Source organism: Leptodactylus fuscus, chromosome 11 (assembly GCF_031893055.1).
Source record: "Leptodactylus fuscus isolate aLepFus1 chromosome 11, aLepFus1.hap2, whole genome shotgun sequence".
Lineage (NCBI taxonomy): Eukaryota > Metazoa > Chordata > Amphibia > Anura > Leptodactylidae > Leptodactylus > Leptodactylus fuscus.
This window is the reverse complement of record NC_134275.1, coordinates 44,760,948-44,833,036: the sequence shown is the minus strand read 5'-3', so window position 1 is coordinate 44,833,036 and position 72,089 is coordinate 44,760,948. Positions and strand designations below refer to the sequence as shown.

General features: G+C 42.2%; 4 protein-coding genes across 4 annotated transcripts in view; 1 reads left to right on the top strand and 3 right to left on the bottom strand.

The window, feature by feature from the left end:
• Nucleotides 1-1,093, top strand: part of LOC142184893 (rho guanine nucleotide exchange factor 3-like) — a 5,027-nt gene extending 3,934 nt beyond the window's left edge. Inside the window, exons 11-12 of the mRNA XM_075260034.1 lie at nt 395-584; nt 753-1,093. Of these exons, the coding sequence (XP_075116135.1) occupies nt 395-584; nt 753-985 (423 nt within the window). The 3' untranslated portion in view covers nt 986-1,093. The remainder of the gene's footprint in view (nt 1-394; nt 585-752) is intronic.
• A 23,914-nt stretch (nt 1,094-25,007) lies between these two features.
• On the bottom strand, nt 25,008-25,964 carry LOC142185451 (olfactory receptor-like protein COR4). Its single transcript, XM_075260881.1, has one exon. It carries the CDS (start codon nt 25,962-25,964, stop codon nt 25,008-25,010), a length of 957 nt encoding a protein of 318 aa, XP_075116982.1.
• Nucleotides 25,965-35,536: 9,572 nt separating this feature from the next.
• Nucleotides 35,537-44,075, bottom strand: LOC142184821 (ficolin-2-like). The gene is made up of 9 exons (XM_075259915.1): nt 43,994-44,075; nt 40,929-41,021; nt 39,565-39,609; nt 39,242-39,277; nt 39,095-39,133; nt 38,260-38,387; nt 37,751-37,880; nt 37,103-37,237; nt 35,537-35,787 (listed from the first exon to the last, which is right to left on the bottom strand). Exons 1-9 carry the CDS (start codon nt 44,073-44,075, stop codon nt 35,537-35,539), a joined length of 939 nt encoding a protein of 312 aa, XP_075116016.1.
• A 17,751-nt stretch (nt 44,076-61,826) lies between these two features.
• On the bottom strand, nt 61,827-69,532 carry LOC142184765 (ficolin-2-like). The gene is made up of 9 exons (XM_075259828.1): nt 69,451-69,532; nt 68,860-68,952; nt 68,454-68,498; nt 68,113-68,148; nt 66,232-66,270; nt 65,601-65,728; nt 64,787-64,916; nt 63,801-63,935; nt 61,827-62,077 (listed from the first exon to the last, which is right to left on the bottom strand). The coding sequence occupies exons 1-9, from the start codon at nt 69,530-69,532 to the stop codon at nt 61,827-61,829; spliced, it is 939 nt and encodes a 312-aa protein (XP_075115929.1).
• Nucleotides 69,533-72,089: the final 2,557 nt, after the last annotated feature.

Genomic DNA, 72,089 nt, shown 5'->3' with positions numbered 1-72,089 from the left:
CTGCACATGGCCATAATCCATCCAGATTTTCCAGACCACAGTAAATGTGCAAATTTGTCCCATCTATGTGACACGAACTCACAACAGCAGAAGTATCTACGATGTTGTAAGTATGAGGGATTACACCCGAGTTGGGAATAGGATTTGATGCCATAATATGGTCCAGATCTGGATACATTACAGCCATATGCAGGAGACATAAGCAAATGTTAATAATGTGATATGTGCAGGATTTTAGTGTAAGATCCAATGTATGGTTACATTAATATAAGGCGACTGCAGATCAGGGAAGAATAACATTCTGGAGACTGAGATGTAAGGTTTTTACATAAAGGGCCATTTTACATTGAAGTGTATGACTTATGGACTACTTGTCCTCATTCCCATCCTCTAGAGGCTCCACGTCTTCTTATTCGAGACCGTCCTTGTCCTCACCCGCCTTGTCACGAACAATGACCAGCCAGAGTTCCAGGTTTACCGTCAGCCCATCCCACTGCCTGATCTTGTCCTAGAAGACCTTCCTGATGGAGAGGTGCGGGTGGGGGGCTCCATACGAGGAGCCTTCACTGCGGCCAATGAACGAGGTAATGCCAAGTGAAGACTCTTGTATGGGTGAATGGAACATGGATTGGGCAGTGGGTGTTAAATATACCTAGTCATGGCTGGATAGAACATGTATATTTTATGGTGTATCTGGTTTTGGATGTAGTTTTTAGTGTGTAGTAACTAGATGGTCTATATTTATTTTTCAGCCAAGAATTTTTTCCGCGTGAGTTTCCGAGAACGCTCCAAGGGCCAGGCTCACACCCTACAAGCCAATGACTCCTTTAACAAACAGCAGTGGGTCAGCTGCATCCGACATGCTATGGTGGCAAGCAGAGAGCAGAGCGCAAGTCCTACCACCTCCCAGGAAACACCATGTACTCTCATAAACCTCTCAGACCTAAGTCTGAACTGTCACGAAGACAAGATGGAGGATGGTTAGAGGATCATATCAAACACCTCATCAGGACTTGGTGCCACCGCTGGTATTCTAAGAACCACCGCCGTTCATCCAAACCTTTTATCTTAATGTGAATACTTCTTGACTTTTTTTTACATGGACCATATTTTTGTGTAAAATATTAACAATTTGTGAAACTTTTTGAGAAAATTAGCATTTTTAGGTGATTTACATCATTTATAAATGTGTTGGCCTTCTGCACTGTTGGTTTTCTGTCTTGTTCACAATTACCATGTGGAAGAATTTACATCCTTTGTCATATCTAATACTTATAATGGTTATAACAGCCCATAAAACCTGATCTTTGTCTTCTCCTGAGCGGATTATATAACAAAAATTATATAGCAAAAATAGGAAATCACAGATCAAGACTTTACAATACACTCAGAAACCAAAAGATATCTCACCCCAAAGATATTGCCTTGTCCTGAAACTTTCTCAGTGACTTTAATGATGATCTATGGAGGTAATGGATACAAGATGAGATACGGCAGGACTTGGAGGTATACCGCCTCTGTATGGTATCCTGCAGTACATTTACTACAGATGTTACAGCTGGGCCTGTAGATCCTGCACACTTGTAGGTTGGTGAAACTGTGCCCATGCTGGTCCCATAAGTGGTGGATTGGTGATAAATCTGGTGACCAGTAGGACCAGGAAGGGTTGTAATCTGGTGGAAACATTCCTGGGGAACCCTTGTATGTGTGGAATAGCATTATCCTATTTGTGGCAGTTGTCTGCCCTGCCATGTCCTGTATCATTACTAGAAGTGACCAAATGTTTTATGTGATGGCTTCATCACACCAGCAGGGGGCAGTGTGTCAGTCCACAGCACAGGCAAGGTTTAACGCTCACTACGAGGCCTGAGGACTCCAACCCAACTGTTGATGGACAATACGGTTCCAGGATGTAGCAGTTGTAGAAGTCCAGGTTGTTTACTACACCTCTGTAAATGAAGGAGGCAGTGTCTGGCTGTCTATGGCAGGACAAGTCATGGGTTATAACACCAAATTTCCTTCTTCTAAGTGCTCGGAAATAGTGCGGGCAGAGACAGTGGTTGTAATAAAGGTGCCCCCTGTATCTGGGTGGTGGACAATTCGCTAGAGTCCCATCGACTTTGCTGTGACTGTAAAATGCTGTGGACAAACTGTGGCGTTTACACCACGTGGGGCCCCGGCCTGAGTCTGGATTACCAAGCTGCAGAGACTGCACACAGCAGAGACCCCATCCCTCCATAGTAACTAATGGCCACACAGATCTCCTTTAAAGCGTAACTAAATGTTTGATTTTCTGGCAGCTTTTGTGTCATATTTTTTCATAATATACTTTATTAACAAATGTTAACAAATCCAGCATTTTTCCCCTCTTCCCTTAGCTTCTGTATTGATCTGTTCCTGCCTCTCGCTGTAAGCTACTATGTATGCAGTAGGGGGCTGTGTAATATGTAAAGAGAATGGGAGTTATATCTCGGACATTATAAAACTTAGAAATTGTCTCCCCATCAGTCCCATAGACTTTATATGCAGAGGCAGCGCACATGTGTGACTGCTGCTTCAGTCATACAGGGGACACGACCCCCATTTTCATGATTGATGGGGATCCTAGTGGGGGCCCTTCTAGAGATCAGACACTTATCACATGTCCTGTTGATCAGTTGAACAACCCCTTTAACCTATTAAATGCTGAAATTAAAACTGTATTACGCTGGGTTCACACTAGCGCCCGGAGTCCGTTCTCAGCTTTCCGTCTTCTGCATGCAGAAGATGGAAAGCTGTCAGACCGGGTCCGGCTGTGAGCGCCGGTGAGCGTTTTATGCCGGTTTTTTAAAATTGGACACAGAGTACTGCATGTCCGACTCTGTGTCCGATTTAAAAAAAAACTGGTTTTGCAGCGCAGAGCTTAAAACGCTCACCGGCGCTCACGGCCGGACATCTTTCAAACCCATTCAAATGAATTAGATGAATTATTATATATTATAGGGTCTATTATAAGGGGGAGACTGTAATATGTAAGGCAGGGTTGTTAAATATAAGTGGGCTATTATAGGAGGGAGGAACTATTATATACTGTATATAAGGGGGCTATTATAAGGGGAACTGTTATATATAAAGGGGCTATTATAGGAGGGGAACTATAAGGGGGCTGTTATATATAAGGGGGGCTATTATAAGGGGGAACATATAAGGCGGGCTATTATTTATAAGGGAAGAACTATTTGTAATAGGCCTATAATAAAGGGGAACATAATATGGTCGCTCTTATTTATAAGAGGGAACTTTATAAGGAGTAAGGAGGGCTATTATTTATAAGAGGGCCAATACTGATAATGTGGACTATATATATTGGAGCACTATTATTTATGAGGGGGGCTATTACTGATATTGGGGCACTGTTTATAAGCAGGGACTATTATTTAAAATGAAACGCTATAATAACTGATGTGTGGGTGCAAAAATCTATTAGGCGCTACTAAGGTGGTTATTTGAATTATGTGTGGGCATAAGGGGGGTGGTTGTTACTGTTTTGAGGGCAGAAAGAGGGCTTTATTAAAGGGGCTGCCACTTGAAATACAATGGTTTTGTTCATATATCAGTATTTAGGGCCCAGCTTTTAATTTTGCCCAGGGCCACAGTTTGTCTAAAAGCAGCACATGGAGTTACTAAACCTCTTAAGGCCTTGTTCACATCAGTGTTTGTATTCCATCCGGGGGAGTCCGCATGAGGACCCCCCAAACAGCATACAGAACGCAAGTGCAAGTGGTGTGCCAGTGAAAGCACACGGACCCCATAGACTATAATGGGGTCCGTGTGCTGGCCACCAAATCTCGGCAGGGATCATGCAGACAGGAAAGTAGTTAACAATCTACTTTCCTGCCTCTACGATTCGTGCAGGCAGCATGCAGAGAGCACACGGGGTGCTTTTACTGCACACCGCTTGTTGTGTTTGGTATGCTGTTCGGAAGGGTCCTCATGCAGAGGCATAAGCCTGGTTCACATCTGTGTTCGGCATTCCGTTTGGGGAGTCTGTTTGGGGACCTCCTGAATGTAATACCAAACGCATTAACAAGTGGTGAGCAATGAAAGCACATGGACCCATAGACTATAATGGGGTCCGTGTGTTTTCCGCGTGCTGTCTGCACAGAACATGCAGAGAGGAAAGAACTTCATGATCTACTAAGTAACAGCAATTAAACGGATTTCCCATTAAAGCGCTTTTTCATCTTCGTTTCTCCTTTCACACGGCACAGTGAGGGATAGGAAACCAACACCTCGGTCTACCTGCAGCGCCACAACTATTAGTAATAAGGCTAGGGGAACTATTATATAAGGGGGTTTAATGTATAAAAAGGAAGTATTCATAATAAATCGGGGAGGGGGATTTATAAGGAGAATCAATTGTTAATAAAGCTAGGGGAACTATCCCCCCATACTTATAGAATATTTCCACTAGTGTTATTAACAATAAGTCCTCCTTATGAGTAGCCCCCTTCCCCTTATAAATTACCCTAGACTTGTTAAAATGAATCCCTGTTAGTAATAAAGCCCTTTCATATCGCAGAAAACATTAACCCTTTACTCAACTTACCATGCTCCCAAACTGTGTCCTGGTGCTGAAGCCTCTCCCTGTTTGTGACCTCCGCAGCAGGTCTTGCGCACAGGGCACGATGACGTCACTACATTGCGTCCCATGCGCAGGTCTTGCTCCAAAGGCTTCATGAACTACTTTCCTCTCTGCATGTTCTGTGGGGACAGCGCACGGAAAACACACGGACCCCATTATAGTCTATGGCTCCGTGTGCCTTCATTGCTCACCGCTTCTCAATGCGTTCAGTATTACGTTCAGGAGGTCTCCAAGCGGACTCCCCGAACGGAATACTGAACGCAGATTTGAACCAGGCCTGAGGCTGAGGCCCCATGTTGCAGAAACACTGTGTTTTTGTTGCAGTTTTTTGAGCCAAAGCCAGCAGTGGGTTGAGCAGAAGGTAGACGTATAGGAGCTTCCTTTATATTTCCCATTCCTCCAGTATCCATTCTTGGCTTTGGTTGAAAAAAAATGCAGCAAAATGTGCAACAAAAGAAGCTGCATTTCTGCAACGTGAAGCCTCTGTCTTTAGGGTGTTTCTTTTCAGGTGGTGACACACTGTGTACCCAGATGTGGCTACAGCTAAATGCATCCACAGGCACCATTGCTGTCACTTTGGGTTAAGTGTAACACTCATTAATTCCTGGCTGTGGTTTTGCCGTTACCGCACAGCCAGGAATTAAAAGTGGCTGAAATTAATCCGCGTTTCACTTAAAAAAAAAGTGAAAGTACCGTAGGCCAGGGACTAGATGCAGCATCCAGGTACATTGTGTGTCACCAGGGCCGCCATCAGGAATTTTGGAACCCCATACACCCTAAGTGACTGCCCCCCCCCCCCCCCGCCATTTTAACACTACCTTATTTTGTGACATACCAATTATGTATTACCTCCCAACTTTTGAAGAGTAGAAAGAAGGAGAAAATGGAGAAAATTTGGCTCCGCCCACTTTTCTGTTGACTCCACCCATTCTCATTCATTTTCATGTGCTCCCACACAGTATAATCCTCCTACAGTCACCTGTAAATTATATGCCTCCCCTCCATCTCTCCCCCAGTTTCATATACACCCTTCCTCTGCCCCCAGTTTCATGTCCCCCTCTCCATCTCTGTCCCGTTTCATGCTGTTCTCCCCCTTTCAACTGCCCACAGTTTCATGTCCCCCCTCATCTGCCCCAGTGTCATGTCATTCCCCCCTTCATCTGCCCCAGTGTCATGCCATTCCCCCCTTCATCTGCCCCAGTGTCCATGCCATTCTCTCCCCACCCCCTTCATCTGCCCCAGTGTCATGAAATTCTCCCACTTCATCTGCCCCAGTGTAATGCCATTCTCCCCCCTCATCTGCCCCAGTGTAATGCCATTCAACCACTTCATCTGTCCCAGTGTAATTCCATTCTCCCCCCCTCATCTGCCCCAGTGTAATGTCATTCTCCCCCCTTAATCTGCCCCAGTGTAATGCCATTCTCCCCCCCCTCATCTGCCCCAGTGTAATGCCTTTCTCCCACTTCATCTGTCCCAGTCTAATGCCATTCTACCCCCCTCATCTGCCCCAGTGTAATGCCATTCTCCCCCCTTCATCTGCCCCAGTGTCATGCCATTCTCCCCCCTTCATCTGCCCCAGTGTCATGCCATTCTCCCACTTCATCTGTCCCAGTGTAATGCCATTCTCCCCCCTCATCTGCTCCAGTGTAATGCCATTCTCCCCCCTTCATCTGCCCCAGTGTAATGTCATTCTCCCCCCCCTTCATCTGCCCCAGTGTGAGGGCCCAACCCTGATTCATCTCCAGATTTTGGGCATGTGTAACCTACAGAGGAAAGCTGAAATGGGCTTTGGCTTAGTTTGCTCACTAACTAATGTAGTGTCCCAGTACACTCCTTCCTACCATTATAGTAGTTGCTGTATGCTGTGTAATGTAATATTTCTCACAATGTACTAATACTGGGTATCACTATATCTACTGTATAATATGCATTTTCTGTGTGCATATATTGTGTTTATTGCCATGTACTACTTTGCTGCCACCTATGGTTCACTCTATGTAGGTGCATGTGATATAGGATCCCAATCACTCAATACACAGCACAAGCTTTCTGCAGAGAAGCTTCTAGCAAGCTGTGGAGACTTTAGCCCCGCCTTAGCAGGGGAAAGGGAAACCAGAGCAGCCATGTTCTGGAGAGTCTAGTGTGTGAGGTAACAGCATCTGCCACTAGATCAACTCCAAGCGGGACCTTCAGATTACTCCTGCCAAACCTAGGAGGTACATGGTGAATCTCACAGCCCATGTAAGATACAGATTCTCCTAGGACCATTCACCAGTCCATACAGAGGGGCAGCCTGCTCCTCCACCATCCATTACTGATAATGTTCTGTCATTCTGCCAGAAGTAACTGTACAATTGCAAACATCCAAGAAAAGCCCAAGTGACCATAATATAGGAGATTCAGGAACACTGGCCAAATACATGCAACCAATTAGATAAAACACAAGAAAACCCCCTATTAATAAGCACAGTCAGTAAAGCTGCTACTGTCTGTGAATATTATCCCATCTGTAACCACACAAGCACCCAGAAGTACATACAGGGAGGGGCTGTTAGAGGGGGAGGGGAGAGTGATAGATAGTGTGAGAGCCTACAACTACCAGAATGCTTTACAGCAGGAACCTTCACCAAGTAAACAAATGCAGAAGATGCTAGGTGCTCCCAGTGAAACCCAGAAATCACTCTAAACACTGCTAAAATTATGTGGGTGCACTTATTAACCCATTGATAGCGCTAACAGACCTTTTTAAAAAATAATAATTTTTGCCCAGAAAACCCCTTTAATTTAAGTACATTACATTTTGGTCCAGAATCACATGATCTATGAAATGAGACTAAGTTGTGTGAAAAAATAGTGACCACTTAAGTCCCATATGGGGATCTGGGCCACCAAGTCGCTTCCTGCTGGACTGGTCCTGGTGTTGATGCCATCCTGTATACCGGCCAGTGTCTATTAGCTCCTGAGTAGAGATGAGCGAGTAGTATTTGATCGAATACCTCCCCTGCATAGTTATTGGTGTAATCAGTCGAATACCACGTGGTAAACGCAGTAAAAATTCCATTCCCCTCCCGCCTTCCCTGGCGCCTTTTTTTACCCCAATATCTAAGCAGGGGAGGTATTTGATCGAATACCACTCGCTCATCTTTACTCCTGAGTAGTATATGTGACCTCACTAGAGCAGGAGCCAAACACTCTATCATATGCCATATGATGATAAACTGACACATCTGGAAATGGGGGAAATTTCTGTGAATGTGAACTGGGAGTAAAAACCACTCTGCTAAAATGATTTCCCACTTTTTAATTTGCTTAACAGGTGAAACCGGTGTCCAAGGAGTAACAGGAGCAAATGGTGAGTATAGACAGGGATAGACTGGACTGTGGGATTAAGGCTATGGCCAGTGATTCCAGTTTGCCTGCACTACTCTTTGGCTTCCCCATGTTTTATACTCCAGCTCTGTTCAGATTGCCTACTGTATATACAGTCCTATGAAAAAGTTTGGGCACCCCTATTAATCTTAATCATTTTTTGTTCTAAATATTTTGGTGTTTGCAACAGCCATTTCAGTTTAATATATCTAATAACTGATGGACACAGTAATATTTCAGGATTGAAATGAGGTTTATTGTACTAACAGAAAATGTGCAATATGCATTAAACCAAAATTTGACCGGTGCAAAAGTATGGGCACCCTTATCATTTTATTGATTTGAATTCCCCTAACTACTTTTTACTGACTTACTGAAGCACAAAATTGGTTTTGTAACCTCAGTGAGCTTTGAACTTCATAGCCAGGTGTATCCAATCATGAGAAAAGGTATTTAAGGTGGCCAATTGCAAGTTGTTCTACTATTTGAATCTCCTCTGAAGAGTGGCATCATGGGCTACTCAAAACAACTCTCAAATGATCTGAAAACAAAGATTGTTCAACATAGTTGTTCAGGGGAAGGATACAAAAAGTTGTCTCAGAGATTTAACCTGTCAGTTTCCACTGTGAGGAACATAGTAAGGAAATGGAAGACCACAGGGACAGTTCTTGTTAAGCCCAGAAGTGGCAGGCCAAGAAAAATATCAGAAAGGCAGAGAAGAAGAATGGTGAGAACAGTCAAGGACAATCCACAGACCACCTCCAAAGAGCTGCAGCATCATCTTGCTGCAGATGGTGTCACTGTGCATCGGTCAACTATACAGCGCACTTTGCACAAATAGAAGCTGTATGGGAGAGTGATGAGAAAGAAGCCGTTTCTGCACGTACGCCACAAACAGAGTTGCCTGAGGTATGAAAAAGCACATTTGGACAAGGCAGCTTCATTTTGGAAACAAAAATTGAGTTGTTTGGTTATAAAAAAAGGCGTTATGCATGGCGTCCAAAAAGAAACAGCATTCCAAGAAAAACACATGCTACCCACTGTAAAATTTGGTGGAGGTTCCATCATGCTTTGGGGCTGTGTGGCCAATGCTGGCATCGGGAATCTTGTTAAAGTTGAGGGTCGCATGGATTCCACTCAGTATCAGCAGATTCTTGAGAATAATGTTCAAGAATCAGTGAAGAAGTTGAAGTTACGCCGGGGATGGATATTTCAGCAAGACAATGATCCAAAACACCGCTCCAAATCCTCAGGCATTCATGCAGAGGAACAATTACAATGTTCTGGAATGGCCATCCCAGTCCCCAGACCTGAATATCATTGAACATCTGTGGGATGATTTGAAGCGGGCTGTCCATGCTCGGCGACCATCTAACTTAACTGAACTTGAATTGTTTGTCCAAAATACCTTTATCCAGGATCCAGGAACTGATTAAAAGCTACAGGAAGCGACTAGAGGCTGTTATCTTTGCAAAAGGAGGATCTACTAAATATTAATGTCACTTTTCTGTTGAGGTGCCCATACTTTTGCACCGGTCAAATTTTGGTTTAATGCATATTGCGCATTTTCTGTTAGTACAATAAACCTCATTTCAATCCTGAAATATTACTGTGTCCATCAGTTATTAGATATATCAAACTGAAATGGCTGTTGCAAATACCAAAATATTTAGAACTAAAAATGATTAAGATTAATAGGGGTGCCCAAACTTTTTCATAGGACTGTAGTTCCCCAAAACCCAGCATTAGTTCAGTGCAGGTTATGAGGTTTCTACATACAATCTCTTTATTTGACCCCATATTCTTTTTTATACTATTACAGGTGCCCGGGACTGTAAGAAGCTGCAGGATCGGGGGGAAATATTTAGTGACTGGTATACAATATTCCCGGATGGAAAGACCCCCCTGAAGGTGCAGTGTGATATGCACACCGAGGGAGGAGGCTGGATTGTAAGTCAGTAGCATTGCTCATTTTGGTGGTGGTCAGGGTCACGGGGGAAGCAGCTGGCTGGGCCATAAACAAGTGTAGGTCATCGACTGGTTTGGAAAACCCAATTTTTGATTCTCAATAAACAGAGGGGAGGATTCTGATGTCCATAACTCTCATCCATTGGGCAGACTGGCTAGTGGCTACAAAGAACGTCTGTACTGAATGCAGTAATGCAATACAGCTAAAGCTATAGGGGGCCGTAAAGAGAAGGTGCACTGGGGGGAAGGGGGATCAGCCTGAACTTCTGCAGCCGATCCAATGAGCCTCAGAGGTTAGAGAGCTAAAAAAACACCCCCGTGCTCAGGATTAGTGGAGGTCTCAGCGGTCAGACCCTGAATTTGATGTTTAACCTCTATTCTATAGTTAGCAGCTAAATATACTTTGTGGCATAAACCCTTTAATCAGGGGAAGAGAATCATGTGTGGCCACAATATTCCCTCCATGTTTCATCCATGTCATAGATTGTAGACAGACACTTGGACAGGTAAAAACCTTCACAGTGTGAATAACCTACTAAATAATACCTCAACACCTGAAGCCCTTTGAATGTGACTATTAGGATCAGGGCTGACCTTTGGGATGTGCACTATTTGTTCTGAGTGACCTGGTATTCATAGTTTGTAACCACCACGTATCGTAAAAGGGAATATTGGGATTTTTGCAATTAATGTCCTAAGGAATTATTTAACTCCTTCTCCACATATGACATAACTGTGCATTATAATGACAGACTGGATATATAGAGTAGTGGGCCATTATACAGCTGAAACCCACCGTAGCTTCAGAACAAATGTAGGTCATTCTGAATTAGCCAAATATTGGGGTCCATGATAGCCTCTGTGCAATAGAGTGAGCTTCCTCTACTCTCCAAACGTAAGCCCAGGATGCAATTGTGTGGTGCTGAGCTGTTGTCATGCCTATTGCTTATTAGGTCGGATTGTAATAGGGGTCATTACTTCCTGCCGTTGCAGACTCCAGACAATAACTCTTATAATCCACCGCTGGGTACAATGTACTGCAATACAGGAGTAATACAGTGTACTGTACAAGTGATCATGTCCACCACATGCTACAGCTGCTTATTCTGTATATAACACCATCTCTGACCTTTCTACAGATCTACTGAATAGAGGTCTATAGGGCTGTGCGTTTGGCTCTGTGTTGTTATGTTGGGATCTTCTTACAGAGGCCTAATTGTGGATGTTTTTCTGAATTTCCAGGGAATGCCATAACTTGCCACAATAATAGCATATTTTCCACCCTGGACCAGGACCATGATCTTTCCTCAGGGCACTGTGCACAGACGTACAATAGCGGATGGTGGTATAGTCAATGTTTATACGCCAATCTGGCAAAGGTTTGAAATATACTGAAATGAAGATCAGGAAAAAGAAGTGAATAACAGAAATATCACCTCCTATGTGTGACTGTACATATAACATAATATGCCCGAGACTAGTCACAGCCGCTATGTATATCACCACCATAGACCAACACACTGTATGTATTTATATGCTCTCAGGGCTGTTTGAACACATTGGTGGGCCTTGTGCAAAGGTTTCATCACCACATCTTAGAAATAATTGAGCTTCACAAATTATAATGCCCCCTTAATAGGCCCTACATAATATAATGCCCTTAGTGACTCTCTCACAGTATAATGCCTCCCTAGTGACCCCATGCAATATAATGTCTCCTTCCAGGAACCCACCACATTTTCATGTTCCCTTCCAGGTTATCCCCCAGATTAATGTCCCCCCACTGTCTTGGTTTCCCCCACAGTGTCATGTGTCCCTCTCAGGTTACCCCCACAGTTTAATACTCCCCAGGTTGCTCCCAAAGGTTCATGTTTCCCCACCACCCATATTGCCACATCTGCATCCAACCTAATCAGCTCAGCTATGACAACATGGCTGCTGATTTTTTTTTCTTTATTAAAGTGTTCACTAACCCCCTCTACTGTTTGTTAGTGGTCGGCCTTGGTTTGCCTTATCTGCTTATTGCGCTGTATATAGCATTACGATGACATAACAAACCAGGGCTGACTTCTCCTTCTGAATACGCAAATATGATGACCTTTTGGCTTTGTGACATCACAATAGCCAGTTAGATCACGCAGTTCTTTTTAATGTTCCGAGAGCCATGATGTTCAGTCTTTCGAGATACGTTAAACTAGCGCAACACTACTGTGTTATTTGCAAGTTTGGCAATATATTTTCAGAATTTTTTATTTTTATTTTTAAACAACTTTTAAGTGCTATCATGATAGTACTCATTTGGACTCTTTTCACAGTTTTTCACAGTGATTTCCTGGATTAGGAACAGAAAGACAGAGAAGAGTTTCAAACAAGATCCACCTTGTAAGAAACCGAGGACAGGACCTGATGTAGATGTCACTGATCAAGGGCACTCTACATCATTGAGCAAGGAGCTTGTTAATATGAAAGCCGGTGGAGAAGACAGTGAGTCCAATAAAAAACTGAAAATGGAGAAACCTGTGACAGGCCTAAGACTGCCCTCCACCAGCCAGAGGAAAGATCCCGTCCCTTTGACTGTAAACAAGTTTAAGTACCACAGTGTACTTGGAAAGGGAACATATGGCAAAGTCATGCTAGCAACAGATTGCATACGTAAAAAGCAGGTGGCCATAAAGGTCTCGTCCAAGTCAGCGCCAGTAAGATGCCTCTTTGCTGAAAGGGACATTCTAGCACTGTCCAATCAGTGCCCCTTCCTCATTCATGGGTATGGAGTGTTCCATACAAGCACCCATGTATTCTATGTGATGGAGCTGGCCAGAGGTGAAACCCTTCATGAATACATTAGGAAGACCACCAAGAAAAATATCTCTGCTATGAACTTCCTGACTGCCCAAATAGTGTGCGGTCTCCAATTCTTGCACCCAAAGAGGATTGTCCACCGTGACATCAAACCGAGCAACATCCTCCTGACCCAGGATGGGAGCATCAAAATTTCTGACTTCGGTCTTGCCCTTTACAACAAATCTGTTGATGTGACAGTGACTCAAAGATGTGGCACAACAGGTTTCATGGCCCCAGAAATGATATAAAGCAGACCCTACAACGCTGGTGCAGACTGGTTTGAGTTTGGTGTTACGCTGTATGTCATGCTGAAGAAAACCTACCCATTTAAACTGGGAGACCACGAAAAAATCCGCAGAGCCACCATAGAAGAAGAGCCATTGTACAAAGGTCTAGACCCATATAGCACAAACATTATAAAGAGACTCTTGCGCAAAGATCAATCTCAGAGGCTTGGCTTGAACGACAACGTACGTCAGCACCCATTTTTTTCTTCGATTATGTGGGCCGACCTCAAGGCTGGAAGATTAAAGTCCCCAGTGAAAATGGCTGGAGAGAGAGGCTAGAGAAACCTGTGTGCCTTATGGCGAGGTTCTTAACAGAGAACAAGAAGAAACAGACCGGGCGCGTTATGGAAATATCAGCTTTGTAAGTCCAGCCTGGGCCAGAGACTACAGAAATGCCCCAGCCAATCTATCAGTTATACCGCCATCCAGCAGCATGTCCCGCCATACCTAGAGCCACAAGCCACCATCATCTGATGTACTGCACAACAGACACCACTACAACCTCTCATCTACTTGGCTATGTCTCAGCGTCCTACACCTACTTCTTATCAGACTACTCCATTATACCAGCAAGACGTTCAGGAGTTTTATGTTGTTTATAGTTGTACATAATAATTTTTTTGGGGGGTTTTCCCATCTGTTTGGTTCTTTTCTCTTTATTGAGTACACCCAACGCTCCCAATATAGTCACTGGGGTCTGTCAGGCTCTGTTGGTGTATGGGAGAATGATGGCGGGCCGGGCCATTTTAGACAAAGTGTGGCCCTGGGCAAAATTAAAAGCGGGGCCCCCATATCCTGACATACTAACACCATCATATTCTGTACTGCACTTCCAGCGGTATTGATACAGTCTTAAATGATCAGGAATACAAAAAAAAAATGTAAAGATCTATATAGTTGTTAAACTGCTATGTGTGTACCGCTATACTGGGGAGAATTATTACCACTATACAGACAACTACCAAACAATACCCATCATATATAGACCAAGAATACCTCTATACAAGGCCCAGATAGTACATGACCTCCACACTGTGACTACCACCATTACACTGCACAGTGAATCAAAGTGAATCAAAGACAAAGTGAATCAAGGACAAAACCTTCAGGCTGAGTCATGTATAAGTCCTCCTCAATGTCACCATTTAAAAATGCAGTTTTTATGTCTAAGTGTCTGACTTGCATCATCTGTACAGCAGCTATAGCTATCAAAGTCCTGAATGTCGTTTGCTTTGCAACTGGAGAAAATGTAGCATCGTAATCTTCACCATATTTATGAGAATATTCTTTTATGACTAATCTTGCCTTAAACCTGTGAATTTTACCTTCTGAGTCGTATTTGGTTTTAAAAACCCATTTACACCTGATTGCCTTTTAGTCCTTGCATTTCAGCCCATGACTGTGGCTCTGGCCCAGGTAGTTCCTTGACAATATAGGATAGGCGTTTGGCTGGTATACCTTTATTTGGTCTTGATGATCTCCTAACTTCAGGTTCATCTGTACTTTCTGTTGTTCCTTCAGTGTTTGAAGAGTCTAACCAAATTTCAACCTCCTCCTTTTTGCTGTCTTCTGACTGTGGTAGTTGCTGCTTCATCTGGACTATTGGCGTGATGTCACAAAACTTGGGCGACACAAAGTTTTCATCAATCACCACATCTCTGCTTATTGTGACCTTGTTTGTCTCTGGGTGTAGAATTCTATAACCTTTCTGGGTTTTGCTGTAGCCCACTAGGACACCTTCCTTAGCATGAGATTCCCACTTAGTTCGTTTTCCTTTGGGAACATGTACAAATACTTTACTTCCAAATATTCTTATGTGTTGTATTTTTGGCTTTCTGCCGTTCCATTGTTCAAATGGAGTATTCTCTGTAGCTTTGCTTGGTAGTCTGTTCTGAAGATAACAGGCTGTCATGATGGCTTCACCCCAGTATGTTGTGGGCAAGTTTGCATCAAATAACATACTTTTTGCACTTTCACAGAGTGTCCTGTTCTTTCTTTCGGCCACACCATTTTGCACAGGGTTGTATGGTACAGTAGTTTGAAAAATAATTCAATTTTTCCTTAAAATACTCTGTGTTTCATTGCTTGTATATTCAGTCCTGTTATCTGCACGTAGGATTTTTGGCATTCTTCCAAATTTATTGTATACTTCAGCTATATATGTTTCAAGCTTCTCTGGGACTTCATCCTTGCTGTGAAGCAGATAGACAACTGTGTATCTTGAATGATCATCAATGAATATGAGACAATCTCTCTTCTTTCCAGGAGTCTGAGTATTCATTGGACCACAAACATCTGTGTGTATTAAATCTATTGGCTTTTCTGTTTTCGTGGTACTTTTCTTAGGAAAGGCCTTTCTGGACATTTTCCCTTTAATGCAGCTCACACACTTCATTGTCTGGATACATAGATCAATGCTGATACCTTCAGCTAGTTGTTCTTGAGCTAACTTTCTTATTGCTTGCGGGTCTCTATTTGCAAGACGCCTGTGCCACACATGGATACAGTTCTTGTGCTGCTCTTGTTTAACACTATACACACACTCTTTACAATTCAGCTGATACAGTTCATTTTTGACTTTCCCTTTTGCTAGTATACGACCCTGCTTTGAGATGATACAGGTATCATGTTTAAAAGAAACTTCATTTCCTTGTTTTGTGAGTTTCTTCACAGATAATAAATTACCTTCCAGATTAGGCACATACAGCACGTCCTTTACTGGGATCTTTCTGCTTTGAGTTGGAGAGATTTGACAATCAAGGTAACCATCTCCTTTGCCTTCTGAATTCATGTGCTGACCATTAGCCATAATCACTTTATCTGACTTACTTTGGTCAAGCTTAGAAAGCCTCTGTTATTGGTCATGTGACTAGTTGCTCCAGAGTCTATATACCACACGTGGTTTGATCTATATGTACTGACAGCAAATACAGTTTCAGTATTCTCAGAGACTTTTTGCACACCTTTAGCAGTTTTAACTCTTTGATGACTGCTCTGCTTTTTCTGCTGATTCATTCTAGCTTTCCAAACTCTGCAGTCTTTCTTTAAATGTCCTGGCTTTTTACATACAAAACATTCACGTGCTTCTTTCAGGTGGTGTCTACTGTCATATAAATCCTGTGCCTTTAAGACAGATTCTGTGTTATGCGACTTGCACTCTCTGTCTTGCGCTTCTATTCATCCACTAACTTTCCTCTGACATACTCCAATGTGAGCTCATCATCTGGGTGCGCATCTAATGCAGTTACAAGTGTGTCATAACTTTCTGGCAGACCGCTGAGAAGTAATGCGGCTACATGGAAATCCTTCAGATTTTCCCCAATGCCTCGCAGGTGCTCTACAGTCTCTAGAGTGTTCCTTATATAGTCCTGTATATCTTGACCATCATGTAACTTAAACTGGTACAACCTTCTCATTAGATAGAGCTTATTGCTTAGATTAATCCTCTCATGTACCTTTTGCAGTTGCTCCCACATGTCCTTTGAAGTTTTACATTTACATACATGCACAATCTGATTATCATCTATGCTGAGTGATATGGTACTCTGTGCTTTCTGATCCATTTCTGCCCAGTCTTGTGGAACCGGATCAGGTTTAGGCTCCTGTGTATATTTCCACGTACCTTCTCTTATCAGCAGCATCTTTATCTTGAATTTCCAAGATTGATAGTTCTGGTTAGTCAGGCTTGGCACTGTGAACTTCATTGCATTACTGTTAGACGCCATCTCTTCTTAGATTCACTTTGCTGTTTCCTTCTTTGCGCTTGCTCTGAAGCTGTGAGAGTCTGGGCTTCTGGGACTCTGGGATTCTGTGAGACTGGGCCCATAACCTGTCAGCAGCGGCATTAATCAGTACCTAGTCTAACTTGAGTAGCAAACAATGTGCGTTTATTTAGCACAACAAACAGCTTACAACTTTAGGGTGCATTCACACTGAGTAAACGCTAGCTTATTCTGAACGTAAAACACGTTCAGAATAAGCGGCGTCTAAAGCAGCTCCATTCATTTCTATGGGAGCGGGGATACGAGCGCTCCCCATAGAAATGAATGGGCTGCTTCTTTCACTCCGTGCAGTCCCATTGAAGTGAATGGGGAGTGCCGGCGTATACGGCAAGCTCTGCTCATGCCGGAGCGTACACGCCGGCACTCCCCATTCACTTCAATGGGACTGCACGGAGTGAAAGAAGCAGCCCATTCATTTCTATGGGGAGCGCTCGTATCCCCGCTCCCATAGAAATGAATGGAGCTGCTTTAGACGCCGCTTATTCTGAACGTGTTTTACGTTCAGAATAAGCTAGCGTTTACTCAGTGTGAATGCACCCTTATAGTAGAATCCAGTTCTGTGAAGAGACTGCAGCAGCCCCTGCAGCCATGACATGTGGATGGAGAGAGAGAGAGAGAGACAGGAAGAAGGGGAGGGACATCCTATCTGTGAGTGTCTTTTTTTTTTCAGCAGAACTTTGTTAACAACTTAACAATATGAACACAGACAGAATGTCTTATCATATAATACAGCAGTAGTAGTTGTTGCCTTACATATATATATATATATATATATATATATATATATATATATATATATAGATGTAACCCCCTCACAGGAGTTACTAATGGTTATTTGGCCATATAAGTGCCTTACATGTTATGATAGTTTGTATATGTTGCCATGTTTATTCTGTGTTCATTTGTGTAATGTTGTTGAGCTGTTGTTCTCTGGTTTCACTTGTTCTAGTGAGCTGTGGTCTCCATAGCAACACACACTATAGTGAGTGGATCTGTAGCTGGAACAGGAAATAGTCATAGCAGAGAGAGGAAGTAGTATTCTGTAAGAGCCAGGGAAGGAGAAGGGTGGCAGTGGCCATCTTGTGTTTCAGACACTGTGCTGTGAGGATTGCCATAGCAGCAGTAGGACAGAGAAGCTGTGACAGCGCCTCCAACACTGTCAGTAAGAGGACAGGATTATATCAGGCTAAGCAGAGCTATAACCCTGGCCGCCTGCACCGACCTCTACTAGGTAACTGAGCCCCTGCAGTAAACCAGAAGCTGGATCTGCAGCCATCTTAGACTCTCTGCTAATACATGGGAAGGTGTCATCCAGCTACAAGCCACTGTGCTACAGCTCACTGCTACAGGACAAGTGACCAGCAGATGCCTGTTACAATAAAGCAGTGAGCACATCTACTGATCCTGGCCTGGACATTGCCTTCCTTGCAGCTAAGCCCTGGGCAAATGCTCTTTGTTGGAGTAGAGCACTGGCACCCACATCACCATCTCCAGCCCAGGGACCAGCGGGTGTCTCAATACTCCAACTGGCGTCACATCTAACTGACTCTGCCTATTTCCCTGTGCACCTCTCCTGGGAGTTCTGGTGCCTATAAGGTCACCGTGACAGTCCAGCCTCCTGCACGGTTCTCCCGGGGTGGTCGCATATATATATATATATATATATATATATATATATATATATATATATATATATATTATTCCAACAAAAGGTATTGATAAAAATAAGACAGGACCAAGCCTCGGGAATCGCCATAATCCCATTCTGGCCAAAAAGGGTTTGGTTTGCCCAGCTCATACAAATGAGTTGGGGCACATATTGGAGGCTTCCCCCCCTCCCAGACCTGGTAACCCAAGGAGAGCTGAGATGCCAGGGTCTGAGGAGCCTCAACCTGACAGCCTGGAGGTTGACCAGTCCCTATTGAGGAATAGAGGACTGTCTCAAGCCGTATTGAAAACCCACTCTAGCGCCAGGGCAGAATCGACTAATAAGAATTTTCGTCAAATTGGCAACATCTTCAATGCCCGGTGTCTCCAACATGAAGTGGACTCCTCCAATCCCCTACTGGGGCGATCCTGGATTTTCTTTAAGATGGGCTAGACAGAGGTCTGGCTGCAGCCATGCTGAAGGTACACATATCTGGGGAGGCGTTTGTCTCAGGATCCCTTAGTGAGCACCTTTATCAAGGGAGCAACTAGGCTGAGACCAGTGGTAACTACCCCTGTTCACCAATGGGACCTTACCTCGGTCCTTACTGCGTTATTTGAAGATCCTTTTGAGCCCCTGGAAGAAGTCCCCCTTAAGTTTTAAACTTTAAAGGTGGCTTTTCTGTTGGCAATTACTACTGCCAAAAGGGTCAGTGAGCTGCAAGCTCCTTCTTCCCTGACCACGTGCAGCTCCGGTTCCTTCCGGGATTTAGACCCAAGGTTCTGTCTACAACAAATATTAACCAGCTTATTTCCCTTTCAGCCTTCTCTCCCTCTCCTTCCTCACCTGAGGAGGAGAAATTCCATATGCTGGAGGTGGTTCGGTGCTTACGAATCTATTTATGTCGCACCTGCCCTTTTAGCAGGTCGGAAAACTTACTTATCCTATTAATATTATAAATGTGAAAGTTTGTGAGTTTGGATGTTTGTGGGTTTGTGTGTTCGGATGTTTGTTAGTCAATCACGCAAAACCCGCTAGACCGATTTGGCTGAAATTTTCCACAAACATAGTTAATACACCCCATTGCGCAATAGGCTACTTTTCGTCACAATAGCGCACATACGTTTTTCCCAGGACCCCCACAAACCCCAAACTCACACCACCATCTCTGCAATCTCACACACTTTGGACCATAGCAAGCCACAAAATTCATATTGCCCTCTACAGCCTCGCCCCTAACCCCACACAATCACATATACATATACTTTACCACTTTGCCCCTCACCTTAACGATACTCCAGGAGGCTCTCTTTAACGCTCCGGAGCAGCCATGTTTGCCAACCCCCACCGCTCTGACAATCCGCGACACCGCCCACCCATGTCAATACCCCTAGGCGGTCTAATAAATGCAAAAAAAAAAGTTTAAAAAAAGTAAAAAAAAATATTAAAAACAACAAAAAAAAAGGATTACAAATTCAAATCACCCCCCTTTCCCTAGAACACATATAAAAGTAGTTAAAAACTGTGAAACATACATGTTAGGTATCCCCGCGTCCAAAATCGCCCGCTCTACAAAGCTATACAAATATTTTTCCTGTTCGGTAAACGCCGTAGCGGGAAAAATGGTCAAAAGTGCCAAACCGCCGTTTTTTCACTCTTTTGATTCTGATAAAAATTTGAATAAAAAGTGATCAAAGCAATAACATTTCCTGAAGATGGTAGAACTACAAAGTACACCCAGTCCCGCAAAAAAAGACGCCATATACATCCCCGTACATGCACGTATAAAAAAGTTACGGCTGTCGGAATATGGCGACTTTTCAAAAAAAAATTTTTAACAGTTTTGGATTTGTTTTTAAGGGGTCAAAATGTAACTAAAACCATATAAATTTGGTATCCCCGGAATCGTAACAAAACACAGAATACAAGGGACATGTCATTTTGGTTGCACAGTGAACGCCGTAAAACCAAAGCCCGTAAGAAAGTCGCAGAAATGCATTTTTTCTTGAAATCCACCCCATTCTGAATTTTTTCCCTGCTTCCCAGTACATTATATAGAATAATTAATGGTGGCATCATGAAGAAAAATTTGTCCCGCAAAAATTAAGACCTCATATGGCTCTGGGAGCGGAGAAATAAAAAAGTTATGGGGTTTAGAAGGAGGGGAGTCAAAAACAAAAATCAAAAAATGCCATCGGCGGGAAAGGGTTAACTTCAAATACCTCTGTCCCAAAGTCACTATGTAAAGTTTCTCACAACACCGTATATATAGCAGCTCTAATACAAATTAACTTCAACACAAAAGTCTCACGTATTCTCTGAATTACAGCAACAACAAGATACAAAGTTACATTTCATATCCCATACCTTATACACACTACGAAAACCTTACCCACGCCTGTATATACCCACTGCTACAATCACCGCAGACCAAGTCGCGGGTAACAGCTAGTTAATTATATGGGGAAAAACAAAGGCTTTGGGCCTCTAAAGCTACAATATTCCGGTGAGTCACTGAGACTATTAAAGCCTCTTATACCTCCCAGGGGCTATCTCCGCCTGCCTTTCTCCAGGCTCATTCAACCAGAGCAGTATCTACTTCTTGCGCAGAATGCATAGCGCTTTCCTTAGACCAGATTTGCGCAGCTGCCTCATGGGCATCCGAATCTACCTTTATTTTGCATTATCGGTTAAGGAACCGTGCGTCTGACTCTACTACCTTTGCTCATACTATATTAAGCTCTGTTGTAGAGTGATCCCGCCCAAAAAAGGGGATTACTTGCTACCTCCCCACATTGTGCTGCTGGTACGGATGACAGGGAACAAGGGATTATGAAGGTAATCTTGTTTCCCTTAGTCCTAACAGTGGCACAAGATTTCCCACCCAGGGAATCATATCTTGATGTATGTACCCAATTAATGTTATGTTTGCTATATTACTTTTGTATAAACACACAGGGGGGAGGTTCTTGTGCCCTCTTATAGGGCAAGCCATGTATTTTATTGGCTAATTAAAACATTCCGCCTGTCCTACCAGCACACAGGGGCAGGAATACCCCCACACATTGTGCCGCTGTTAGAACTAAGGGAAACAATATTATCTTCTTAATCCCTTGTAATTTGCTCCTAGTAAAAATTAAATAAGAAAAGGAAAATGAAGACAAATCATGATAGATCTGAAATTTATTTTTCAATGAGGTATAGTTTAGATTATAATGACATTGTGAGGATCATAAAATTCAACCTTCCCATTTTAAATCAGGATGGTTTATTAGGTAAATTGTTATCCCAAAGCTTCAATTTGGTTGCCAAGCGGGGTAAAACCCTTGGCAGCTATCTTTCCCCTAGTTTTTCAAAGGCAAAAATACTAATGTCAAATCTAATACTTGGCTACACGTTGGTGGTTTTCATAAATGTGGTCGATCGCGATGTCAGACATGCAGGTTTGCAGTTAAGGTTTCTCACTTCAGTGACTCATGTCATTTATTTGATTATGCCATAAATAGTTTCATGAATTGTGCAGCTGACCATGTCATATATATACAGTCCTATGAAAAAGTTTGGGCACCCCTATTAATCTTAATCATTTTTAGTTCTAAATATTTTGGTATTTGCAACAGCCATTTCAGTTTGATATATCTAATAACTGATGGACACAGTAATATTTCAGGATTGAAATGAGGTTTATTGTACTAACAGAAAATGCGCAATATGCATTAAACCAAAATTTGACCGGTGCAAAAGTATGGGCACCTCAACAGAAAAGTGACATTAATATTTAGTACATCCTCCTTTTGCAAAGATAACAGCCTCTAGTCGCTTCCTGTAGCTTTTAATCAGTTCCTGGATCCTGGATAAAGGTATTTTGGACAAACAATTCAAGTTCAGTTAAGTTAGATGGTCGCCGAGCATGGACAGCCCGCTTCAAATCATCCCACAGATGTTCAATGATATTCAGGTCTGGGGACTGGGATGGCCATTCCAGAACATTGTAATTGTTCCTCTGCATGAATGCCTGAGGATTTGGAGCGGTGTTTTGGATCATTGTGTTGCTGAAATATCCATCCCCGGCGTAACTTCAACTTCGTCACTGATTCTTGAACATTATTCTCAAGAATCTGCTGATACTGAGTGGAATCCATGCGACCCTCAACTTTAACAAGATTCCCGATGCCGGCATTGGCCACACAGCCCCAAAGCATGATGGAACCTCCACCAAATTTTTCAGTGGGTAGCATGTGTTTTTCTTGGAATGCTGTTTCTTTTTGGACGCCATGCATAACGCCTTTTTTTTATAACCAAACAACTCAATTTTTGTTTCCAAAATGAAGCTGCCTTGTCCAAATGTGCTTTTTCATACCTCAGGCAACTCTATTTGTGGCGTACGTGCAGAAACGGCTTCTTTCTCATCACTCTCCCATACAGCTTCTATTTGTGCAAAGTGCGCTGTATAGTTGACCGATGCACAGTGACACCATCTGCAGCAAGATGATGCTGCAGCTCTTTGGAGGTGGTCTGTGGATTGTCCTTGACTGTTCTCACCATTCTTCTTCTCTGCCTTTCTGATATTTTTCTTGGCCTGCCACTTCTGGGCTTAACAAGAACTGTCCCTGTGGTCTTCCATTTCCTTACTATGTTCCTCACAGTGGAAACTGACAGGTTAAATCTCTGAGACAGCTTTTTGTATCCTTCCCCTGAACAACTATGTTGAACAATCTTTGTTTTCAGATCATTTGAGAGTTGTTTTGAGTAGCCCATGATGCCACTCTTCAGAGAAGATTCAAATAGTAGAACAACTTGCAATTGGCCACCTTAAATACCTTTTCTCATGATTGGATACACCTGGCTATGAAGTTCAAAGCTCACTGAGGTTACAAAACCAATTTTGTGCTTCAGTAAGTCAGTAAAAAGTAGTTAGGAGTATTCAAATCAATAAAATGATAAGGGTGCCCATACTTTTGCACCGGTCAAATTTTGGTTTAATGCATATTGCGCATTTTCTGTTAGTACAATAAACCTCATTTCAATCCTGAAATATTACTGTGTCCATCAGTTATTAGATATATCAAACTGAAATGGCTGTTGCAAACACCAAAATATTTAGAACTAAAAATGATTAAGATTAATAGGGGTGCCCAAACTTTTTCATAGGACTGTATGATATCACGTGAAGTGTGTAACTTTAATCATATTGGTTGTACCACCAGACCTTTAAAAATAAGAATATCGGAGCATTTACTAAGTATTCATAACAGCAACCGTTCCAAAGTCACTGGAGTATCGAAGCATTTCTTGAGCAAACATGCAGGTAACACATCATGTTTGAAAGCTATTGAGCATGTTCCACGGCCCAAACGGGGCAAAAATTTTGAGCACAAACTCCACCTATGTGAAGCCTTTTGGATTTTGAAGATGAACTCCCGCTATCCAGCAGGTATGAACTTTAGAAATGATATATGTTATATTTATCATGTCTAGGAATACATCTGAGGACATGCTATTTGTGCCTATTTGTGGATTTTAGGTGTAGATTATATATTGCGGTATTTCTTTCTTCTTTTTTAGTAATTAAGAGAACAGATCACTGCTTCACTATCCTTAAGATCTTTGTAATTCTAAGTATCAGTATATTATCCAATCAGGTTTCATTCTACTCCAACACGTGATTGTTCTTTATAGCCAGTGATCGATCTCCTTTTCTTGCGCATGCGCATTAGAGCATGACTTATTGTTAGCGGCTATATTTGTTATGGGCAATGGTCTATTATGAACTTATCAGAATCATGTTTTGGAGTGTGGATCATGGTTTGAGACTCATTTACTCTTTGCAAGTTCGTAAGTAGGACATCTGAGTTTCATTTCATGAAGTTTTTAATATTGATATGTTTGCATGTTGTTTCTTGTTGACTTTGCTTTTTTCTTCTGGGTTTTTTTTATTAGTTTTTTTTTTTTTGTAAAGTAACTTTATTAATATAATAACATAACTTTCATTATGTTTATATTGCTCTGTGAATATTATCAGTGTTTTTGGTCTGTGTTTTTTCTTGTCGTGTAATGCGTTAACATGTCAATCAATGTTTTGTAATCATGTGTGTGCCTAACTAAGAGTCTGTAAAAGGGAACAGGAAATTTTGTTTCTCAGGATATGAGTAAGGAGGTTACCTCTGAAATGTGTTAGCCGGGTGCAGGATATGGACATAGGGATTTTTAGCCCCTGCGCACACCTGCTTTGACCTGCGGCTGGTTGACACATTGCGAATGATCATAATTGTCAGTTCATGTAGATTTATATTATAAATAAAGATATTTAATGATTGAAATAGAAAACGAGGAGATGTTGTATGCAACATAGGACCTTGGACGTAGCCATAGCTACTAGATTGTGAACACCCACTGTTTACACTGCTGGTGGCATAGACAGAATAACCATAATAAAAATTCTACTATTCCTATTTTTTTCATACATTTTATTGTATTTCCCTCTATTTTTAACGGAATTTGGGATAAATGGAGGTTTTGCTCTTTTTATATATGATTTGCTGTAGCGCTCTCTTGATCTCATGGTTCCTCATAGTATATATGATCGGGTTAATGAAAGGTGTCAGCACCGTGTACAACAAAGACTTCACTGTTTTCCCATAGACTGTGTTGTCCCCAACTGGAAATATATATATTGTGATCTGAGTCCCATAAAAGATGAAGATGGTGGTGAGATGGGCGCTGCAGGTGGAGAACGCCTTCCACCGTCCTCCAATGGAGGTAATCTTTAGGATTGCGATAACAATACAGAAATAGGAGACGGTGACCACCACAAAGGGCATGAACATGAGTGGGATAGCAAATATGAAGTCTTCGGTCTCTACCATGGACGTGTCTGAGGAGGATATGGCCAAGATGGGGGCAAAGTCACAGAAGAAATGCGAAATGATGTTGGAGCCACAAAATCTTAGCTGGAATAAAGATGCAACTTCAATAGGGAACAGGATAAAACAAATGGCCCATGGCCAGTAGATGAGATGTAGACAAAGCTTGTGGTTCATCAAAGCCGCATAGCGCAAAGGATGACAGATGGCCACATACCGGTCAAAGGCCATCACCGTAAGGATCAGAGACTGAGTGTAGGTCGAGCTGCAGAACACATAATACTGGATGAAACATCCGGTGATGGAAATGTCCGCTCCTCCCGTCAGTATACCATATAACATATTTGGCATGATATTGGTGGTAAATAAGATGTCCGCAACAGAAAGGTTTCGGAGAAACAGATACATGGGCACTTTGAGGTGATGACATTCTGATACCAATATGATAATAAAGACATTTCCAAGAAGAATCACAGTATAAGTCAAAAGAAACAGAAAGAAAAGTGAGATCCTGAGGTTCTCTATGTTCTTAAACCCAAGAAGGAAGAATTCTGTGACCGTGGACGCGTTACCTTCACACATTATTACAGAGGAACTAGTCAACCTGAAAAACAACCCATATAGGAAATGTATGTATTTACTTTGTGGCATGCAAAGGCAAATCTGGAAGCTCATACAGCAGTGGTCTTCAATCTGAAACTACAACCCCAATAATATCTTGAAACACCTTAAAAGCACAAGTATACGTATATTCCTGTAATGTATCCAAAGCAGAACATGAAACAACTGCAAATAATCTACATTAAAAGCGTCTTCCAATATAGTATTCAGCTCCTATGCAGACCTTTGTGTAGTCTGATCCTAAGGTTATACGCCTTCTCTGTCTCCTTGTTCTTGCCAATTTCCATAATATACATAAATCTTAAATAGATCCGTAAAGAATGCAAATATATGAGGAATTGGTATAATCTAGCACTGTATGCAGCAGATACTATGCGTATGGATTATGGGTCTGCATTTCTTACCTGTTTGGGGGTTTGGACGTTTTTTCAATTAATATAGGCTGGTGCTGCGTTCTAGAAAAAAAAGATCTTGCTTTTTAAAGAGGAAACAACGTTTAGACAATTTATACAATTTATACAGCTCTGTAGCAAAGGCTATACAGAAGTATGCCATCAAAAACACCACATGTAAAGCTTGCTGCTTTTTGATACAAACACCACTAACCACAATTGATACAAAAAAAAAACAGACCCCCCCAAAAAAACTTAATAATAATCATAATAGCCATAATAGCCATAATAATAGCCATAATAATAGTAATAATAATAATAATAATAATAATAATAATAATAATATATTAGAAATAATAAAGGTAAAAGCAGAAATAGAAGTAATATATCAATAATAACAGGAATAATAATTGTAAAATTAAAATAATAATACAATTAGAAAAAATAATAGTAACAATAGAAATCTAAGTGAAACTATGTATAAAAATAATAATAAATAGTAAAATAGAAATATAAGTGCAAATTAATAATAATAGTAAAAATTACAAAAGTAGCAATCATAGTTGCATATTCTATTCTTTGTAATATAATCTATTTTTAATAAATAACTTACCTTTTCTTTCTACAATTTGGCGGCGTCCATTGTATTACTAATGATTTTCACCATTGTTTGGTTCTGGTACAATGGGCACTGATGTTCCCTCGTCTGTAGATGGAGTCTCACAATTTAGAGACCTCTCCCTGCCCAAGTTTTTCCTGAATTTCTCGGATCTTTTATACATTACCCACCTCCCCTATTGACGTACTGCATCGGCCCCTCGTGTATAATTAGGAATCCATAAAATCGAGAAAAAAACATAACTTATTAAAAATCTTTTTGATTGACTCATGGATGATGAGCGGCTTGACCCTGGGGACAGATGACAAGGAATGTAAAAGGATCTGACCTGGGAGAATACTAATAATGGAAGAGAATTGTTTTATTTCTTCTTCCTTGGCTTTTGCTTTCAAATTTTGATCAAAATTTTCACCTTATCTTACTATGTAAGAATTTGTCTCAAAGATATATCAGAGTAGGGTCTCTATGGAACTGGACGGGAGAAGGATGATGTCCGTGTGCTGTCTGTGTTTTCCATGGACCCTATCAATAGAAGGATGCTGTGATGGTGGATTTGTTGAAAGAGTTCAAGAGAGAGAAATAATATTAAGTTATATAAATTGGACTAATGGTAAAAGGTCCATGTTCTAAGATTTTCAACTGATATATTTAGTGTTGGGAAATCATTTTTTCTCCTTAATATATCGGGAATCAGGAATGATCTTATAAGGGATTTGTCGTCTTCTGGATGAATATGCATTACAGTGGGCTGCACTATATGGACTCTTTTCATCCTTACTATGTTACTATAACCTTGTCGTCTATTGGTTTGAGGTTGTTTTTGATTCTGAAAAAAATCTCTCTGTCTCTTCTCTCCTCCTTACCTTCCATCAATCTCCTCCCAGCAGCTTCGGTGTAATGTCCTGTAGTATCCAGAATAGCTCCGCCACACAAGAGTCTGATAACATGGTCATGACATCACAAAGGTCCTTTAGCCCACTAGCAGGGGCGTAACTACCGTAGAGGCAGCAGAGGCGGCTGCCACAGGGCCTGGGCCATTAGGGGGTCCGGTGTCAGCCGCTACCGCTGCGTTTTTTTTTGTAATAGGCCGTTACGGGCCCTATTCACTTGCCGATCCTGGCTGGGCCGGGATCGGTAAGTGACAACGCGGGCCCCACAAATACTATCATTATACTCGGGGGGTCTTTGCAGACCCCCGAGTATAATGATCGGAGGCCCAGGAGAGGTAAGGGAACGTAACAAACACTGTTACTTACCTCTCCACGATCCTGCCAGGCCTCCTTCCTGACGTCCTTTTTGACGTCTCTGACGTCACATGAACCCGGCCTGCGTCCCGGGTCATGTGACGTCTGACATCATTTCAGAAGGATGGCAGCAGAGAAGACAGTGTAGGAGCCGGGGACAGATAAGAAAAAGTCATTTTTTATGTTTTTATTCCCCCAGGTCTCCGATTATTATACTCTGGGGTCTGATAGGGGATAATACTGTGTGCAGGGGCCAGTAAGGGACATAATACTGTGTGCAGGGGCCACTATGGGGGATAATACTGTGTGCAGGGGCCACTATGGGGGATAATACTGTGTGCAGGGGCCAGTAAGGGACATAATACTGTGTGCAGGGGCCACTATGGGGGATAATACTGTGTGCAGGGGCCACTATGGGGGATAATACTGTGTGCAGGGGCCACTATTGGGGATAATTCTGTGTGCAGGGGCCACTATGGGACATAATATTGTGTGCAGGGGACACTATGGGACATAATACTGTGTGCATGGGCCACTAAGGGACATAATACTGTGTGCAGGGGGCACTATGGGGCATAATACTGTGTGCAGGGGCCACTAAGGGACATAATAGAGTGTGGAGGAGGGCGCCGGTCGAGGTCTTTGACATCGGTGTCGACTGGGAGGGGGGCCCATGTCAAAAGTTAATATACCCCACTAATGTCCCACACTTTAAAGAGGTCGTCTAAAATATATATATATATATTTTATAATTAATCTGGGGGAGTTGAAAAAACAAACTAAAAAAAAAACATATTGACCTTGTCCGGATTCTCTGGTGTCCTGCAGCTGCGCTGTCTTCTTTTGCTAGAAGTCCAGACTGGCTGTGACATACCAGGTCCCTTCCCTTAGGCAGCAGATTGTCAGAGGGAATTTCTGCTGGAACAATACAACAGATGTGCAGGACCGAACCGCGCTGGGAAACACTGGGGACAGGAGACAAAGTTCTGTATTTTTTTAAGGGTTTTTTGGCACCTCCATTTGGCCTAATTAAAATAAAACTCCTGATAAATTGGCTATTCAGGCTAAATTTTTAAAATTTAAATCTGCTGGGGGCCGTGAAAAAAACGCAAACATATTCACCTGTCCTAGTTGCTCCATTGTCGCCCTGTGCCTCCCGGTTCGTCTCCTTCTGGCGTTGTGCTGAAGCTGCTCAGCAAGAAGATCCATGATGTCACAGATAGTGTCATTCAGGCCCTGATTGTGCTTCCACACAATGCTGGAAGACCTCGCAGGAGCAAATGAACTGGGAGGTGTGGGAGGACACCGGAGCAATGGGGACAGGGGAGTATACATTTTCTTTCACTGCCCCAGCTTATTTAAACTTTAAAAGGGTTGTCCATTTTTCCCTGGACAACCCCTTTAATGTCACCCAGGATATTGGCCTCTATCACTGACTCCCCCCCACACTATAATGGCCCCCATCAATGGTTCCCATACAGTATAGGGGACCAGTGAAGGAACCATTGTATGGAGGGACCAGTATATGGGGGAATATAGTGAAGGGGTCACTGTATGGGGGGTGGAGCAGGTTAGTTGGCCACTCTATGTAAGGAATAGTAAAGAAGCCTTTATATGGCCCATACATTAGCCCTTTCACTGGTTCCCCCATTGGCATCATTAGGTTAGTACTTACCTGTCCACACCCCGGTCCCACTCCTTCTTGATCCATGTGACATCATGTACACCCAGAGCAAGAAGAAGCAGGAGGTGCTGGAGTAGTCAGGTAAGTATTGGGGATTAGCTTGTAGGCCACAGGCTCAATGGGACTTATGTCCTACAAGCCTATGAGTGGTAGTGGCTTTCTGCTCTATTAGTAGCAGAACCGGGTTGGCTGCGCCACTTCTCCTCATTTTTGAGATCTGGTTATTAAAACTAGATTGCATAACCGAGGAGAACCTAGCTGCATCCCTTACCTCTCCCCTGCTCCTGCTTCAGGCCTCTCTTCTTACCACTTTAGCCTGGGCCCTGTGCACTGCACATTTTGTCGTGATGACGTAATGCGCGGCGTATGGGGCTAGGAGCGGGGAGAGGTAAGTGGATAGGGGCTTTACACCACCTCTACTGCCTATTAAAAAAAAAGTGTAGGGAGTCCAGTAAGTCCCCACCAGAGGATTCACCGGTCCCCTGGTAAGCCAGTCCGACCCTGTATTTGGAAGGAAACTGGAGTACCCGGAGGAAACCCATGCAAACATGGGGAGAACATACAAACCCCATTCATGTTTTCTCCTTGGCTGCATTCAAACCCAGGACTCCCTGTGTTCTGAAACGATAGATAAGGGTGTACAGACCAAATGGGGCCAGCTTTGGTTGGTCCAATCACCCATCAGTGCATCAGTGCAGAATACGGAAAACAGCGGTGAGTCAAAGTCATGGAGTCGGCACCTCTTTTTATGGCCCTCACACAGTAGCTGACCTCTTTTTATGGCCCCAACACAGTATCTGGCCCCTATTTATGGCCTACACACAGTATCAGACCTCTTTTTAAGGCTTCCACACAGTATTTGACATCCATTTTTTTACTCCCTACACAACATATGATCCCCCTATTTATGTCCCCAACACTGTTTATGACCCTCTTTTATACCACCCCACACAGTATATGACCCCTTTGTTAAAGCTCTCACACAGAGTGGCCTCCAGGGTACACTGTAGCCAATGCTGAAGAATGCCAGTATGTAGCATCCCGTGTTCTTCAGCGTCATGACGTCAGTGTAGCGCCGCCTAGAGGAGGTAGTGGAGGGCAGCCAGGACAGGAATGTGGACAGGTGAGTAAAAAGTATTGGCAGCTGCTTATTGCAATGGCACAATAAGTATCTCATGTGTGTCACCCAAAATGCCTTGGCATGTCACCTTTAACAAGTGTGCCATAGGTTTGCCATCACTGGTCTAAATCATTAGATGTAGAGTTTATTACATATTTATTGCCATAGGAATCAATCACTGGTTTTTAATAAATTTGAGGATCTTCATTCTGGAAATATCGGAAGAGTTGGTGGTTTGGCGTATCAATTCCACAGCCCAGGGCGCTGGTTCATCATGTCTAGAAAACTGACATACAAGCCATTAGAAAAGTCACAATTTCTTATGCATGTCTGAAGTTTGGAGCAAAAATTGTGACTTTTAACTTTTGCAGGCAATATTTCTGTCAAAGACCCCTCTCTTGGTCTCCAACCTGACAACTGTTGAGAGTTGAAGTTCATCAACAGCTGGAGAACCGGGGGACGGCGACCCCTGCCATTGAAATAACTGCTCTATCTGTATCAGGCCAAATGGGCGATGTGACTTTTGTTACATAACTACAGATCACAATGGCGTCCACGCGACACTTTGTATCCTGTCTTCGGTCCCCAGTGATACATTAAACAGGAAAAACAAACATTTGATTACATGTCAAAGGATCCCTGTGAGGAGAAGATGCCAAACAGCAGCATCTTGGGAGTAGTCCCCGAGGACCCTGGAGGAGGCCTGATGGGAATGATGGTGTGTTTACTCATTATGTGAGTGACGATAATGAAGGATGAGGGATTAATTACTGCCGCGGTAACGAGACTCCAAGTACTACTAGTGATCTTCCTCTAACATAGTCTGACTACTAGATGTCTCTATTTCATTCAGCGGCTGTAAAGGCATGATGGGAGTTATGGCGGACATCTTGATCAACATTGCATTAAGGAATACAACCAACGTATCCCAATCTGGGAAGTAATTACAGGAATATTACAGAATAGCTACATCAGCGAGTGTCCATGTCTGTCTGTGCTGAAGACTTATGGGTTTAGGCTAAGGCCCCAAGTAGCGTACTGCAGCCAAAAAGCTCTCTGGAACAGACTGCGGTGGAAAGTTTCCTCTGCAAACTTTCTGTCTCCATTATACCCATACAGAAAGCGCTGGTGTTTCCGTAGGTATAATAGACATGCTGTGATTACAAATACACTTTGCAGGTACTAAAATATGCAGGTTTTTGCGTATTCACAACGTAGGCCACTGGCTTTATGTAGTTTTATCAGAATGTTACCAACAACCTGTTTTTTCATGTATTTCTATATACAGTAGGTATTTGCAGTGATTCTCTTGGTGTTAGCAGAGGGCTGGGGCAACTTTTTGTGTCCACATATCTATGGCAGCCACAACGTTGTGCCCCTGCTTTCCTTGTACACATTGTTTGGCAGTGCTGACCACTTCTGTGTGTTTTTTGCATTGTGCATTTGGGATGGGGCTGACCCCATTTTGGCCTTGCACACCACCCCCTACCCACGGCTGATTTTAATCAGAGCTTATAACAGTTGATTCAGTGGCCACAGCTCCAGAGAGAGGAGACTATTGTGGTACATGCTATATATAATATGGAGGCCCAAAGAGAGGGAGCCTATTTAGTGTAGGGTTCCATCTAAGTTGTAGGCTCAGTTCACATCTAACTACGCCACAGAAACTGCCAGAAATCTTTGAAGAGAAATGACCTGTCCAGGGGACTCTGTTGCTTCAGTATGAAAATTGTGGACCCCATTATAGTCTATGGGGTTGGCTGCAGCAACTGTTTTAGCGGTCGGGTGCAGATGTGAGTCGCCATTATGTGACAGATATGTTTATACCATTACCAATGTTACCAAGACCCTCATTTTCATGTCTGTATATATATATATATATATATATATATATATATATATATATATATATATAAAATGAGGTGACTTCTGCTGCACAAGGATTATGAAGGTTGGCATTGAATATGCCAGTCTTAATAAATATCCCCCTATATGTATATGCCTTGCTACCCCCTATGTACATAATATCAATATACGGAAGTGACATCTACATATAAGAGGTGTATACAATATATTGGTTTCCAGGTGAATATCTACAGTCAGCAGACATTAGAAGTTTTCATTAATATTTTTCTAAAATGTAAAGTCCGTCTCAAACGCTCAGTGTGAACATACCCAAAGGCCTTATGCACTTGACAGTTTTTATGGTCCTAACATCTGAGGAGTACAGACACATCGATACGTTTTTGGCTTTTTTCATATTGTGTGTTCTTTGGCTTGTTACACAGGTGTTTTAATACACATGAAAGTCTAGGGGTGTATTCACATGTCTATTTTTGTATCTATCAAAACAGACAAAGATAAAGCATGTCTGTTTAACAGTTGTATAAAAAGGTCCATGAAAACCCATGTGAATGTATCCATTTACTATCATTGTTTATAAAATGGACGTGTGACAGTCGTGTGAATTAGGCCTTAGCTTTTCTAGATTTAGGGTCCATTCACACGGAATAACGTGCCGCATGATGTGGCACGTACACTCACCGGCCACTTTATTAGGTACACCTGTCCAACTGCTCGTTAACACTTAATTTCTAATCAGCCAATCACATGGCGGCAACTCAGTGCATTTAGGCATGTAGACATGGTCAAGACAATCTCCTGCAGTTCAAACCGAGCATCAGTATGGGGAAGAAAGGTGATTTGAGTGCCTTTGAACGTGGCATGGTTGTTGGTGCCAGAAGGGCTGGTCTGAGTATTTCAGAAACTGCTGATCTACTGGGATTTTCACGCACAACCATCTCTAGGGTTTACAGAGAATGGTCCGAAAAAGAAAAAACATCCAGTGAGCGGCAGTTCTGTGGGCGGAAATGCGTTGTTGATGCCAGAGGTCAGAGGAGAATGGCCAGACTGGTTCGAGCTGATAGAAAGGCAACAGTGACTCAAATAGCCACCCGTTACAACCAAGGTAGCCAGAAGAGCATCTCTGAACGGACAGTATGTCGAACTTTGAGGCAGATGGGCTACAGCAGCAGAAGACCACACCGGGTGCCACTCCTTTCAGCTAAGAACAGGAAACTGAGGCTACAATTTGCACAAGCTCATCGAAATTGGACAATTGAAGATTGGAAAAATGTTGCCTGGTCTGATGAGTCTCGATTTCTGCTGCGACATTCGGATGGTAGGGTCAGAATTTGGCGTCAACAACATGAAAGCATGGATCCATCCTGCCTTGTATCAACGGTTCAGGCTGGTGGTGGTGGTGTCATGGTGTGGGGAATATTTTCTTGGCACTCTTTGGGCCCCTTGGTACCAATTGAGCATCGTTGCAACGCCAAAGCTTACCTGAGTATTGTTGCTGACCATGTCCATCCCTTTATGACCACAATGTACCCAACATCTGATGGCTACTTTCAGCAGGATAATGCGCCATGTCATAAAGCTGGAATCATCTCAGACTGGTTTCTTGAACATGACAATGAGTTCACTGTACTCCAATGGCCTCCACAGTCACCAGATCTCAATCCAATAGAGCATCTTTGGGATGTGGTGGAACGGGAGATTCGCATCATGGATGTGCAGCCGACAAATCTGCGGCAACTGTGTGATGCCATCATGTCAATTTGGACCAAAATCTCTGAGGAATGCTTCCAGCACCTTGTTGAATCTATGCCATGAAGAATTGAGGCAGTTCTGAAGGCAAAAGGGGGTCCAACCCGTTACTAGCATGGTGTACCTAATAAAGTGGCCGGTGAGTGTATATGGCGTGTGAGACTTTGCACACCGTAAAAGCTCCCATTGATTTCAATGGGAGCTTTTACGGCACGCAAAGTCTCACACGCCGTATACGTGCCACCAGCGCCGCACCTCCCATGAGGCAACCTGAAGCGACCGCTTCAGGCGGCGCTATGCCAGGGCCCGAGGGAGGGCAGCATTTTTGCTTACCTAAGCCAGTCCAGGACAAGCTGTCCTGGACTGGCTTAGCACCGAGTGGTGGTTTGGGGAGGCCACTGGAGCAGTGCTGCTCCAGCAGCCTCCCCTCACGCTCAGGCAGAGAGCAGGTCCTCTCCGTGCCTGCTCTCTGTCTGCAAACGGCGCTAAACCACTCCCCCTTAGTGGGACTACGCCCCTTCACTTCACCACGCCCCCTCCGCTCCGCCCCCTCCTTCTGGGGGGTGGGCGGCTTTCTGTAGTTCGCCTCGGGCGGCGAAAGGGGTAGGTTCACCCCTGCGTGCCACATCACGCGGCACGTTACTCCGTGTGAATGGACCCTTAGAAACTGTTAACCATTGTAATTTCCTTCCACATACTATTGTAGAACTTGGCAGCTCCTAGAGAAGCTGTGACAACCTCTGCAGTCCCCATAATGATGGTCATACGAGTTGTCACCCAGACTTACAAATATCCAATAACTAGCAAACAGACAATTTTTACAACTTTACATAGGATTACAATTCACTTCTGAGCCTTTCCTTTACTCCACACGTCTGATCTTCATCTCAGATCTCTTGTAGGAGTAGTTATAACCCTTTCCTGTCTGCCAGTTTATTCCATTAGCAAATGATTCATGGTTTCCAGGAAGGTACAGTCCATTCAGGTTGGATACATGGCACAGCTGATACCACCAGGCTCCCTTGTATTCATATGCACAATTGCTAGAAGAAGAATCATTGTCTTGGTCCAGGGTGGAGAACATCATCCCATTATGGCTGGACAGAGAATCTCCTGCACCAGGATACAAGTATATTATAGTGACGTCCATGACTAGTCTAGGATACAAGTATATTATAGTGACGTCCTGACTAGTCTAGGATACAAGTATATTATAGTGACGTCCATGACTAGTCTAGGATACAAGTATATTATAGTGACGTCCTGACTAGTCTAGGATACAAGTATATTATAGTGACGTCCATGACTAGTCTAGGATACAAGTATATTATAGTGACGTCCTGACTAGTCTAGGATACAAGTATATTATAGTGACGTCCATGATTAGTCTAGGATACAAGTGATACATATTATAGTGATGTCCATGACTAGTCTAGGATACAAGTATATTATAGTGAGGTCCATGACTAGTCTAGGATACTAGTATATTATAGTGATGTCCAAGACTGGTCTAGGATACAAGTATATTATAGTGATGTCCAAGACTGGTCTAGGATACAAGTATATTATAGTGACGTCCATGACTAGTCTAGGATACAAGTATATTATAGTGAGGTCCATGACTAGTCTAGGATACAAGTATATTATAGTGATGCCCATGACTAGTCTAGGATACAAGTATATTATAATGAGGTCCATGACTAGTCTAGGATACAAGTATATTATAGTGAGGTCCATGACTAGTCTAGGATACAAGTATATTATAGTGAGGTCCATGACTAGTCTAGGATACAAGTATATTATAGTGATTCCCATGACTAGTCTAGGATACAAGTATATTATAGTGATGCCCATGACTAGTCTAGGATACAAGTATATTATAGTGATGCCCATGACTAGTCTAGGATACAAGTATATTATAATGACGTCCTGACTAGTCTAGGATACAAGTATATTATAGTGACGTCCATGATTAGTCTAGGATACAAGTGATACATATTATAGTGATGTCCAAGACTGGTCTAGGATACAAGTATATTATAGTGATGTCCAAGACTGGTCTAGGATACAAGTATATTATAGTGACGTCCATGACTAGTCTAGGATACAAGTATATTATAGTGAGGTCCATGACTAGTCTAGGATACAAGTATATTATAGTGATGCCCATGACTAGTCTAGGATACAAGTATATTATAGTGATGCCCATGACTAGTCTAGGATACAAGTATATTATAATGAGGTCCATGACTAGTCTAGGATACAAGTATATTATAGTGAGGTCCATGACTAGTCTAGGATACAAGTATATTATAGTGAGGTCCATGACTAGTCTAGGATACAAGTATATTATAGTGAGGTCCATGACTAGTCTAGGATACAAGTATAGTATAGTGATGTCTTTCTATATTACACCATTGATTCTTACCCATATCACCACTGGTAAATCCTCCAAGTACCAACTTGTATTTCTCACTTTCTCCCATCACTTTAAAAGAGTCATATTTGGCAAAATAGTTTACAAACCCGAAGTCCTGCAGATCAATACGAAGTTCCCATGTACCTGTGACCAAAGTGATAAATTCCTTTACAATACAATCCTAAGCACATGACACAACTCTTCAGTTTACCCCACAAGGATGTTTCCAGTTATGGCCTGCAAGGCACAGCATTTTTCTGCCTTCTGGGAACCATAACTGTTTTATTTTCCATCAATGTAGTGAATTAGAACTTGTTTTTTTTTTGGGATGTGCTATATTTTTGAATGGTGCATATAAGTTATTGAAAAAAAACCCATTATTTTTTGAGTGTGAATGTAAAAATTCTGTAGCAATTTTGAAAATTTGTTTGTTAATTTTTTATGGCACTCACTGCCCAGTAATAATGACACGTTAAAGGGGTTGTCTGGGATAATATGATACTTACTTTACAAAAAAAATGTATATTTACCCAGATGTTTGTGAAAAGTGATAATTTTATACTTTTAGTTTATGATGAAAATAATGATGGGCCCGCCTGCTTGGCATTCCCACTACTACACTTTTGCCAATCATAGTTAGACCTGGTGGCCAATCACCTGATGAAGTTATCTTGTGAATATTTTCATTCCCCAGCCAGAACTCAGATAGGCGGTTGCCAAATCCCATTTTGTAAGTCGCCCAATCACGTAGGAAATTAACAGAACCATCAGAACGTCTCTGGAAGACCTACAAAGAAACAGATGCTGAATTGTATTGTACACGATTGAGGTTATAAAATTCCACCATGTCCAGTCTAATTTTCAATTACGTTAGATACTGCTATAAATCCCAAATCAGAACACGTGGGCGGTATATTTTGGATGTGGCCCCCATCTCCCCAGTCAGCAAGCATCTGAAGAATTGAATCAAAGGGTAGCGGTGATAAAGTTGTGAATAATTTGGTAGCAAAAGACTAAGTGAGTGATTGACTTTGATGGTTCCAATGAAGGTTCATATTTGGAGGACAACCCCATTTTAATTTACTCTTACAGTCTGTTCCTCTAAGTAATATTTCCATTAGGGATCATTTTAATTTCTGAGATAAACAATTCATGAAAAGACGTACAATCCAGCCGCCCCCATCAGTCTCCATATCACATAGGACTCTGAGAGGTTGGTTTCCATCAGGATATATAATGTACCAGTCCGTGAAGGTAAGACCATACTTCAGAAGAGATTTACAGTCCCGAGCAGCTGTAAGACACAAGAATAAGGAAAAGGAAGAAGTGGAAGCTCTCAGAACATTATAACATCTCAGTTTTCCGAGAGTGTAGAAAGGGGTTTGAGATCTGGTTTTGACAGTGGACTCATGGATAATTTGATGTCTTCTCAATATTCCACCACCTCATCTATCTGTCTGTCCTTGCATATCCTTCACCCTGGCTTACCCTAATCTCCAGACACCAGTCCATCATCTGTGCAATGCGAATGGGCCTGATACTGCTGGACTCATCTCTTTGTTAATTTATACCATCTCAAGGTGGGTTTTAACAGGAACATGTTTAAAGGCTAAACTATAACTACATAAAACCATAATGGTGGTTTAGTGGTCCCAACATTAGGGACAGCTTCACATTAGAAAGACTTTGTTCTCCCCGAATTGTCTGTTACTGTATGGTTTGTACATCTCTGCAGCCGGTGCTCCATGATTCCCTTCACTAGAAAATGTGTCAGCTGTACAGTATATTATATGACATGTCCCATAATGCCCAGTGTAAGGCTAGCTGTGAGTCCAACTCCATTATACCTGAAGCCATGATCCTAAAAAGGTGCCACATGGACCCCATTGACAATCTGTTGCCCTTGCTTTATCTATTATACTCCTATGTAGGGGACATGACAATTCAATGACATAATTTACTATAGGTATAAGACGTGTAGTCTGAAAGAACCTCGCTCACCATACGAGGACTCTTGATAGCTTGGATCTCCCTTTTCTCCTGCGTACAAGAAGAAAGGAAATATTTGATAAGTTTCTCATGGTCTGATATTGGTTACATCATCCACACAGATCGAAGACATTGGACTAATACAAAATATCACTTTACCTTTCAGTCCTTGAGGTCCTAAGACACCTGGATCTCCTGCATTGAAATAGAAATTAAATATAATAATAATCCCTAAAGAACTTCATATATATGTACAGGACAGAAAAGGCCGAGGTTAGATTTAGTATGGAAAGGTGGGGGAAAACAGACCAGAGGAAACCATCAAAATGGAGATAGGAGCAGAAGAGTGAATGCGGGCATAGCACTGAAACCAAGTCTCCTCAGTGTCTGTAGTCATGTGGGTATGATGAGGCTCTCCTAGGAGGTTGCCATGTCTTGGTGCACTTACCTATGCCCCATGAACACGACCACCTGACACTAACCTTTTGTCCCCGGTGGCCCAGCCTTTCCTGGACTCCCTGGAGAACCTGAATAAAGGAAACAAACAAATATTGTATAGATTGTAACACAGAAATATCAGTGGCTATATGGTGCCATTTGCATGATCCTGGTGGTATATGTGCCAATGTGTTATTCAGCTTCTACTTCTGATTTGATGTGACTTTTCCCATATAAAGGGCTCTGGCATGTGACAGCTGAGGTCATGTGCGTCTCCTATAAATTGTGCTCATGCATAACTGCAGCATATATACCTGGGACCATGATGCATGTATTATACCACATAAGAGCTGAGAGACACTGACTATATGCTGCAGCAATGTGACTGCTACTGTAAACAGCAAGTTACAACTATACATTATGGGAGCGCTCAGCAGAGCACTCACTTCAGAGGGCCATTATGCCCAGCAGAACCCAAGCGCAGGGCAAGATTAGCAAGTGGCTCACCTATCTCTATGAATTAGAACAAGCAGACACATAAGGGCTGATTCAGACTGTACTTCTGGAAGCACAGAGTTTAGAAGGTAGATTGACAAGTTGACAGCTAAGGAGGAGGTTGTGTCCTGCTCATCCTCCTCCTCCATCTCCACACAGAGGATAGAGGATAGGAAGAGTTGCACCACACATACATCACCACAACATTAGGCTGTATGAGGTATTAAGTGGGTTTCTGTAATGGTCGACTTGTCGATGCAGCCACAGAAAGTATAATGTAATGGGGGTCCTCTGTGGGCTGTCACCGCTGTAACCTCCAGACCTAGGCCACTGTCTCAGTTGGGTGCAATTTTTTTTTGGTCATATGTTGTTTGAGACCATTTTTCTGACATGGTTGACAGGCAGATGTAGCTGGAGATGTGACAATGAGCAACTCATTTACGGCAAGGTTTAATTAAGGTTCTCAGGGTACGCCAGTTAATGGGTGGTCTGGACTAGGATTACACAGTTTGGGGATACATCGCAGTTATCCAGTATCAGCCAATGAGATGGGTCTGGCACATTTTTAGACTACCTTTCTGACTTTACACTGTATAACTATTGGTAAAGGTGGTCACTGATTTTAAACAAGCTTATAGTGCTTCAAAAAATGGCGGCATACAGTGGCTTGTAGAAAGCCTATGGATCCATAATATAGATTTGTTGCTGTACAAGGCAGCGTTACATGAATAGCCCCTAACCTTTCAACTCCCCTTCATATCCAATGTGGCTATGCCTTCATTGCTCATTCCTCAGCCTAGAAGCTCAGACTGAATGTCCTTCAATGGTGAAATATTTGCTTTTAGTTTAGATTTTATTTTTTATATCATTGCCGAGCTGAGTTGCTGGTCCACTCAGTATTAAAGCCGCCAACCTTTATCTCCTGATGTCCCATATTCTCCTTTTCCTCCTTTGGCACCAGGAACCCCAGGACATCCTTGAATAATGGTCAACCGTTCTGAGCCACCTATAAATTAGACAAATATTTTTCTTCATAAATTATGTAGTCTTATATTATCTGGTCATGTATTAGTCTTCATATATTATATAGTCATATGTTAGTCTTATATTATATACTCTATTATATACTCATATAGTAACAAATTAGTCTTCATATATTATATTATACAGTCATATATTAGTCTTATGTTATATACTCATATAGTAACATATTAGTCTTCATATATTATACAGTCATATATTAGTCTTCATATATTGATATATTTTGGCTTTATGCAATAAATTAATAGTAAGTAGTAAGGTAGCTCTTTCTCTTCGGCCTCAGGCTGACCCCATGGGGACCCCTTAGATCACTATCTATTTACTGTGCCGTTATCCCAGGTGGCTTCATTTTCTTTTCTTTTTTTGTTGTTTCCCGTGTTTCTTCGGTATTGTGCTCAGCTATGATGTTTCTGTTATTGTTTGGTTTTCTTGTTCTCTTTTGTTTCTATCTTGTCTCTCTTATTCTTTCTTTTCCCTATTCCTTTCCTGTGCCTCTCTGGCTATGTTCCCTTCTTAACTCTCTTTCCGAGCTTCTGCCTCTCTTCGTTTTGCTTTGTGGTTCTTTTCCTCTTTTTTGTTCTCTCGTAGAATTGGTGTTTTTGTAGCGTTTGTGTATTTGACCCTTTGGTCTTTGTTTATTTGGTTATGTTTGTGACACCCCTGCACTTAGGTTGCAATCCGAAGTTCCAACCTTGTAATTTTCGTTCTACTAATTGGACCTCTGTTGGTTTTTCTTATGTTTGTAACTGATTTTTTTACATTGTAAAATTTTTCTTTGTTTTCTCTTTTCAATAAAAATCATATTTAAAAATAAATGAATAGTAAGGTATGATACAACATTTGCCACATTTCCTATAATGGCGGCAGTAAACTTTTTTCACTTTTATATGATTAGTCCCAAGTGGAAGGAGCAAAGGCCTCTACTAGTGTCAAGTGCCTTGGGCTTCTAGGTAGCACCCTGGTCTGTGGCTTACTCTCTGGCATCCTATGGGGGTTATGGTCTGGGGATCTCTGACCATAGACTGGCCCCTGACTGATGACTTCTCAGTCAAGCTAATGAAAAAAAAACATACAAAAAGCAGAAGTATGAGCAGTTTGGAACACTAGTGTGGATACTCCTATACCCTGCCTTGCACAACTAGAAGTAGCCGTGGGCCCGACTAACTAGACTGAGTGGCCACGGACACAGCCGGAGAGATAACTAACCTAATAGTGAAACAGAAACCCCTGACTAGTTTCACATTTATGAAGGAGAAGAAGATACAGAAAAAGCCCCCCACAGAGGTCCGATTGGACACGGTGAATATGAGGGAACACAAAGTATAGTGTAGCAAATAAATGTGAAACACAGGAGAACTGAACTTAAGCAAAGGGATAGGATAAACAGAAAAAAAAGGGAAGTCCACAGCCAACAGCAAATTGATAATATATTGTAGGATTTCCTGATGTGCGGATAGAGCCTCCCGGACGAGGACAAAGACACAATGCATAAAGGTAGGTATATCCAGCAACCAAGGAAAGTCCAGTAGTAAAATAAAACTTAACTTTTATTGATACATAGTACAGTCCATAAAAAACATTATGAGATATTGTGTGTGGATAAAAAAAAAAATATTGCCTACAAAAACATACCCGGATGGAAAAACGAATTCACATGCGCATGGCTAACCGCTGACGCGTTTCGAGTACTTCAACATCCTAATATGCAAAACTGACCCTAACACAAACAGGAGAGAGCTAGGACCCAGAGACAAATGAAATACCTAAAACATGATACCAGCAAGAAGTGAAGGAACCGACTCAAGGGAAATGGAAACAAGCAAACCGAGTGCAAGGAACTAGAATAAACCACTGCGATGAAACTACATTTAGGAGCACTACAAGGCATGAACAAGGACATGTGAATATGGGGAGAATCACTGGATTAATCACCTGTAGGACAAGCTATCAACAGCATAGGCTGTAAAGGAAGAGGGTAAACTAATCCCATAAATGTATGCAAAAAAGTCTGAGACTCCTATCAGTGGACAACCATAGATATGGCAATGCCTTCACGGTCTCCTTTCTAATACTCATTGGTGTGAGACAGGTCAGGGAGATGCAACCTGAACCTAGGTGTGCATGGGATCTGTAGGAGTGTAACATAAAACAAATCCTTATACTGAGGCTGCTGCCTGTATAGAGCAAGGTCACTCACCAAGATGCAGCGCTGGCTGCTGCTTCTGGCTCCTGCAGGCTCCAGAGTCCCCCATTGTCGTATCACACCTGGATAGAGTTTCTACCTTCTCCTCACCCTTGTTGCCTGCAGAGTCCCCAGAAGAAGATGCCAAAATTAATTCAGACCCCAAAGCAGACTAAAATTAATGCAACCCTCAGAGCAGGTCCTCTGAAAAATTTAGATCCCAAACCAAACCCCTGTGTACTTATTACTCTCAGGTCCTGCCTCAAGCCCCTGGCACTTCAGCCCCGTCCAATCTATCAGTCCTCTGCCTTCAGCCTCCTCCAGCATACAGCCTCAGCTCTATCCCGCTGTACACATGTGCACAGTGCGGCTGACTCCCTGTTACGAGCATAGTCCTGTAATCCTAGGGGTTTCTGGGCCTTCCTGTGGCATCGAGCCCACTAGGACAACTTGAATCTAGGCAGAACCTTGTGAGCAAGGCCGCAGTGGGAGTTAGTTTGGAGAAAGGTACAAGCCTTGTAGGGAAAGGAGATGGACCTCTGCTGAAAATTTCAAGAGTCTCTTATTGGGGGGCACTGGGGGTGGCCATAACAATAGCCTTACTGTAAGGAAATACATTTATCAGGTTGCAGAGATGTAACCAGTCACTGTTTTATATTGTATGTAAGCTCTTCTGTTTAGAGCATAGCACACAAGCTTCATGAGTCTATAAAGATAGTACTTCTCACCAAAATAAGAATGTGAGGGTCCCTTACCTGGAGCTACGTCTTCAGCTTGGCCGCAGATTAGGATTGCACCAAGCAGGAGGCCCAGTATGTTCTGTGGTGAGAGGAACATGGCTGCTTCTCGGTTACTACCAGTTTTACCTTCTGGTATAGCGGACTTTATAAACTAACCAGTGCGCTTCTTTTCCACCCTCTCTGAATATACTGGGCGCGTAGTTAATGAGAAACCAAGAGAATCAGGACGATGACCCGTATTGATTTGTAGGGACGTAATAAGGCCAAAGAGGACCCGACTCGTGTATATGCGTGCGAGATACTAGGTTATCATTTTGGTGGCGATACCGCAACATGTTCCAGTATTGCACCTTGAACATATTACACAACCTAATTGTATGATATATAATAGAAATATAGAATAATCAGTCCAAAAACATCCCAACATCCTGAGACCTGAAATAAGTCAACCCCAGATCCCACTGACACCACATATATTGTGGCCCAACGTGCCAGCCTCACAGCGGAAAGGCTGTGTTTTTCTTTGTGCAGCTTTTACTGTGATTTTTGTGTCGTACTCAATAGTAACTTTAAAACGAATGGAAAATAGAATAAGGATTTCTACTTCTCCCTTCTGCTAAATTTTCTCTGTGTTTCAGCTCAAGAAACAGCAAAATCTGCAGCTGTAACGCAGTGTGTGGCCTCAGCCTTAGAGAAAAATGGCGTCAGTGGTCTCCATACGTCATCGAGTTGACTCTTGTCTCTTAGGATCCATGATTCAGTATTTACTAGTCAGTCTTCTGAGCCTCATTCACACTCTGCATATCTGTTCAGTTTTCCATTGGATTTCAAGCATCTAGATCTTACATGTAATATAATAACATATCAGAAAATCTCCTTCATAGATTCCTGTAATTTCCCAACAGTTCCTGCAAGGTGACATCATAAGGAAGAGACATAGGATAGTAGTCAGATCTACTGTATAGTATATAGGTGACAGACATAGGAGGGGTTGTCAGATCTACTTTATATTAGTGACAGAAATAGGAGATTCCTCTTACTGTCTGGGGATCTATGGTTAGTACTTTATTAAATTTCCCTCTTTTCCTTTTGTGGCATTCTACTATTCTACTTCTGTAGATACTACCTGTAGTACTGATTCTAGGATATCTTAATATACTTCAGAGCTGCATTATAATACTTCAGGCATCAGAGCTGAAATCACCCAGTTTGATTCAGTGTCTGCATTCTGAGAATTATTATCTTTACACTAGACATTGCCTACTCATCTGATATTGTGTTCACATCTACATCCTCTGTTGACATGCAGTGATATGATTCTCGTCAAAGTGATAGACACCATGGTGGAACGTTGACAGATCCATTATAAATTATGGATCATTACACCCCCGATGTACTTCCTTAAAGGGGTTATCCAGTTCTATAAATTTGATAGCCTTTTCTTAGGATAGACAATCCCAATCAGATCAGTGAGGACCAGATTACCAATCCTGCCACCTGATTGATCCCTGACCGGTCCACAGGTCTGCCGTCTTGTTACAATACACTGCAATACATAAGAATTCCAATTTACTATTCTAGCAATCATGCGATTGCGTACTGTACTCATCTAATGAACTTGGCTAGTTGCAGCTAAAAAAAAGTCTGTTGAGATGATTTATTAGAGGAATAAAGGAGGAGTTTTCAATCTGATTCTATCCTGGACTTTCTCAAGCAAAACTTGCATTTCAAGGAGGTAAAGTCATTCTTATTGACAAAGTCATCAACCAATCGGTCTAATAAGTAGGTACTTTGCATGTTTTGATGGGCAATGTTCATAGTAAAGTCCATATTAGTGTGTAGGGTAACCTGGCCCCCCTCTAAATGAAAAACATTCAGTACAGTGGCGTAACTACCGCCATAGCAGTAGAGGCAGCTGCCACAGGGCCCGGGAAATTAGGGGGCCCAGTGACAGCCGCTACCACTGCATTTTTTTTTTTTAATAGGCCGTTACCAGCTGGAGTTACTCCAACTCGGTAACGGAACCTATTTATTTACCAATCCTGGCTGGGCAAGTGACACCGGGTCAGACCCCTGAGTATAATGATTGGAGGCCCAGGAGAGGTAAAAAATATAAAAAACACTGTTACTTACCTCTCCACGATCCGGGCAGGCCTCAGGCCTAGCTGTCTGACGTCTCTGACGTCACATGAACCCGGCCTGCGTCCCGGGTCATGTGACGTCCGACGTCATTGAAGAAGGCCGACAGCGGAAGACTGCAGCGTAGGAGCCGGGGGACAGGTAAGCAAAAGTGTTTTTTTTTATGTTTTTATTCCCCCGGGTCTCCAATTATTATACTCTGGGGTCTGAAAAGACCACAGAGTATAATAATTGTTTATGGGTGTCCACAGTGGAGCATAATACTGTGTGCAGGGGCCACTGAGGGACATAATACTGTGTGCAGGGGCCACTAAGGGACATAATAGTATGTGCAGGGGCCACTAAGGGACGTAATACTGTGTGCAGGGGCCACTAAGGGACATAATACTGTGTGCAGGGGCCACTAAGGGACATAATACTGTGTGCAGGGGCCACTAAGGGACATAATACTGTGTGCAGGGGCCACTAAGGGACATAATAGAGCGCACAGGAATGCGGAGGAGGGGGTCAGTCGAGGTCTTTGGCGTCGGTCGGGGGAGGGCCATGTCAAAAGTTCGCCACAGGGCCCCGCCATTCCTAGTTACGCCACTGATTCAGTATTTGGATGGACCAGTATGGGCGCAGAAGTAAAAAGAGTCTTTAGTTTGTCATAAGCAACTTGTGCCTCTGGAGACCTTTAAAATATTTGTTGTTTGTTTGTGAGTAAAGTGATTGGTAAGATGATTTTAGAAAAGTCTTTTATGAATCTCCTGTAGAAATTTGCAAACCCTATAAATCACTGACCATCTTTAAGATTTTTTGAGTGGGCCAATCCATTACAGCTTTGATTTTACTAGGATCCATACGCAGACCTTCTGGGGAGAGGATATAGCCAAGAAATTGGCTATGAAATTGAAATTCACATTTTTCAAGTTTGATATAAAGATTATTCTCCAGTAGACATTCCAAGACTAACTGAACATGTCGGCAATGTTCTTCCAAGGTGTCTGAAAATATAAGGATATCATCAAGGTACACAACAACAAATTGGTCTAAGAAATCTTGAAACACATCATTAACAAACTGTTGAAAGGTTGCAGGGGCGTTACAGATGCTGGAGGGCATAACCAATTATTCAAAATGTCTGTATCTAGTTCTGAAGGCGGTCTTCTACTCATGCCCTGGACAAATGCGTACGAGATTAGAGGCCCCTCTTAAAGAGGACCTTTCACCACTTTTGGGCACATGCAGTGTTATATACTGCCAGAAAGCCGACAGTGCGCTAAATTCAGCGCACTGTCGGCTTTCCCGATCTGTGCCCGGTGTACAGAGCTTACGGTGCCGGTACCGTAGTGCTCTATGGTCAGAAGGGCGTTTCTGACCATTAGCCAGAGACGTCCTTCTGCCTCGCGGCGCCTATCACGCTGTGCTGTGGAGCCGGGAGGAACGCCCCCTCCCTCTGCTCACACAGCTCGTCCATAGACCAGCATTATCAGGAGCGGGAGGGGGGAGTTCCTCCCCGCTCCACAGCACAGCGTGATAGGCGCCGCGAGGCAGAAGGACGTCTTTTGAAAGGTCCTCTTTAAATCTAGTTTGGTAAAAATGTTAGCAGAACGGAGTCTTTCCAGCAACTCAGGAATTAGAGGAAGGTGCCCCAGCTGGGGATGAGGAGGGTCGAATGAAGCTTTTCTTTAAATTTTCATCCATTTGCTTTGATAAATTTACCTGAAAGAACCTTGCAGAAGTCTTGGAAACGCAGTACCTAGGGAAGTCTCAGTAAATACTACCTAGTGAAGATTCAGTAAATTCTTCCATTTGAAGAACAATCTATAGACACCACCTGAAGGGGTTTCAGGAAGGCTGATGTGTTCTAATTGTAACTCTTAGAAAAAAATTTAGGCTTTCAGCAGTAAAATGAAGGGAGACACTGTGATCTCAATTGTAACCTGAAGAAAGAAAAAAAGAACCACCATTGATATTTGGTGGCACTGGCATGGGTCTTGTCAGTGGAAGCCCCTGAAGTTAACCTGCTCATGTTGGGAAGAACGTGGACATCTTGATATGTGAGCGAGCAATTCAAGAGAAAATCTCTGAGTAGGTCTGATTTATCTATTCATCTAATGAACCTGACTAGTTTTAGCTAAAGAAAAGGTGGTTGAGATGTTTTATTAGAGAAATAAAGGAGAAGTTATCAATTTGATTCTATGGTAATAGTCCTGGACTTTTTCAGGCAAAACTTGCACTTCAAGGAGGTAAAGTCATTATTATTGTCAGTCATCAACCAAGTGGTCTAGTAGGGCCCCCTCTAAATGAACAACCTGTCCAATGGTAAGGGCCAAATCCCACTTAATGTCATGCATTCGCCTCTCAGACATTATTATGTCTTCCTTCCATACTTGTCCAAAAACATATCCATGTTGCCAGAAGTTAATTGAGCTTTCACAGATACTTTGGGTTTAGTTTTCTTGCCTTTCCAATGAATCAGATGTTGTAGGATTTTAACTGAGAAACTTCCGTTTGTGACAAGAGAGTCTTAATAGACGATTCTGAAGACGAGTTACCAGACTTTTTGCTTCTTTAAAAGCCAAATCACAAAGTTTAGTCCATTCCCACAGCATTTAATGGATCTATTACTACGGCTATGTCTCCTTAGAATCAATTGAAGTTTGTTTCCTAAAAGAATCATGGTGGTGTCCTTGGTGCATTCACCACATCTTGAGCCATCTGGAGACCCCGGGAGAACCATCAAAAGTGTCACCACAGTAAATAATACTTGATAATGAATCTATCACTTTACCTTGCGGTCCTTCAGGACTCCCTGCATTAAAACAAAAAATTTGAATGATACCTGCATGAAGCAAAAGAATGTAGATGTGCATGTACATGATGTCAAATGGAGTAAAGTGAGATTAATGCGAGGATCACACTATCGTTGGACTGTTTCTTGTTATAGTCTGTGAAAGGACCAGAACAATGCCTAGGCGGGCTGCTACAAGAGTGGTCACATATGAAACCTTCAGACCTATTTAACTATAATGGGATGCAATGGGTGTCCGTTTTTGTTTTGTCTTTTTAAAACTAAGGCCGGATTCACACGGAGTATTGTGGCTCGTCATTTGGTACGTACACGCTGTGGGATCTTTTGTGGGCCATATACGCTCCCACTGTTTTCATTGTTTTCATTTTTCACTGTTTTCAATGGGAGCCAGTACTGTACACGCGGTGCTATTTTGCGGCCGCCGCAAAATAGCGCCACAAAAAGTAGTTACTACATGGAGAAGTTTCAGTAAATACAAATTGGAGAAGTCTCCTTAGATAAATACACCTGAATAAGCCTTAGTAAATACCATGTAGAATGAAAATTTTGGTAGATGCTACTTTGGGAGTGGGCTGCTTTAACTATTGGGCCCTATGTCTGCAGGGGCCCTGGATCCAGGCACCAGACTTTTTGCACAGGACATCTCCACTCACAACTGGCCATGTACGCTGATATACTTGAAGCCTATGACAAGGCAGAGAGCTGTGTGCTCTGGCCCCAGGAGCTGTAGGTGCAATGTGATGACGTCACTCACATCGTGCCTGCAGCATGCTGAACAGTCTGTGACAAGAGACTGCACAAATTGGCAGGGGAGCGAGTTAAGGTTAAAACGAGGCAGATGAACAGGGAACATTAAATTGGAAGCAGATGAAGGGGGACATTAAACTGGGGACATGAAGAGGAACATGAAACTAGGGGGCAGATGGAGGAGGGCATTAAACTGGGGGTAGCTAAAGGTGGGGCATTAAACTGGGGGTAGATGGAGGGGAGCATTAAACTGGGGGAGATGAAGAGGGACATTAAACTGGGGGGAAGATTAAACTGGGAGGGTGACATTAAACTGAGAGCAGCTGCAGGAGTATATTAAACTGGGGGTAGCTGGAAGGGGACATTAAACAGTGGGGTTTGCTTGACAGGGACATTAAACAAGGTGCAATTTAGAAGGGGACATTAAACTGGTGGCAACTGGAGGAAGACATTAAACCCTGGGGGTAGCTGGAGTGTGACATGTCTGCATCTAGTTGCCCCCAGTTTAATATCTCCTTCCAGCAACCCCCATGGTTTAATGCCTCATAGATTGTAAGCCCTTGCAGGCAGACTGTTCCAGTTGGTCACTGTTAGTATTATATCTTCCTGTACATTTTGTGTATTGTATGTAAATCCCCAAATGTAAAGCACCATGGAATTAATGGTGCTATATAAATAAATAAATATAATAATAATAATTATTATAGTGTCCCCCTCCAGCTGCCCCAGTTTTATGTGCTCCTTTAGTTTATGCATACAATGGGGCAGTTGTAGGAGAACATTATAATGTGGGGTCATATAATGTTAAGGTGACTGTAGGAGCATTATACTGTGTGGGGGCACATAGAAAAATGGATGAGAATAGGTGGAGTCAATAGCAGAGTCGAAGTGGGTGGAGCTAAATTTTCTTAGCGTGCCGCACATTCTGTCCCTCTTTCTATCTTTTTTTTTTTTTTAATGTAGATTGTGAGCCCCACATAGAGCTCACAATGTACATTTTTCCCTATCAGTATGTCTTTTGGAATATGGGATGGTAAAACCATGCAAACACGGGGAGAACAGGGGCGTAACTACCGTGGTAGCAGCAGTAGCAGCTGCCACAGGGCCCGGGCCATTAGGGGGCCCGGTGACAGCCGCTACCGCTGCGGTTTTTTTTCAATAGGCAGTTACGGGCCCTATTCACTTGCCGATCCTGGCTGGGCCGGGATCGGCAAGTGACACTGCGGGCCCCACAGGGGCTATCATTATACTCGGGGGTCTTTGCAGACCCCCGAGTATAATGACCGGTGGATCGGGAGAGGTAATAAACATAAAAAACTGTTACTTACCTCTCCGCGATCCTGCCAGGCCTCCGTCCTACTGTTGTCTGACGTCACATGAACCCAGCATGCTTCCCGGGTCATGTGACGTCCGACGTCATTAACGAAGGACGCGAGAGGAGGACAGCACAGGAGCCAGGGAACAGGTAAGAAGCAACAGTGGTTTTTTTCTTTAATGTTTTTATTCCCGATTTAGTCTCCGATTATTATACTCTGGGGTCTGAAAAGACCCCAGAGTATAATAATTGTTTATGGGTGTCCACAGAGGGACACTATTGGGGTTAACACTGTGTGTGCAGGGGACACTATAGGGGTTAATACTGTGTGTGCAGGGGACACTATAGGGGTTAACACTGTGTGTGCAGGGGACACTATAGGGGTTAACACTGTGTGTGCAGGGGACACTATTGGGGTTAACACTGTGTGTGCAGGGGACACTATTGGGGTTAACACTGTGTGTGCAGGGGACACTATTGGGGTTAACACTGTGTGTGCAGGGGACACTATTGGGGTTAACACTGTGTGTGCAGGGGACACTATTGGGGTTAATACTGTGTGTGCAGGGGACAGTAAGTAAGGGACATAATAGAGTGCGGAGGAGGGGGTCAGTCGAGGTCTTCGGCGTCAGTTGGGATGGGGGGGGGGGCCCCATGTCAAAAGTTCACCACGGGGCCCCGCCATTCCTAGTTACGCCACTGGGGGAGAACATACAAACTCCTTGGAGATGGCTTTTTGCCCTTGGCGGGATTTGAACACCAGGACTTCAGCGCTGCAATACTAACCACTGAGCCACCGTGTGGCCCCCTCCTCTTTCTAGCTTTTCAAAGTTGTATGGTGTGTTATAAATATTATCACCCCTTAAAAATACAAGTTTTCCCCTTATATACAATAATTGCCCCTTAAAAAAAGCCCCCCTTAAAAATAATTTTCCCACTCATAATAGTTCCCTTTCTTATAAATAGTTCTCCTGTATAAATAAAGGGGAACTATTATTTATATTGGGGAGGCTATTGGTTATAAATGGGGACTATTATTTAAAAGGGAGAACTCTAAGATAGCACTATTATTTATAAAGAGGGGACTATTACTGATAAGGGGAGTTATTATTTATAAGGAGGGACAATTACTAATAAGAGACAATATTTATAAGCAGGGACCCTTATTTATATGGTGGTATTATTATTTATCAGCAAGGTTTAATATTTATAAGCAGGGATAATTATTAATAAGGGGCATTATTATTTATAATAAAGGAATCTTAGCCCTCCTTTTGGATAATAATTAGAGATGAGCGAGTATTGTTTGGATCAGCCGATCTGAACAACACGCTCACATAGAAATGAATGGACGTAGCCGGCACGAGGGGGGTTAAGCGGCCGGCCGCCGTCAAAGCGGAAGTACCAGGTGCATCCATTCATTTCTATGGAGCGTGCTGTTCGGATCGGCTGATCCAAACAGTACTCGCTCATCTCTAATAATAATCTCTGCTTATAAATAATGAATGCCTTATTATTGATACGGGTGCAGTTGACTGTGAATAGGACATATTATTTATAAGGGGGGGCTACTATTTATAAGTGCAGGGGCATGGCCACTTATATTGTATGGGGCCAGTAAGAAGGAATTATACTATGTGGGGGTCAGGGGGACCAATTAAACTATTTGGGTGGGTCAAGTATGTGTAAGCGGTGGTGATGGGGAGGGGCCCACTTATGAAACCTTTGCACTAGGTCCACCAATGTGTTAAAACGGCCTTGTTTGGGGAACATTCCCAGTATATTTCACAACCTAAATCTTCAGTGCCAACTTTCTTGTGCTTATACTACAAAATGTCCAATAGGCTTAAATTCTGTCAGTTTTGATAATTTTTGACCTTCCATGAGAATTATAACTATTTTTCCAATCCAGTATTAGCCCCTCACCTCTTTCTCCTGATAATCCAGGTTCTTCTTTAGCTCTTTGGGCACCTGTAGCCCCCAGGACACCCTGGAAGGATGGTCAACCGCTCTGTGCCCCCTGTAAATTCCAAAAACATCTGAGCCCTTATTATGTTGTGATATAATATTCAGCAAGAAAGATTCTGCATTTCCTGGACAGAAGTCATGACCAGGAAAAGGACTGAGATCTCCATATGGCCCAAATCTGGTCTGACATATAGTGTCTATATATGTCCTGATGAGATCTTATTTTATTAATATCTAATACTATACTTCTATATAGTTGCCCCTTCTAAAATAGAGCCATTTCACAATAAGATTTCACAAAGGCAGCAAGCAAGATCTTAATTCAACATATACAAATGTCCTGACCAGGAGTTGTAGTTTCGACAGTATAATCTGATATTCCGTATGTCACGTCAAGTGTTGTCAGGAACGTCACTAAACTTTCTATCTATCAATATAATATTATTTAAAAAAACTTCTTTCTTCCTCACACTCATTTAACTTACTATGTGTACATAATGGTCCATACTACTATAAAGTTTACACATACATATACAGTTCACGCTATGTAACTCCCTAGGTGAAAAAAATTCAATAATTCACGTGTTTTTTTTTGTTTATCCGACTTCCCAAAGAGCAGAATAAAAACTTTCCATACCGATAAAAATGACTAGTCCTCCTGCAATAAACAAGCCCCCAAACAGCTTTGTTGAAAGAAAAAAAAATGTTGTGACTCCGACTACATGGCCACCAAAAATTTGTAATTTTTGTGTCTGCAACTATATACAGTACATTTAGTATTGTAATCCTATTGACCCCGAGAAGAAGTTACCATGTCAGATACACCGCAGCGGTGTCATGTTTTACGTTCTTGTTTAAGGTTATCTCTGCACTTTCTTTGCTACATTTGGGGGCTGCAGGTTTTACAGCTACTCAACCATAGAGCTGGTTAAGCGGAGACTACATTGCTCCTATCAGGGGTGTAGCTATGGGGGCTGCAGTGGAAACAGTTTCTACTGGCCCCTGTGTAAGAGGGTGAAACAGCCCCTGTGTAGTGAATGTGCAATGTGTAATTGAGTTGGTGTTTTCATAACCTGACATTTTGTTGTTTGACCACAAGAGGTCGCTGTTGCGAGATAACAAGTAAAAGGAAAAAGGCTGTATGCCCCTGGAAGATTGATGTGGAGACCCTGATCGTTGGAGGAAGGTTCTAGGAGCCATTTTGAGTCAGCGTGTGCTGGACTCTAGAGGAGAAGAGAGAGCTGTGGAGACATCTCTGTGCAGAGAGGGTCCTTGGAGGGAGAAGCCACAGCAAGAATAGCTGAGGATTTGAGATTTTCAGAGTCTGTCCAGACACCATCCTAAGGAGAAGATTACTGTCAGGGACTTGGCTGAGAAGTGAGACTGTCAGTGAGACCGCATGCTGTCCGAGGAACTCCTCTTCACCCTGATGCTAACAGAGACTAAAAGGTACCCAACAGAAGTAAGCGTGCACGCACCACACTGCAAGTTTGGCGCCATATTGCTGGGGACTGAGTAAAGGCCTGTAGTTAGTTAGTTAGGTATAATCATCACCCCAGGCTGCAATACTGGTGAACTATCTACCTGTCTAATAAAAGGACTAAGTCACAGAGGATTTCTACAGAGTTATATCTCCCAGAGAGGGACTTTTAAGGAAGTCTGGGAGCAACATTTAGTTTAACTTTACACTGTTTGGCTTGCAAGCTAACTAACCATTATACTTGCTTAGTTGTACTTGGTTTGGGGGAATTTAGTAGTATTGTGATAAGATTGTAAACCCTGGTGTTACACCGCCGGATGCCTGTGTCACACACACTGAATTGTTCATGTGTAATAGGGTAATAACAGGTAACAGGCAGCTGCATAGGCGCAGCTTGTAGGTAGGTAAAAGCTTGGAGTATATTGAAGGCCACACTAGTGGGCACCGTGCTGTATAACACCAGGGTCCCAGCCTCTAGGCTGTGTAAATGTAATACCTGGGAGTGTTCTTTTGGATAAAAGAGGTTATCTAAACTAAGTAAAGTCCTATCTTGGTTAAATTGAATTGGACTCACTTCCTTTGTTCGTGACTTCGCTGTATCCTGGGGAGCCCACCTCGGTACACGGCTTACACCTGGACCCCAAATGACCCATAAAAATGGAAGGTTGTTCCAGTAAAAAAACAAAGCTCATACACAACTCTTGATAGAAAGATAACAAATATTTTGACTCTTGAAAAAAAGGATTTCTTTAAAAAAAAAGGGATTTTTTTTTATTATGTGCAAAACTAATAAAATTATATTAATAATGATATAAAAATAATAAAACTATATACCCGTATATACTCGAGTATAAGCCGACCCGAATTGTTTTATTTATTTATCTTTTTTAAAGCTTTTTTTTCCATAGATCCCCCCCATAGACACCCCCCCCCCCTAAAAAACAAAAACTGACTCGAGTATAAGCCGAGGGGGGCTTTTTCAGTACAAAAACTGTGCTGAAAAATTCAGCTTATACTCGAATATATACGGTAAATTTATCACCTCCCATAATTTAGAATAAAAAGTGATGTTCCCCAAAATGGTGTCAATGAGATGTAAAAAGAATTCTCAAAGCTGTCCCACATGGGTGACAAGATATCAAATCCGTCATATGTAGAATCAGTTCTTCAAGACGTCTGTCACCACATGTGAGTGTCACTTACCTGTGCAGGTGTCTTGTGCCTGGCTGCAGATGAAGATGGGAGCGAGCAGGAGGCCCAGTATGTTTGGTGGTGAGAGGATCATGGCTGCTTCTCTGACTGCTGCTCTTCTCTTATGTCGTGGCGGAGTTTATAAAGCTAACCAGTGTCCTCTATGACCCTTCCTACTGGAAATACTGGGCGCTATTCGAGGAAATGATGTAATAAGGACAATGACTCGTATTGATTTGTCGGGAGATAATAAAGCGCAGAGGACCCGACTGTTTGTGTAACGTAGTAGGTAGAGATGAGCGAACACTGTTCGGAACAGCCGTTCCGAACAGCACACTCACAGCACGCTCCCATAGAAATGAATGGAAGCAGCCGGCACGCGGGGGGTTAAGCGGCCGGCTGCCGACAAAGTGTGCGTGCCAGGTGCTTCCATTCATTTCTATGGGAGCGTGCTGTTCGGATTGGCTGATCCAAACAGTGTTTGCTCATCTCTAGTAGTAGCTTATCAGTATGGAGGTGACATATTAACAATTCCCAGAATTAAAGGGGTTATCTGGGATATGGATATTGATAAGCTAACACGGTGTCCCCCAAAAGGATCTCTGTTGAAGTCTGAGCCATTTATTAACATATCTGGTGGTTTGTATTAATGTTGTATTGTTTAATACTGGATTTTTACATTTCCAGCTTTATGCTGGTCACTCAGGAGTTAATAGGGCATTCCTATGCTGCTACAAAGGGTGATCAATATATTGATAGTGACAGGATGGCAAGTGCGGGGCTACAAAGAAATGTAGGGCTTTGGAGCGTCATTCTGGGATTAAATTCCTTACAAAGGAAGAAAAGAATCGTAAAGAAATCCATGTAAGGATGATTGCTGTAGATGGTAAGTAAAGTTCTTGGCTAAGCAGTTTTTCTTTTCTTTTCTTTTTAATGTAGATTGTGAGCCCCATATAGGGATCACAATGTACATTTTTTTTAATTTTTTTCCCTATCAGTATGTCTTTGTAGAATGGGAGGAAATCCACACAAACACAGGGAGGACATACAAACTCCTTGAAGATGTTGTTTTTGGCGAGATTCGAACCCAGGACTCCAACGCTGAAGTGCTATCCACTGAGCCTCTGTGTTGCCCTTTTGGCTAAGCAGTTTAAATGGGTAGGGAATCAATGGAAGATGACCCCATTCAGGGCGACCAGTTGAAGCACCTTTAGAGGAAATGTGCCATAAAGTGGAGGCCAAGATTCTGGATAATCGCTGGGTCAAAGTCTGTGTTATATCCAATGGCCCCCTGTGGGTGACAGAACCTAGAAAAAAGATGGCTCAGGATGGTAAAGGAAAAGTATTTAGGAATTATTTTAATTACCAATATAGAAAAGTGAGCAGGATAAAAACACAACCTGTACAGTGGAGGGATCTATACAATATATAGGTTAAGACACCCCCGGAGCCATCAGCAAAGGGGGACATGACTTTGGGATGGGGGAACCAATAACTCCTGCAGTTTCTTCTTTGTGCAGTAGTTGAGTAGATTTATACAGACTGGGTCAGCTTTAAGAATATATCGGTGTATATTCAGCTTTAGTGTATATACAGCTGTAGGAGTATATATCTGTGTATGTTCTGCTGTAGGGGTGTATATCTGTATGTTCTGTGTAGGAGTATATATCTGTAGTAGGAGTATATATCTGTGTATGTTCTGCTTTAGTGTATGGTGCTTAGTGTGTTACTGTAGGGAGGGAGGAGTTAGGAATAGATGTCACTTCCTGTCTCACCCATCTTCATCCTCTTTCTCATCACAAGACCTGGATGAAGCATGTCTGCTGTATCAGGGAGTATAAGACTGAGATTTATCACCTCACACAGCGCTGGTGTCACCACATTACACAGCACTACTAGTGTAGTATCACTAACTATACTGTATATGATGCAGTATTACCACAAGATGTCTGCAGTCACAGAGTCCTCTCATGTACAGTATTTACCACACTGGAGACATGGCTGAGTCTCCTCCTGTAGTTACCACACATTGGAGACATGGCTGATATATCATATGTATATTACTATATTTCTCAGGATAAGATAATCCTTTAATAGTCCCACATTGGGGAAATTTCATATATACAGCTACAGCGTCCCCTCATGTATTTACTGCACACTGCTGATGTGTGTATGTGTATATGTGTGTATATATTTATATATGTGTGTATATGTGTATGTATATGTACTGCAATATTACCTCAGGATATATACAGTCACACATGTCCACACATGTATTTACCATAGACACTGCTGATATATATATATATATATATATATATATATATATATATATATACTGCAATATTACCTCAGGATATATACAGTCACACATGTCCATACATGTATTTACCATAGACACTGCAGACATGGCTGATATCTCATATATACTACTATATAATACAGGCTGTTCATGAGTGCTGCGGACTGAGGGTCTGTCTATGGTGGAGCTGAGAGGACACATGTAATGGAGGTCCTGTGGTGAGAGAGAGACAGCCTGGTACAGTGTGGTGAGGGTAATGGAGGCCGCACTGATACTCCCTGTATATGTCTCCAGCTCTGCTAATACTGGCTATGCTGGGGATAAGTTAAAGTTGATCATTTCTATGTACTTTCTCAGGCCTGTATACAGGTCATACTGTATATACTGGCCATACTGTATACAGGTCATTTTTAATTGGTGGGGGGTTCTTGGAGCTGGTTGAAATTGTAAACAGTGGGGAACATGGTGGTTAGTTTCCCCTGAGCCAGTGCTTGCGGCTGGGGGTAATTTGGTGTGATGGAACAGATTGGCAGACAGATTTTTGCTTGTGTTGTTATTCCTACTGCTCTATTTATGACCTCTGTATTAGGGCCCAACACACTTAGACAATGGATATCAGACAAATACTGCACCGGATTATTGTATTTCTTAGTCTTCATGTAGCCGGTGTCTTAAGAGCATTTACAGTCTGTATCCAGATAAGTATATGGATCACCATTATGTTATGTTACATCATACACTGCAGCCGGTCCCATTACTATGGTATATACTATATGATGGGATATTTCTCAGTGGGGTCCTATAACAGTATAATTCAGCTGCTAGGTCTTTCCTTATTACTGACTCTGGATTATTCTGGAGCTGGTATGACTTAGTATTATTGCTTGTACAGTATTTAGGGTGAGCCATGTAAGTTATTGTTTCTTTTAGAGCACCTTTAATTTCATTCTGTTACATATATATATATATATATAAAGGGATTTTCATGCATAGTCCCAACATAAGTACAATACTGTACACAAATGTCTAACTAGCTGAGTGATCTAGTACGAGTAGAAGAGAGGACCTGGTGTGTCTGGGGCTCCAATTTTTAGGCCAGTGTTGTACTTTGTTACTGTCACTGGCCTTGCCTTATTATGTAACCCTAAATGACATGATTGCTTAGGAGTGGGATGCATACAAGTGCTTCCAAGCCACTATGTAACAGGTGGTTTGCGATACACTAACAAGTTGTTTTGCTTTTTTTTTTTTTTTTTTTTTTTTTTTTTTTGGGGGGGGAGGTTGCCACTTCTTCAAACGTGTATAACAGAATGTAATATAGTTATTTACTAATGGGTTTTCTTAATACTAAATGTAATCCTAAACTATAGCTATTGTTGTGCATCATAATTCGTACTATTGACATTAAATAAGTTTTTTACTGGGTCCTTGAAGTTACTTTTAATTGGCAACCACCTTGGGTGTAGCCCAGTGCAGGGGTAACCATCGGAGGTATGACCCCCCTGGTGGGGAGGGGGGACCATCGGAGGTATGGCCCCCTAGTATGGAAGGGTAACCATCGGAGGTATGGCCCCCTGGTGTAGAGGGGTGACCATCGGAGGTATGGCCCCCTGGGTGTGGAGGGATAACCGTCAGAGTAACAGACCCCCTGGTTACGCCAAACTAATTAAATTTAAGAAGACCCTGTTAGGGTAAGTCCCTAGGGTCATGGCTGTCATTTTTCACATGCCTGTGCACTAAATTGAGCCCTCCGAGCTGGAGCTGGTTGCGGCTGGAGGTAGAGAAAAACATTTTATTTAAAATGTTTAAATTAAAAAAAAAAAAAAAAAAAACATGTTTTAATAAAAATCTAATGGCTTCAAGGACCCTCCGAGCTGGAGCTGGTTGCGGCTGGAGGGAGAGAAAAACATTTTATTTAAAATGTTTAAATATAAAAAAAAACAAAAAAAAAAAATGTTTTAATAAAAATCTAATGGCTTCAAGGACCCTCCGAGCTGGAGCTGGTTGCGGCTGGAGGGAGAGAAAAACATTTTATTTAAAATGTTTAAAAAAAAAATACAAAAAAAAACCAAAACATGTTTTAATAAAAATCTAATGGCTTCAAGGACCTTTTCTGATGATTTGTACTTTTCTTAGTGAAGATATATGACCACTTATATTGACCAACTCATGTTTCTCTTCATGTTGCTGACCGTGTGATACGGCCAGTGCCGTACAGTGTCTATCGCAGCCAGCTAGTGAATGGAGCCCAGCACTGCTTACCATGATAACCCCATGCTCTGTGTGCAGGAGTTATATAGGCCTATGCCGCCCCCCCCCCTTCCTTGCGGAACGGGCAGCATCAGCATGGTGCTGTTCCATGTCCAGCAAAGACGAAAATTTCAGCTTCTACTTTCAGTCTTGGTGCCCTTGGGTCGGTGCATGCGGCTAAGGGTAAAGGTCATCAAGTGCTCTGAAAATGATTGAGAGATGACATTACAGCCTTCTCACTGCCTTCAGAGACTACGGTATCTCAAGCGGATCATGGGCTTCTTCTCATCATTCTAAGCATCATTCAATGGCTTGTTTTGCTGTTAATGTGGTTGTGACCCATCAAACAACAATGGAGGGTTATTTCACTCCAGTAAGTGCCCTGGGGTTGCTGTAGTATCTGGAGAAGCCACAGCACCACAAGTACTTCTCTCTTCCCTTCTTTATACTCTCTATGTCTTTCCTTGCAGTATCAGTGGGTATAGGGTTGCCAATGTATGTAAATCGACAGTTCTAGTTTTTAGTGGGAGAGGTATTCCTTGAAGAGGTGTTATCTTGTACATGGTATATACATCTGTATCATGTGTATACAGTTACCACCATAAGTGGAACCTCACACCTCATAAGTGGGATGTAGGTACTTCTGTGCATATATGGTTGGCAATTACATGTTTGTGGTAGGGCGGTATCCCCATGTATACTGATTTATGGCAATTTCAGTGTTATAGTCTATTTCTCTTTACTAGTTTCTGACTACAGCCAGATCACTTTTGTTGCATTTTCAGCCACATTCATAGCTTGGTATTGTCGGGCAGGTAGTATGGGGACTTGTAGTATGTAAGGTTTCTAGAGGCTAGTGCATTCCTACTCAGTTTGGTGGCGGTCGAGTCCATTTAAGGTGTCAAATGGCCTCTTCTGTGGCGGTTGAGGAGTCAGGTGGAAGTTGCAGGCAAGTTATTGTAGACTTATTTTAACTAATAGAGGAGGTTAAACCTCATGGTGGTGAACAGGCTGAGCTTTAGAAATGGCCAGCCTGAAGGATGTCGTAATAGTAACGTCATCCAGAGGCGGGCACAGTGGTTAAGCACAGGGTCGTTGGTGCCCTTAAAGTGTACTGGCTCTGTTAGAATTGCAAGCCGGAGCGTGCTGCCCCCCTTTATTTATTTATTGCTGTCTGGCCGGGTGCTGTATGTCAGACAGCTGGGGATCTCACAGTATTCGTGAATCCCAATGGTCTAGCACTTCACCTGACTCCTTCTGTCATTATTTTACTTCTGTGAGTTTAATAAAGCTGTGGCCATTTTTACAACCAAAATAAAGTGTTTTGTGCATTTATTCCAAAGTCATTATTTACCGTAGTTTGGGTGGTTTTAGGTAGGAGTGAGGGACATCCCATATCCAAAGTCATGTAGACGTATATGTTACCGAGAATTTCATGTAGAATTGGCCATAAATATAAGTCTGTGATTCCCTTCTTGTCTAACTTGTCCATTATGATAAAGAGCTTATAGAAAGGCTGGTTGACAACTCCTGCCACAGCAATAATGATGGCCATTTTCATTGTCACCAGATTTACTAGTAGTAAATAACTAAAAACCAGGTGGGCCGACATTTTTATAGCTTTACATAAGAGGACGACTCAAGTTCTGAGCCTTTCCTCTACTTCACACGTCTCATCTTCATCTCAGACCTCTTGTAGGAGTAGTTATAACCGTTTCCTGACTGCCAGGTTATTCCATTAGCAAAGGATTCATGTTTCCCAGGAAGGTACAGTCCATTCAGGTTGGATACATGGCACACCTTGTGCCACCAGGCTCCCTTGTACAAATCCACACAATTTCTAGTATCAGCATCATTGTCTTGGTCCAGAGTAGAGAACATCATCCCATTGTGGTACGACAGAGAATCTCCTGCACCAGGATACAAGTGATACATATTATAGTGACGTCCATGACTAGTCCAGGATACAAGTACATTATAGTGAGGTCCGGGACTAGTCTAGGATACAAGTAGGATACAAGTATAGTATAGTGACGTCCATGACTAGTCTAGGATATAAGTATATTATAGTGATGCCCATGACTAGTCTAGGATACAACTATATTATAGTGACGTCCATGACTAGTCTAGGATACAAGTATATTATAGTGATTCCCATGACTAGTCTAGGATACAAGTATATTATAGTGACATCCATGACTAGTCTAGGATACAAGTATATTATAGTGAGGTCCATGACTAGTCTAGGATACAAGTATGTTATAGTGACATTAAGGACTAGGTTAGGATGCAAATCCAGTTATGCTAAAAAGTTTACATACCCGGCAGATTTTTTTTAACTTTTTTTCAAAGAATATGAATGATAACACAAAAACTTTTTCTCCACTCATGGTTAGTGGTTGGGTGAAGCCATTTATTGTCATACTTCTGTGTTTTCTCTTTTTAAATCATAATGACAACCAAAAAATGACCCTGTTCAAAAGTTCCCATACCCCCCTGATAACATGCCCAGAAGTTGTAGTTGAACTGTATAAACCAGGAAAGGGATCCAGAAAGATCTCCAAGGAATTGCTAATGCCGGTCAGCAGTGTGCAAACTGTGATTAACAAATGGAAACTCCGGGGCTCTGTAAAAACCAAACCACAGTCAGGTAGACCAACCAGGATTTCGGCCACAACTGCCTAGAAATTTTTTCAGAATGCAAAGAAAAACCCACACATAACATCAGCTGAAATTCAGGATTGTCTGAAAACTATCGGTGTGGCTGTTTCAAGATGCACAATAAGGAGGCACTTGAAGATGAATGGGCTGCATGGTTGAGTATCCAGAAAGTACAAAAAACACTACTGTGCAAATGCCACAAAGAATCTCACCTTCAATACACCAAACAGCACAGATAAGCCTCAAAACTCCTGGAACAAGGAATGATGAGACAAAAATCAAACTTTTTGGCCACAACCATAAAATGTTACATTTGGAGAGGTCTCAACAAGGCCTATGATGAAAGGAACACCATTCCTACTGTAAAGCCCGGAGGTGGATCACTGATGGTGTGGAGATGTGTGAGCTTCAAAGGCACAGGAAACTTGGTCAAAGTAGAAGGAAAGATGAATACAGCGTGTTATCAGCAAATACTGGAGACTGCAAATATGCACTCATCAGCCAGGAAGCTGCACATGGGACGTTCCAACATGACAATGATCCAAAACACAAGGCCAAGTCGACCTGTCATTGGCTACTGCAGAAGAAAGTGAAGGTTCTGGAGTGGCCATCTCAGTCTCCTGACCTCGATATCATTGAACCACTCTGGGGAGATCTCTAGCAGGACGTGTAAGACAGCCCAGGAATTTACAGGGCCCAGAAGAATGGGCAGCTTTACCATCTGAGAAAATAAAGAGCCTCATACACAACTACCACAAAAGACTTCAAGCTGTCATTGATGTTAGAGGGACAACATATGGTATTAAGAACTGGGGTCTGTGAACATTTGACCCCCCCCCCAAATCTGCCGAGGTATGCAAACTTTTTAGCACAACTGTATATTTTAGTGATGTCTGTGACTAGTCTGGGATTATATCATAGTGACGTCCAGGACTTCTCCACCATACAGATGTTACTACCATTGATCCTTACCTATATCTCCACTGGTATATACTCCGAGTACCAACTTGTATTTCTCACTTTCTCCCATCACTTTAAATGAGTTGTACTTAGCAAAATAGTTTACAAACTCGAAGTCTTGCAGATCAATGCGAAGCTCCCATGTACCTGTGACAGAAGTAAAGAATTCCTTTACAATACATTTCTATAGGTGCGTGAGAACTCACAGCACAACCTTTATATAACATGGAGCTCCATGGCCCCAATACAAAATCTGTAGCAGGCCCCCACCTATAATGGATTATTTAAAGTCCTGGTTTCTTCCTATCGGGAAGAGACATGTTATGGCCCATTATATACCTTATGGACATCTGCGCCTATTGAACCCGTTAAAGGTACAGTACTGAAAGAGGTTGACTACTTATCCCACCCTCCACAAAATTGCCTTAGATGGATGACTTTTTAGGTACTAAGAAAAATGAGCAAATCACATGATAGAATGCTGGATCTGCTGAGCTCTCAGTCATAATATATGATATAGGCACTGTATGTGCTAGTCGCATCACAAAAATGAGGCATGACCAGCACATTTTGTGTTCACGTCACAAAAAGGAGCAAAGCACACAAAAAATAGAGATGTGTCATGCTACGTAAAAGGTGGGGCTTTGTTTGTAAACCCCCCCCCCCCAAAAAACGAGTTAATATGAATATTTTCCAAGTCTCCTGGAAAACAGGTTCTAATAGTTGGAAAGAATGACTGAAGCGGGGACCGGTATGTGAAAAACTGCCCTAGAATACTGACTGTGAGAGAGAAGGAAGAAGATGGAGAGATAAGATCCAAAGGCTTTGGCGTCCCTCTCTGCGGCCGCAAGAATTGGCAATGAAGTCGTCTTCTGTGCCACTCACCATCTTCAGACGTTAGTGTGGATGCTAGGTACTACCAATGATGAGCCCACCTCGCTTGGCGTCTCTTTTTATCTCCCCTGTCTCAGTCATAAGAAGGCCTGATGATCTTTTACCTGATGAAGTTATCTTGTGAATATTTTCATTCCCCAGCCAGAACTCAGATAGGCGATTACCAAATCCCATCTTGTAGGATTTCCAATCACGTAGGAAATTAACAGAACCATCGTAACGTCTCTGGAAGACCTACAAAGAAACAGATGCTGAAATGTGGACTGTTGTCTTTTACTTTTGTTAGATCTCCCGCCCACCATCTTGTAATCTGCAGAAAGTACCTAAAAGAATTGACTATTTCATATGGTAGTGAAGTTGTTAATAAATTGGTAGCTAGTAGAGATGAGCGAGTACTGTTCGGATCAGCCGATCTAAACAGCACGCTCGCATAGAAATGAATGGACGTAGCCGGCACGCAGGGGGTTAAGCGGCCGGCCGACGTCAAAGCGGAAGTACCAGGTGCATCCATTCATTTCTATGGAGCGTGCTGTTCGGATCGGCTGATCCAAACAGTACTCGCTCATCTCTAGTAGCTAGACAAAGTAGAGGCGAACGATTTTCCTGTAAGAGGCTCCATTTTAATTGTGCTCCTCTATATATTTGTCTGCCACATATTCCACAGCACTTTAAAGACATTGTTGTCATTGACAGTCTCTACTATGAGAAAATAGAATTCCTTAGAGGAAACCCACACAAACACATGGAGAACTCCTGCAGATGTTGCTCTTCGTCAGATTCTAAGACTCCATTGCTGTACTGTTACACTGCTATCCTCTATGTCACTGAGCCTCCCTATGGTGCTCTGCTAAGTCCAAAAGTTTTCATTACAACTTGTATAATACTCATCAATTCATATAAAAACAAGAGAAGACGTACAATCCAGCCGCCACCATCGGTCTCCATATCACATAGGACTCTGAGCGGTTGATTTCCATCAGGATATATAATGTACCAGTCAGTGAAGGTAAAACCTTTCTCCAGAAGGGATTTACAGTCCCGAGCAGCTGTAAGACACAAGAATAAGGAGAAGGAAAGAAGACGTGGAAGCTATGAGAACACTGTAATATTTCAGTTCTCCAAGTTAGTTGAACAAAGTTTGAGTTCTGGTATACTCCATGAAAACTTGGTGGATTCATACATCAGTCTTCTCATCTTAGATCTCTGTCGATCTCTAAAATCTTTTAGAGATGGTTTTCTAAATCTGTAGCCTAAGTAGAACCTCCATTATCCAAAACTTTTCAAGAAGAACCACCCTACATCTCCATCTTTCTTACAGATACCTGGAGCACACCAGCCTTAAGCTCACACTACACTTTTGTCTGGCCAGCCTCCTGAACCCCCATAAACATGTATGAACTTGGCAGCGCAGGTTATAGAAATAGATAAAGTGGAATCTGTCTGTACCGGATTGTACCATCGGTTGTCCAACCTTTCTTTTCCCTGAAACTGTTGAATTTTGCTAAAACCTATCAAAGGTATGTGGCCAGTCTTATGGACCATCACTCACCATACACCGCTTCTGGAGAGCCTGGATCTCCCTTATCTCCTGCGCACAACAAGAAAGAAAATATATGAGATGTTTCTTATACAGTGTAGCTTGACATTGGTTACATCATACACAGAAATCAATGGAATTGAACAAGTAAAAGATATCAGAGTGTAACTTCACCTTTTGGTCCTTGAGGCCCCGTGACCCCTCGATCTCCTGCATTAAAAGAGAAAATTAAAATTATGGTATATTTACATAGGACTACAGTATGTAGAGGTGCATATATGTGATAAATGGAGAAATATGGGGAAAGTAGCAACAGAGGAGAAGAACAGACCAGGAGGAACCATGAAAAAGGAGAATGGAAAAGATGAATAGATGAAAGTGTAGCAGTGAAGCCAAGTCTCTCCAATGTGTTTTATCATGGGGGTTATGGTGAGGTCCTTTTAGGAGGTTGACATGTGTTAGGAGCACTTATTTATGTACTCTATACACAACCACCTTACATCTACCTTTTATCCCTGGTGGCCCAGTATTTCCTGGACTTCCTTGAGGACCTATATAAAAATACAAACAAACATTGTATAAACTATCATATATATAATATATATATATATATATATATATTATATAAAAAGTCAGTGAATACTACTTGGAGAATGTTTCAATAGATAATACCTGAAGTATTCCCAGAAAATACTATCTGAAGAAGACTCGGTAAGTAGTACTTGGAGAAAAATTATGAGATATAACCGAAATAAGTATTGGTAAATAGTACATGGAGAAGAATGAAGAGATACTACCTGAAGAAGTCTAGTTTGATAAATACACCCAAAGGAGCCTTGCAGAAGTATTGGAAAGTATTGCCTGGAATTTTTGCCTTAAGTTTTGGTAAATATTACCTGAAGAAGACTCAGTAAATACTACTTGGAGAAGAATCAATAGATACTATCTGAAGAGGTCTCAGGAAGGATGATGGAGAAAGTATAGGAGATCACCAAAAGGAATGAATGGAGACATTGGAGCCTCAATTGTAACCCAAAGGAATAAATGGAATCATCACTTGTATTTGGTGCCACTGGAATGGAGATTGTCAGTGGGGACTTCAGGGCTGTACCCTGCAGTTAGCCTGGTCAGGATGGGAAGAAGTTGTAGTTGGACATATTGATAAGAATTTGAGCGAAAAGCTCTGCGGAGGACTGATTTATCTTCTCAGTTATTGAAACTGGGAACTACAACTCATGGTGAAGTAAGTTGATGGAGCTGGTTGAGTAGTTTAAGGGAGAAGTTTACAGCAGGTGGTCAGAGTACATAACTTTCAGATGACATCGTCGTATTGTCAAATTCTTACACCAATTGTTGTAATAAGTAGGTACTTGACATGTTTTTGTTGGGCAATGTCTTGAGTAAAGTCCGTATTAGTGTGTTGGGTAACCTGGTCCTCTTCTAAATGAAGAACCTGTGAAATGGTCAGGATGAAATGTCATGCATTCCCCCTTCAGAGTGCTCAATGTTTGCCTGGCTCACATGTCCATGTGGCCAGAAGTTCATTGAGTATTCACAGAGGCTTTCCAACTGAACAAGTGTTGATGGTGGTAACTGAGAAACTTCCATGTGACAATAGAAATATTATTAGATTTTGAAATCTCAAGATTCTTGCCTAAAAGCCAGGCTGCAAAATTGTGTCTAATTCCAAATCATTTTATTGCTACATCTCCTGAGAACCAATGTCAGCCTATATTTCCGAAAATAAAATACTATGGCGGTGTCCTTAGTGCATTCAATACAACGTGTGTAAGCTACTTGTGCAAGCCACTTGTGTAAGCCACTTGTGTAAGCCATGTGCATCAACGGTGTAACCACAGTAACTAATAATTGATAAAGAGTCTATCGCTTTACCTTTAGGTCCTTGAGGCCCTTGAGCACCAGGATTTCCTACAATATGAAAGAGATTTTAAATGATACCTTCATATAGCTACAATATGTAGATGTATATATTATGACAAATGGAGGCGTAAGGTGATGTAAAGTAGCAACAAAGGAGAATGAGAACAGATCAGAAGAAACCATAAAAATGGAGCGTGAAATATCAGTTAATGAAAACCTAGATATGATGCCAAGCCAATGTCTCTGGTAGTGAGGGATATTATAGAAGCTGGTACAGTGAGGATCTTCTGTGAGGTGGCTTTGGAGTATTTTTCTTTGCACTCTAAAGACAACCATCTGACACTGTCACTAACCTTTCACCCCTGGTGGGCCAGCCTTCCCTGGACTTCCTTGAGAACCTGAATAATAAAAGCAAACATAGTATAACCATAGATCAAAATGTTCAGTGTAATTTACTAGAGAAAAGTCTCAGCAGATACTATCTGTAGACATTTCAGTGAATATTGCTTGGAGAAGTCTCCTTAGATAAATACACCCGAATAAGCCTTAGTAAATACTATGACCAGCAGAAACATTACATTGGTAGCTGCTACGTTGGGAACATTCCTTGTATATTTCCCAATCTACCTCTGCACTGCCAACTTTCTTGTGCTTAAGTTACAAAATGTACAATAGGCTTAAACTCTGCGAGATTTACAAATTTTTCGGACCCTCCATGAGAATTATGGCTATTTTGCCAATCTAGTATTAGTCACCCACCTCTTTCTCCTGATAATCCAGGTTCTCCTTTAGCTCCTTGGGCACCCGGAGCCCCAGGACACCCAGGAAGTACAGTCACCCGCTCTGTGCCCCCTGTAAATTCCAAAAACATGATATCCCTTATGATACATAAAAACAAATGATACAATATTCAACAGAACAGATTCTGCATTTCCTGGACATGTGTCTTACAGAAGAAGTAGACATATGGGCAGCGTGGGTCGCATCATTGGCCACCCTCTTTCCCCACACGATCACAAAGTGCCGATGGTCTATACAGAAGCGATGCGGGATATCATATAAGTGATCACAGCATTGCATATTCTACTTGACTAATAAATATAGTAAAACAAACCACAGTAATGGAGGCCGTGCTAAATAAATCAAACTATGCAGACTAGGATTACTGTGTACAGAATGACTCATACTCTAAAGTTATCACAATATTTAACTCCATTTATGAACAAAAATAAAAAATGGTGTCAATGAGGTGTAAAAAGAAATGTTGAAGCTGTCCCACATGGGTGACAAGACGTCATATGTAGAATCATTTCTTCAAGGCGTCTGTCACCAAATGTGAGTGTCACTTACCTGTGCAGGTGTCTTGTGCCTGGCTGCAGATGAAGATGGTAGTGAGCAGGAGGCCCAGTATGTTTGGTGGTGAGAGGATCATGGCTGCTTCTCTGACTGCTGCTCTTCTCTTATGTCGTGGCGGAGTTTATAAAGCTAACCAGTGTCCTCTATGACCCTTCCTACTGGAAATACTGGGCGCTATTCGAGGAAATGATGTAATGAGGACAATGACCCATATTGATTTGTCGGGAGATAATAAAGCGCAGAGGACCCGGCTGTTTGTGTAACGTAGTAAGTTATCAGTATGGCGGTGACATCTTAACAATTCCCAGAATTAAAGGGGTTATCCGGGATATGGATATTGATGACCTAATGCAGTGTCCCCCATAAAGATCCCTGCTGTAGTCTGAGCCATTGATTAACATATCTGGTGGTTTATACTAATGTTGTATTGTTTAATACTGGATTTTTGCATTTTCCAGCTTTAGGGCCCCTTCACACGGAGTAAACGCGCCGCGCATTGTGGCGCGTTTACGGCGCGTGTACGCGCCGTAAACGCGCCACAATGCGCGGCGCGTTTACTCCGTGTGAAGGGGCCCTTATGCTGGTCACTCAGGAGATAATAGGACATTTCTGTGCTGCTACAAGGGGTGTTCAGTAAGTTCTCTACCTCCAGTATGTTCGGTCAGGATTAGAAAGCTGAGGATGATCGCTGTATATGGAGATGATCCTTCTTCTTACTGCCAAGTATAGTTTTGGCCAATCTGATGATAAAGAGTCAAAGAAGCGACAACAGCAGAGAAGTCTCCTTCTATTCTGAGGGCATCCGATCACTGGAGGTCAGGTGGAATAAATGTGTTGAAGTCAGGGGGATCACATTGGAAACTAGAAAGTAATTCTGTATATATTATATAGGTATTTACTCCTTAACATTTGAAATTTCAACACCAAGAAGGAAACATCTTGGAATTCTGGAAATATCAGAATTGATGTTACTGATTCCCATGTGCTCTCCAGACCAATCTCCAGATATAACTTTGTATGAGACAAAAGCAGGACTTATTACTGAAGAGGACAGACCTCCATTGGCATCTTGCAGTTCACCATGAGAATCTTTTAGAGTCGTGATGGGAGGTCAATGTAGCACCTGTAGCTGGACCTCTGGCTTGTAGCCCAATGTAGTGTAGATGCCTTCTGATGGTTTACCGCCCTAGACTTGGGATATGATGTCCAATGTGACTTGCAGTACAGAACAGATGACTACACTCCAGGTCAGAGATCTGTTCATACAGAGGTTCATCTCTGCAGAGCTGTTGCTGTCATTCCAGTTCATTATTTTCCCAACCACTGAAACACATAACATAACTTGACCAACGCTGCCATCTTGACCTTGGTGCGTATCGATCTGCCAGAGTGATAAACCAAGGTCTCTTAATTCCACGATTCTGTCCCTCTCAGAATCATTGCCCCATATAGGTTAGTCACAGTGTCCTTATATGTGCCAGAATCATTGCCCCATATAGGTTAGCTACAGTGTCCTCATATGTGCCAGCTACATTGCCCACATAAGTGACAGCTATTATACATGTTTTTTTTTCTGAAAACTTCGATTGCTCTGTGTCCTTCTCTCTTGGCCACTTTCCCACTTTTACTGGACTTTGTTCTGTGTCAACTTTAGGCTTCCTGTAAAGCTGGTGATTTCTCTTACATGATGTATATAGGTGCGGGACAGATTTCACAATGGGAATGTGATAGAATATCCAAACCAATGTCTGGCATCTATATAATACACACAGTTGTGCTAAAAACATTTACATACACTGGCAGATATTTTGGTTCTTTGGTCGTTTTTCAGACAATATGAATGCTAACACAAAAACTTTTTCTCCACTCATGGTTAGTGGTTGGGTGAAGCCATTTATCGTCAAACTTCTGTGTTTTCTCTTTTTAAATCATAATGACAAACAAAAATATCAAAATGACCCTGTTCAAAGGTTCACAGACCCCAGTTCTTAATACCGTGTATTGCCCCTCTAACATCAATGACATCTTGAAGTCTTTTGTGGTAGTTGTGGATGAGGCTCTTTATTTTCTCAGATGGTAAGGCTGCCCATTCTTCTTGGCAAAAAGTCTCCAGTTCCTGTAAATTTCTGGGCTGTCTTACATGTCCTCCGCGCTTAAGATCTCCCCAGAGTGGCTCAATGATGTTTCCTTTACTCCAAAAGACTCGAGGACTAGTCTAGAATAGGACTCCAAAAGAATGTGTGTTATATGTAAAGTGCTGAACCCTCTCTACCATTGGCTATCATGTCATGGTGGAGGTCAGGTGATCTGAGTATTGTCTGTACTTCACATGTAGCGTGTGCTCCCTCTTTGCCCCCTCAATGAGAGTGAAGTGGTGTAAGTGCTACCAAAGATGCCCTAATGTAATGCGAGCCCTGAGCGGGACAATAATCTGAGAATAAAGACTTGGGCAATGGAAACATTTTTACTAATTATTATAACAAGAATTAATCTTAGTGGTCATAAATTTATTTATTTTTTTTGCAGAGAAAGACAATTGTCTGCGTAAAGAAGTGTTGATGGGTAAATCCATGAGTGGTCGGGTCTATCCCATAGATTGATTATCCAGATTTCTACATTAAAGAGCTTTTCCC

What these genes read in the sequence shown, in the direction of transcription:
- LOC142185451 (XM_075260881.1), bottom strand. Translation starts at nt 25,964, where the DNA reads ATGTGTGAAGGTAACGCGTCCACGGTCACAGAATTCTTCCTTCTTGGG.
- LOC142184821 (XM_075259915.1), bottom strand. Translation starts at nt 44,075, where the DNA reads ATGTTCCTCTCACCACAGAACATACTGGGCCTCCTGCTTGGTGCAATC. An exon ending in TGGGCCACCGGGGACAAAAG is followed by an intron (nt 39,278 to 39,564) that starts GTTAGTGTCAGG and finishes ATTTCAATGCAG; the next exon opens with GAGATCCAGGTGTCTTAGGA. An exon ending in CTATCAAGAGTCCTCGTATG is followed by an intron (nt 38,388 to 39,094) that starts GTGAGCGAGGTT and finishes TGTGTCTTACAG; the next exon opens with CTGCTCGGGACTGTAAATCT.
- LOC142184765 (XM_075259828.1), bottom strand. Translation starts at nt 69,532, where the DNA reads ATGATCCTCTCACCACCAAACATACTGGGCCTCCTGCTCACTACCATC. An exon ending in CTCTCCAGAAGCGGTGTATG is followed by an intron (nt 65,729 to 66,231) that starts GTGAGTGATGGT and finishes TGTGTCTTACAG; the next exon opens with CTGCTCGGGACTGTAAATCC. An exon ending in ATATACCAGTGGAGATATAG is followed by an intron (nt 62,078 to 63,800) that starts GTAAGGATCAAT and finishes ATCCTGGTGCAG; the next exon opens with GAGATTCTCTGTCGTACCAC.